The 61977-nt window shown below is 41.4% G+C and overlaps 1 protein-coding gene across 1 annotated transcript; it reads right to left on the bottom strand.

Annotated features, from left to right (window-relative positions):
* Positions 1 to 8722: 8722 nt before the first annotated feature.
* BACE2 (beta-secretase 2) lies at positions 8723 to 60241 on the bottom strand. The gene is given in 10 exon segments (XM_015881943.2): positions 8723 to 10754; positions 16580 to 16748; positions 17927 to 18076; positions 21148 to 21249; positions 25270 to 25404; positions 26625 to 26753; positions 28349 to 28565; positions 35744 to 35832; positions 59524 to 59967; positions 59969 to 60241. Coding segments are annotated over 10 exon segments (1947 nt in total). The 5' UTR covers positions 60227 to 60241; the 3' UTR covers positions 8723 to 10500.
* Positions 60242 to 61977: the final 1736 nt, after the last annotated feature.

Below are 61977 nucleotides of genomic sequence, written 5' to 3'. Positions count from 1 at the left end.
GCACAAATGGCCAATGGTGTATTTTTAATCCTCCTAGGATGAGGTACAAAGTGCAATGCGGAAGAGCAGTTCTTTAAGCTGCCATAACTCAGCTGTATTTCACTGTGTGTCTGCGCCCTTAATTCAGGTGGAATCTCATTATCCTGAGGTGGTTACAAGAAGAGCAAAGTAGAGAAACAGGGATTTAAAAAAATATTTTAATATAAGAACACTTATTTCTAGTATACCTTGAAGGTCTGCAGGAAACGGAAGCTTTTAGATACCGTGTGGTTATACTGCAATGTAAACACTCCCAGAAATGCAAAACCAGTTCCAATAAAAGAAGGCAAAAAGTGAGTGATGATCAATTCCAGTTTATAAGCTAGAAAACCTGTAAAACTAGTAAGTCTAGTTCCAGAATGTTGCTGATCTATTTAGAGGTTTGCTTTATACCTCATGTTGTTTAAGGTGGGGCATTTTTTTTCTTCTGTTTTTCCCATACTTTGTTAATCCAGAGACACACAAGGAATATAGACTCATAACTGCTTTTCAGTCCAAGTAGACAGGAAGGCCTCAATACTTTGTGGGCCCAAATGTAGTTATCTTTAATAGTCACCACATTGGAGGAAAGGAAGGGGAAAGGCAAAATGAGGGGAAAAAGAAAATCCCTCCCTTGAAGGTGGATGTTTTGATATGGCTTTGCACAGGATCTCTGTGGTCTGTTCTCTGGAAATGCTGGTGTCAATGCAGTCGTTAGGCCTATGGGCCCCTTTTGTGCAGTCCCATGCAAGCCAGCAAACATGTAAACCCCCTCAGTCCAGCAGATACTTAACATGGGCAGCTGGTTCCTGCTTTCAGCAATCTCAAAGCACTTGTAGCTTGAGGACATCCCATGGCATGTCCTGGAGTATGTCCTCAGCCCACTCTGCGCAGTTTCTGAACAGGGAACCAGGCTGACCTGCTGTGCCAGGCTTAGGTCACCTGAAGGCAAGGCTGGAGGTCTGCAGGAGTGAAAATCCCACAGTAAATCCACTTCTGAAGCCAAGTCCTCGCACACACGGAGAGAGCTGAATTTCTTTCAGACCTGTCTTGAGGAAAGGGGTAAGAAAGGAAAAGGGTATCACCTTATCTGTGGGGTGGGATGGCAACAGGTGTGGGCGGTCACAGAAGGGTTGATGCTGCAGGATAGAATGGGAAATTGGGGGTACAAAATAGAAGGGAATACACGAACAACTCGAAGGCTGTAAAAATATATCAGCACTTAAAAATCACAAGAAAACACTAGTTTAGAGTGTGTTCAAATTACGCAACAAAAATAAATTAAAAAAAATAATAATCACACCATAAAACTACACTGAGCAGCAGTGAGTATTATGTGTACATTTAAAAAATGCCTCTGCCAAAGGAGAAGATATACCTGTGCAGTGCACTACAGAACTCTTCTGGGTACCTAAAAATAAAGCATTTAAAGAAACACAATACCTTGTTTATTTATAAAAAGTAGCTCCATCTACCTGCCAACTGTAAAACTAATTGTGGTACTGTTAGTGAATAGTGAATGGGATGAGGTTCAACAAGGCCAATGCTGGGTCCTGTACTTTGGCCACAATAACCCCATGCAGCGCTATAGCTTGGGGCTGAATGGCTGGATCACTGTGAAGAGGAAAGGGACCTGGGGGTGTTGGTTGGTGCTCGACTGAACATGAACTGACAGTGTGCCCAGGTGGCCCAGAGGACCAGTGGCATCCTTACCTGCATTAGAAATAATGTGGCCAGCAGGAGCAGAGAGGTAATCATCCCTCTGTACTCAGCACTGGTGAGGACACACCTCAAGTATTGTGTTCAGTTTTGAGCCCCTCACTACAAGAAAAATGTTGGGGTCCTGGAACAATTCCAGGGAGGGGTCTGGAGCACAAGTCTTATGAGGAGCAGCTGAGGGAGCTGGGGTTGCTCAGTCAGGAATGAGGTCTTCAGGGGAGACCTCATTGCACTCTACAACTTCCTGAAGGGATGTTGTGATGAGGAGGGGCTTGGCCTCTTCTGCCGGGCAACAAACAGAACCCAAAGAAATGGCCACAAATTGTACCAGATTAGACACAAGAAAGAACTTTTTCTCTCAGAGAGTGGTCAGGCACTGGAATAGCTGCCTGGGGAGGTGGTGGAGTCACCGTCCCTGGCAGTGTTCAAGAGGCATCTGGATGAGGAGCTATGAGATATGGTTTAGTGGCTTGTGGTAGCAGTGGTAATGGGAAGACGGTTGGACTGGATGATCTTGTAGGTCCTTTCCAACCTTGTGATTCCAAGACTCTATGATTCTGTGATTTATGCATAAACTGTCAACACAGATTCCTATAATCTTTACAGGAGCCTGCATTTCTTAGTAAACGGCATTAAGTATCCTAGAAAAACAAATGATGCATCATTAAGTATCCTAGAGAAAAAGAAAATGCACCAAAGTGTAGGCAGTAGTTATTCCTAAACTTCTATAGGGGGGAAAAAAAGGCATTTATTTATTTTTAAAAAGAGTTTGTTTTGGTGGAGAAAGAGAGGAATTGTTAATGCTTACATATTAAACATTCATAGAAATTACATGCTGCCCTGGAGAATTAGATTGAGTTCTTGAATGGTAAACCTTCAGATATTTGTCTGTAATGGACTGTGCTGATTAAAAAAATCCCTGTTCATGCAATAAATTCTTACTCTCACATTGCACACAAACATAGGAGGTGTTTTGTTTAGATGGGTCACCTTCAGTGGGGAAAAAAAAGAACAAGAGAAGCGCAAATGATTGATGGTTATTAATGTGTTAGACAGCTTTACAGTTTTGGATTCAGTAGGCCTGAAGCACGGAGGGTGTTCTGAAGATGATGGTGATTTGAGATGCACAGGAGAAGTTTAAGCACAAGAAAAAGATGCAAAGTTGTATAGCATGAGCAGAGCTGTGTGATAATAGGTTGGCTTTAGTGAATATTGGGACAGTAATGAGCAAAACCAGACAGCTTTCCAGTCTGTGAAATAAAACACCATTTTAAGCAGTTTGCACTGATCTGTCTTGCTTGAGCGATCCCTTAAATTTATCAACACACATACACTACTATACCTTTAAAGATAATAATTTTGGGCTTAAAAATAGTGGATTTTTAAAATAAGACTTTAGGGGAGGTAAGACGGGTAGCACTCAATGATCAGGACGTTAAGGATAAGATACGGTAAGAAGAAAGAAAAAAACAAAAGCACATCCAGTAGAATTCAACCTGAGCGATGGAATTTGCTGTGGAAAGGCTCAAAACGTGTATTTGAAAAACAAAACGTGGGCGCCACCTCCTGGGGTACGGGATACAGAGCACAAGTAATGCTCTTGGATTTTCATCAGCACGTCTCCATATTGGGCAAAAGCCAGACACAGGAAACAATTAACTAGAAAAGAAGTTTCTGATCACCTGCGATGGATTGAAATAAATATCTTGAGATTGATCAATCTCAAGTTGTTTGAATGCAAGCAGGAACATCACGTTGGAGCTAAACGTGCCTACCTCCTCCCCTCCCTGCTGGTTTCAGGTGAGTTCTGAAGCAGTTCTGCCTTCTTTTTAGAGATAAAGCCAGAGGTTAGGATTGAACGTCTCAAAGTACTCAAAGAATTTGGATGGATACCATTTACTGGCTTTGAAGATCATCTTAACAGGATTTAAAAAGACACAGTGAATGAGTTGAAAGAATTAATCATTTATTTTAAGCAGCGGAAAATTTGACTTGTACATAGAGTTTATCTGAAAATGGCAAGACTTGAAAGTGCCAAATACCGACTTATGGAAAGTAATGAGGTTTGGCAGTAACTGGGATAGATATCCTAATATAACCCAAAGACTGACTGTAAAAATATAGTAATAAAGAAGAGACTGTACTCCTTTTTTCAACGTATTGATCCTGCTTTCCTTGCAGTCCACGTTATGTCTCATCATTTGATGAGGTGAAGATTTGCCTCTACTACATGGAATCATTTCTTTGGTGGTGAAGACCTTTCCATGCTTCCTGAGGAACCATCAAATAACAGCTGATGTAGTGATAGCCATCAAAGATTTCAACATCTTCATTTATTTATTTTTTTAATTAAGAAATGGGAGTTGATTCAGATAAATCATATTTAAACTCAACCTTGTATAGTTTTATACACACACACAGAGCATTGGCTAGCAAAGAAGTTTTTCTAGGACATATTGCAGTAATCCTTGCCTTGGTGCCATCAAGAAATTGTCATTTCAGTATGATTTGCTTGAACCTGTTTTATTTTCCCCAGAATGTTGCAAAAACAGCCATTTAAACACTGTTACATGATTAGCCATTAACAACACAGGATAAACGTACCCCTCAGAAATTTGAAATAGCTGTGAGGGAAGATACTCTCCAAAGAAGAATACAATGGTTACAAACAATGCAGTTTATTCAAGTATTTTACCTAACTACACATGGATGTAAAATCAAATTGAGTCGCTCAACTTGGAAAAGTAGAAGTTTCTGATTCAGAAAGAAGAGCCAGAAGTCACTAAGGGATTGACTGTAGTTTGTGGCAATAGAAAACCAGCCAGGCCTTCCATGAGGGGTTCCTTGTTGTGCTCTCTCCACCCCTGTATCATAACTACAGAGAACAAGGAAAAATATGCATATGTGTCACAGTTTCCAGGGCATACTACCTGGAGGTCTACTGTGGGTTACACAGTATTCCTTGAGCTACAGATCTCAGTTCCTTATGTTGGGAAGTAAGTCCAGGAGGGGAGGACAGTGCTACACCAAGAGCTTTCCAAGCAATCTGTGGCCAAAAAGTACAAACCAGAGAGGAAGACCAGTCCTTAATTCTGTCTTAGTGAGAAGTGAAAGAGGCCAGGAGCTGTACTCAGAAGTGCAAAGGGGTCCTTTGTACTCTGTGTCAGAGTTCAGGGATCCCTTTCCACAGGTGGAGTTTTGGCTCTTAATTCTTTCCTTCCAGGCCCACCACCTGAATGCAACTATTTTCAACCCCGAGTTAACTTCTAAAGCCTCACAAACTGCTTTAAAACAGGTCTGTGGATGGTGACCAAAAAAAAAAAAAAGGTATCTTTTGTCTGTAGGTTGAATTTTGGATATGGGGCTCTTCGGTCTTTTTGAACTTCTTTTGGGGAGGTGGGTGTGGTGGTCAGAGACTTTCAGAACATCAGAAAATCCACAGATGGTGAATTAACAGGACAGAAGTTAAACTCAAATATACTGATTTGAAGTGATTATCATCAGTTTAAAATAGAACACTTAGTGTTACTGAATGCTCTTACTTACATGCTGAGAATTACCTTCTGTGTTATACAAATATGTGTTTTACAATTAATCTAAAATTTCCAACATTTCAAAAACTATCTGGCCACTAAGATCCAGCTAAACCTAAAGCAGCGAACAGAATAAAAAAGCAAACTGACTGTACAGCCACTGATGTCAGTGTGTTTTAAAATAACCCATTTTGTTACTTACAAATGGGAGAGAAATACCACTAAGTGCTTTGTTACAGGAGAGGGGGTTATTCATCCTACTTAAAGATGACCGCACCCTTTGTTCACTTATGGGTGAATAATTCCCAGTAGCAGCAATAGGCACCACAGAGTGCACTTCACAAACCTTTCAAACAAGTGTTCTCATACCAAAAAGCCAGATGATAAGCTGGCATGGTTGCATTTACAGCAGCTTTTCAGAACCTCCTTTCCTATTCTGCTCTACTGAGGAACCTCAGCCTTGATCTGAAAGTCTGGCAGAATACTCTGTGATTTAGCATCTCCTCATTTTGCACAACCAGCCAGCCTCAGTTCACCTTAGCCTCTCTGTCAGTTAGTGCAAGTCTTAACAGTAGCTTTTACAGTATGGATTCACCCCATTCAGGAATTTGACTGAAGGCAACAATTTTATTTCAGCTAATGTTCCTGAGAAGAAATTACCAGGACTCCAGATTATTCACAAGCCTGGCCTAAAGTCTAATCAGACTCCAGAAGCCAGCAGATCTGACCGCCTCTGCAAATATACCATTGCCATCTGTTTTCCCTTTGCTGAACAGCAGCAGGAATTTCACCACCCAGAAACAAACAATTTGTCAATCAGAGTCAAGTCTGACAGCAAGTGATGTCTTGGTAGATTGCACAGACCTTTCCTAAAAGGATCAATCAGTTATGCTCTTAAAATTTGTAATGAAGTGGAGTAATGCGTAGCCTACTAATTTCTCAGTTCCGCACGAATGTGTGCAAGAACTTCTTTACGGTGAAGGTGACGGAGCACTGGAACAGGCTGCCCAGGGAGGTGGTGGAGTCTCCTTCTCTGGAGATATTCAAGACCCACCTGGATGCCTACCTGTGTGACATGGTGTAGGGAGCCTGCTTTGGCAGGGGGTTGGACTCGATGATCTCTAGAGGTCCCTTCCAACCCCTACAATTCTGTGATTCTGTGATTCTCTTTCCTTTATTTCCTTTGCTTTCACCTCAGCCATATCAGCTTCCTTTGTGATGAGGCACTACTACTGCTCATGTATATGAAGCTCATTTCGGAGGTCAGAATATGGCAGCCAACCAATAGAGCTGTTGAGAAACCTCTACAGAACTGAAAGAATGTTTCAACATTTCAGGCATTCTGGATTACTGGACAACTAAAAAACTACTCTGTCTTTTAAAAAAGTGCTATGTTAAGAGGCTAAAAAAAAAAAAAAAAAAAGAAAGAAAAAGACTGGAAAAGGTTAGTATACAAATAACTAATTTTTCAGTGAAGCATAAATTCATACGCTGCAAGTAACTGAGCAGAATCTTTTGATATCAAGCGATAAAGAGTTAAGAAATTCATCTGTTAACAAGATACCAAAGCCAGTACTGTAATAGCTACACATGAACTTGCAGAACACCAAAGCGGAGAACTGAAATGGCCCCCTGCCTTGATACACTGCATTTAAGTTGGTCCAACTTACAAATCCTGAAAACAGAACAATCCCCCGTACCGAACTCCTTTTACTGAATCTGAAAAAACAAACAAAAAAAGCTTATAAAAATTCTCCATGTGTTTTCTTCAGCTCTTAAATTGAGCCAGAAAGCCTATGATAAGATTTCTAAAACCTGCAAAGGCAATGGGATATAACTAATGTATTCCCATGCCTGAACTCAGATTTAACTATTGTACTCAAATCACGCATCTTCAAATCCCTAATGACTGAACTGATAGCATCAATTATCTAAAAGGCTGCATCCAATAAAACATGGCTTTCTGACATTTTCATGGTACACGATATTACATTCACATTAGGAGATTGCTGGTTCTGCAACAAATATTGATATGTATACAAGGAGTGATTTAGAGCGCTGTGATTTAGAGCACCCTGTCTTCCATAATAAATAGAGAATATATCTCAGCACCATCTTTACCCAAAGCTCTGCTTTTTGGCTTTGGTGGTTGTTTTCTTTCTTATTTATTTATTTATGTATTTATTTATCTCTTCAGGTGTGATTTAATCTGATTTCTGAAGTTAGTTAACAGGAGTATAAAATACCTCACAGCACTCTCCTTTAAAAAAACACACACTGATCACTGGTAAGACATACTTGGGAACGCTGTAGTCTGTCTTTGTGTTTCATCTTTCATGGAAAAATGCTCAAGAGCATTATTTTTCTTAATGTGCTGTAGGCTAAAAATCAACCCTCAAGGGTTTCTATTGCTCTTCTTGTTGCCAGAGCAACAAAGCAATACTCACCTGAATATCTGCCAATGTAAGTATCAATTTACAAGCTAAGATGAATTTTCTGCCGCTAGCAGATGTCATTAACAGCGTTTTACTATAAACTAAACTAAATTTTAGTGGCAAGGGATGCCATGAAAACTCAAGAATATATTACTATTTCACTTGTCCTACTTGATTATTGCTCATGTAATTCAAGTATTTCTGTTAAAATGTCTTGACCAATGACTTTCAAAACAAAAGGGTAAAACTGAAAGGCTTCTACATAATATTTTCTACGCTGACTTTGTTAAACAACTCAGAACAACTCTAGCTTGTCATCAGAAGCATACCAGGAACTTTTCCCAATAAATTCCTCCCTATAACTCCTTATGATGAAGAGATAAGAAGGGAGAGGGAAACAGAAGTTAACGTATTCTGAGAACATACAACTGTTGGTGCTTTCTGAATTGAAAAGGGGCTCACTGTTTACTACTAGATTAATCCAAACATGCACAACACGTTTCTGTTTGAAGCAGATGACAAAAACATTACTTGTATTACTATATTATACAAGAAGGAATACAAGTTTGAAAAGGTTCGTTAACGCGTCAAACCAAACCCAGGAGAACTGAATCACAGAACTAGAAATGAAGCAAAGTCTTTTGCTGTAAGGAAAACCCAAAGAAACAACTTGTTTTAATAAAGTGTACTAAAAGACCCAATTAAAAAGACATAAAGAAAAAAGACAGGAAGAAAGAGACATATGCAAGGCATATTAGACAGAAAACACCTAAACTGTGTTTCTTACATTCCTTGCAATTGCTTTTCTCCCCTTAAAAGCTAAGAGACAGAGCAGGAATGAGGCAAACTCAAAACTTCCCCCACTTCCAACTCTTAATTCTAAGATAAGTCACTTTCAGATGTTAGATCAAAACACAAATCATTTTACCTGACGCAGTCAAGCAGTTTGGAAATGCAGGAATTTAAAAGGAAAGAAAACCACAGGCACTTCTAGTTACGAAGTGATATACACACCAGTTTAAAAAACAACGGTGCTTTATTTGCACACACAGTACGCGCACCTCTGTAAAAGCACCATCCTGGAAAAAATAATAATAGAAAAGAAATATTCACCTATTCCCTGTAGAGTCAGAAGCAAAGGCAGTGTGAATCAGAAAGCTGCAGGAAGGGATTACAGGCAGAAAAATTTCTGGGTGACGGATTGGGAGATTCTGAGCTAAGCTTCCTTTTTTTACCACTTTCTTGTTACCCACAGATTTGTATACTGCTCTGCTATTGAATTGCAAAGGATTTTTTTTTCTGATATTTTTTAAAGAGATGACTTGTTATCACTGGACTGTTCAACCTCGCGTTGTTTATCTTTTGAACTCACTATGCAAATGCTCTAGAAAAGCAGCTGAGGTACAGTGCTCTCTGACTAAATACATGGAACATCATTCTTTCTGCAAAGAAAATACTGTTTTCTGACCTCAGCGTTAAGATCTATGCTTGCACAGTGGAGGTCTGGTCAAATACATTCTTTCCTGATCTCTCCCACTATTGTTTTCAGTCCTACTGCATGTTTGTATTCAGATAGTCAGTCCAGAAATTTTTCAATTGCCTGTCACACTAAACTAAACTAAAACCCCCAGCTGCTGCTCATGTTTAAAAACAAGCCTGCATTAAGATTTTCACTTCACGGTCTGTCCGTGAGGTAACACTTCTCTTGAACATCTACACTGCTGAGCTCAGCAAACAATGGGTTGTATTTTTAGTTTTGTTGATTCCTTCTCGTTACACACTCGCTAAAAATAGGAAAAGACGTAATAGAACGTTTTAGGTTTATAATATCTATACATAAGCAATCCAGCCTTTCCTAAATATCAGTCACCCTGAATTAAAAACAAACAAACAAACAGCCACACAAAACCCCACAATGGGGGGGAAACTGAACAGCTTTTTTATGCATCGAAGTGGAAAGATTTTAAGTATTAATTTCTCTAATATCAACTACTAAGAAGCATAGGAGTTACATTTGGTTGCATGGGACATCTTGTGTTTTAAGACCAGTTCTAAGTCACATGCTTACCAGTGGTAGCATCCTTGTGAATTAAGAGAGGTAGTCTTGTTTTACGCTAAGGCTGAACAAGTTTGTTTCTCAGTTTTTACCTCCTCAAACCATTTTGCAATGACACCTGGGAATGGTGACCCCTCAAGTGGCAGCAGACGTCTTGAGGAACAAGAACCCAAACCACCTTTTTTCTTGACCTCACTTGCTTTGACTGCTGCGTGTGTCTGACCTTTCTCTTTTCCCCGCACCATAAGCACAGCTTCAAAATGAACTGATGTAAACACAATGCAGTATTCATTTAATGTGATTAGTAAGAAAGGTTATTATTTTTTTTTTCTCTTTTTCTACAGTCAGGGTTTGATCAGTTAGAAAATTTGGATAACTTCTTTTTTTATATGAAAGACGGATGGACAACTTTGTTCAGAGAGTGGAAGAACAACATGATGTAGGGGATTTTTCTTCTTAAAAAAAAAAAAAAAAGAAAAGGTACTATTGGGAGTGTAAAGGCTCATTGTACTGTAGTAGCAAATCCAGTACCGTAGCACTTATGAGGTGGTTAACAGTGCTTTGGTTCAGAGTCAGTGTTAGAAAATAAAGCTTAAAAAGTTACGATGCAGTGTATTTGGAGGGCTTTCCACAGCAATTTGTAATGGATGTAGAAAGGACTGAGGCATTGGCTTCTTCCCCTTGGCAAAGTACTTTGTCCTTCATTCTGTTGAAGTCCCAGGTTTCACCATCAAGTTTCTCATTTCCATCGATGTCGCACCAAGGAGGACTCATCGTTGACCACGTCATTGTCAGTGTAGCGATGCTGGCACCGTGGTGGAATAAGCAGCAGGATGATCAATATAAGGAGAATAATCCCACAGAGGCTCATGAGAGCATAGGAAGCTATCCACAACACCGGTTCATGGAAAGTTATGCTAGAAACACAGTTGCTTGCAACATCTGTGGTTGTGAAAGGGCCTTCAATCTCAGACACTGGAGAACCATCAACCTCTGAGAAATTACAAAAAGAGAAGCATTAAGTCTATGAGACACCATTTAAAAGTGAGTAACAAGATCTAGCCTAAAAACCTATGCAACCCTCCCCCCTTCATCATCATGTATCTCAGCTTACACATTTTAAAATGTTTTTCTTATTGCAATTAGCATGCTGGTATCCCACATTTATAAAATGGGAATCTGAGGCAAACGGAGACCATAACACTCCCACATCTACATAGGCTGTCAATGAGAGAGCAGAAATTTAACTCATCTCCCATAGCCAACTTAAAGCCCCAGCTGCTGGATCACATTTTCCTTCTGAACTAACCTTTCAGAAATGTCAATTTAATGAGGCTTAAAAAATCCTACAGTACCAGTACACTGTTCAGGGCCTGGGGAGTTTTTGTTGTTTCCGGCATTTGCAACAAGTGGAAGAGGCTCTGAGAGGATTCTTACATCTTCTGTATTAGCTGCCTCCCAAGGTTTTAGGGAGTTGTACACAGGTTCATTAGCTTCACGGATACTTTAGAGGACCATATTTTAGGCAGAAAGCAGCACCGATAGCCTCAGGAGTGGTACTGCTGAGATGAAAATCAAGAAGGAAGGGGAGGTAAAGCAGAAGAGCTTGGGGACAGCTGCCCAGAATAGGGGAAGAGTGGAGGGGATGGTCAGTGCCAATAGTGAGGAGTCTGGACAAGACACGTTGGGCAGTGAGGAAGAATCTAACAGCAGATCAAAAATGGACATGACAGAGCTAAAGGAAGAATTGCGAAGGAGTGCCTCAGCAGCCATCCATCTTGGCACATCACAAGCTCCCTGATTTGTTTCATTACCGCCACAAGACGGTACTCGTTAAACCAGTATTTGCTGGAAAAGGTTATGCTGTCCATGGTTGTCACAGTAACCATGGCAAGCCAGCAAAGCTGCCCTGAACTGCGGATGGGGCTATGTGTGTTGTAAAGGCAGAGCAAGGGAGTTGCCTGGGGCAACAAAATATTCAGGGCATTTTGTACCTACAGGCCTGTAGCTGGGGAAGGACACACCTTCCAGCTTGCTTAGGGCAACTAGGAGCCTGCAGTCAGTGCTCTCTATGCATTTTAACAAACTTCCCATACAGCTGTCATTCACTTTTCTAGTGAAATACTCCAAGGCACATTTATATATTTCCTGAAAAGACCTCAGTTTTAAGGTTCTTGCCTCTTTGTTCATTTTACATACAGACACACGACAGATCTTAAGTGGCCCTGCCTACTGTAAACATTATCTCTCTTTTACACACAGCTTTGACAAGTCTCATGCAAGCACATTTGAAGAGATTGGAATAAAACATCCTCAGGAAGGAAGATGGAAGATGCAGCATTCTCAGCCTCCCATGATCTCATATTACTTATAAGTTCAATTCTCACTAGAATTACTTCAACTTATGTAAGGGTGCTAATATATGAGGCTGTTCTGCTCACTCACAATCTTGTCCCTAGTGACAGGTTAGCTTCCAGGAGAGTCAGGACACCTCACTCATCTGATGGAAAAAACACCTGCCATAAGAAATGCCAGACCCAAGAATTTTCTCAGGGATCACTCGCTGAACCAACCCTTTCTCCCGCTGCAGATGTGGGAAGACTGGGAAGACTTCTTTGGTGGCAAAAGACTATTAGGCAGAGCTGCGTGAAACCTGAGGCTGCATTCACAAGCTTTCTGACATCAGTAACAACCAAACACGTGCTCTCTCAACTCGTCAGAACAACAATGTGGCCACTGCACCCCATATCATCAGCATTTCTTCGCCAAGACACTGCTGTCCCACAGACACAGCATGGAAACTTCACAGGAGTGGACAGAATTGCAAAAGACTACCTTGAAGGCCTGTGAAATCAGCTTTGTTAAGAGTCCATGTATTGTACTTGCCCTGCCATGCAATTCTTTCTCATACGTATCTCACTGTTCTTCTCCGCCCCACCATTTTGTATATCTCTATGAAGCCCGGCAGCAAAACCAAACTAAATCACATATAATATCAATGCGAAACGCAAGGCATCGATATTACTATTTAGGAATTCAGCATTTTGAAGAAGTGAAAAAATGAAAAGAAAAAAAAAAGCAACACAATTTTCCACCTTGGAGATAGGTCTGAAAATAAACAGTCCCTAATTATTTATTATTTGGTTCAAATACAATAACTATTCCTTATATAAAGAAAAAGCAATACAAAATTATTGCTGTGGTGGCTGACATTTGAAATTACATTTTGAGAATGTTTGATAGCAGCAGACTCTTTTTTCCTCCTGAAAAGAAAACTTTACCCTCTTCTACTCTGACGGTAATTGCAAGGAAATAAAAAGGGAGAAATTTGCCTAAACTGTTCAAATATACCCTTAACATAAAATAAGTCACATGAGCTACTATATGTTAGTTGAATTGTGATATTTTGGCTTTTTTGTTGTTGTTGTTAGAATACCTGGTGATAGCTACCTATAGTCATTTCTTGACCTTGAACAAATGGGATTTCCGACAGTATTGATGATTACAGGACAAAAATGCTATCTTACAACATCTGTATAGACCTCAAAGTTGTGAAGGTCTAACAATCTCTTTTACTGTCTTGGATTTTCTGGAAAGGAAGCAACCTGAAGTGAGACCAAATATATCACAGAACTGTGAAGTGCTGCCTGGTAGGGACCTTTGGAGGTCACCTAGTGCAGCTTCCTACTCAGAGTAGGACTGACATCATCAATAGATCAAGTAAGGTACAGCTTTGTCCTTCCAAGCCTTGGAAAACTCTGAGGATGGAGAACTTACGATCATTCTGGAGAACCTGCTGTACTCTTCTGCTGAAGGTTTCCTAATGTTCATAGTGAATATCTCAGAGTATTACTGGTGGATGTTGCCTTTCATTACATGTTTTCACTTGCATTCATCCTTGGTTTGCATTCACCTTGATGCCCACCGTAATCTCTAGTTCTTTTTGCCAGAGGACAGCTCTTCAGCCAGTCCCCCCTCAGACTGTACCCACGTGTGATGGTTTTCTGCTGAAGATACAGAACTCCTTAGTTCTGTTCACTGAACCTCATGAAATTTCTGATGCTCAGCCCTCCACGTTAGCACTTTCCTTTTCACTTGAAGATCTGTTAGCCACTGTGTTTACCATGTTAGCCATTCTCTCAAGTTTAGTGAATGAAACAGTGAGGAGAGTGCATTCTGTCTCATCACAGCTTAGTGATTGTGTAGATGTCATTTATGATTATGGTGCTTGGTGCATTTCTGCCCTTAAAACATCCAAGGCTTGCTGCTATGATTTTCTCACTTATTACAAAATAACAAGAGGTGTAATTCTACTCAATGTTGAAGTACCATTAGATTGCATCACTAATACTATCTAAGTGATTCAAACATTCGGTCTCAAGATGGAACTTGATCCAAACCTTTTCCTGGTCATTCTGCAGATACTGCTTATCTCTGAAGTTAACAACAGATATCTTGAAACAATTTGAAACTAGTAACAGGCAGAATAAGCCTTAAAGGAAAAAGGATATCTCTTTTCCTGCCACAATGTATTAGCTTGCTGCTTTCTGACTAAGATCTCCTCACTCTTCAGTTCTTGGTAAATCCTGGAGAATGAAAACAGGGCAAGGAGGACTGTGGGATAAATCATTTCTCATCGCCAGCCATTCTAGCCAACAAAAACATGGAACTTAGTTAAGGTCTTTAGCCTTAGTTTTTGTTCCCACTGTTTTTTTTTTTTTAATTCAGCATATATCTGTTCAATATCTTACAAAAGCACGGGTTTAAATTTAGTGTTAACGTACTACTGTAAACAAGAAAGCACAGATCATTATAAAGAAGCACAGCAACACTGAACGGTCTCCTCTATGTTTCTACTTCTGAGGGTTTATGCCGTCAGTAATTCAATTTAATTTATGCCACGAACAGACTAAAAAGCTCCAAATAAATTACATTAATATAGTTGCTATGGAGGACGTGGCTGGCCTCCACAGGAAGCCAGTTAGGCAGCTTAATCTCTCACACTGCACTGACTGCTAAGCACTCATAGTTGTGGTTTTCTGATGAAAGTAGTGTTAAATATGGAAGCCACAAGCTGTGAAGAAGTGAATTCAGAATAGCTGGCACATCCAGCAAAATGTCATCTGCCCCCCATGATTAAAGTCTAACAAATCAGTATATCTTGTCTCAGTCAGTGGTTTGCACCTTCTGATTCCTCAAGAAGCATCAGGTTCCCATGATGCTAGGTTAGACATACGCATGAAACATGGACAAAGAAACAAGAATTAAATGCATTCTAACACCAGCTGGGGATCATCGTGTGTCCAAGCTCATGTAGATTCGGATTTCATTTCTAGTCAGAAAGCTCAGCTCTTCTACTCTAGAGAGGTTTGCTGAATTAAGTACAACGGACAAACTCCATGCTTCTGTGTAGCAATATTAATGTGAAAGTGTTACTATGGTTCCCAGATTCTTTTCTCTACACAGACACGCTGTGAAAGCAATTCTTATGATCACCAGCTGGCTCGCCCTGCCAACCTGATGCTGGTCACAATGTTGAGTCAAAGTGCCCCTTCCATTAATGGTTGCAGCATGGCAGGGACTGAGGCACTTCTAGCCTTCGTAAATTGCAGTTGGGAAGAAAACGGAGGAATGACAGTCAGAAAAACCTGCCCAGCAATATTTGTGCAGTTACGCTCTCCTTCCAAATGCATTCAAAACTTATCTTTCATCACTGTAGGGTATCTCATAGAGTTCTTCACTAAGTAGCCTGCATCAAACATCCAGATTTTTTTTCTTTGCTAGCTCAAAGGCAACAATTTTGAGCCCACTAACAATATAGAGATTAAAATAAATAAATAATTGTATAAAGCTTTTAGAATGCCCTGAATCTATGACTCAGCTAGTCTCTTTTTTCCCTCAATTTCCTGATTGCACTAAGCACTCAAATACTTACTGCCCTTACATCTCTAACATAAATAATGGGGATTAAAGTGGCAGTGCCAGTCAATACTCCTTTTCTCATGCATATCCCAGATGCTACGCTTTTCAAGGCACATATCACTTGTATTTGGGACAGACACTTGCATATGTGTACACAGCCTTTTCTTCTTGTCCCACTTCTATGTTCAAGTGGTGCCAAAGCAATGTCTCATCAGCAAAGGGAAGAAACACCAAAATTACTTTTAGCTACTTTTGGGAAGGTAAGATTAAAAAAACAAATAAATAACACAAAACAACAAGAAAGTTAAGCAGCACTGTGAAATCTGCCGAAAATGATCAACTCTTTTCTTCACATTTACTCAGCAGCTTAATGGTTTTCTACTTACACTGAGCAAACAATGTGTTTAGAACCAGCACAAACATCGCAAGTCTTAATTTGAGTGCCATTTTCATCTTTGCTCTGAGTATTTCTGAAAGGCTGTAAAGGCACAATTTGTATTTAGAGAAATACATGAGTAAGGTACTTGACTGCCCAGTCAAGTTAAGAATCAATTTATCTGCAAATTGAAACAGGACTGCACAAATGAAGCCGCATTAAAAACAGGGACCGATCTATGTTGGGGAAGCTGCACACACTGATCGGTGTCTCAGTAAGAAGATCCTCTCTCAGCAGGAAGAATGCAGCTAAGATATGCAAAATCGATGCTGATTTACTTCATACCAAAAGACCTTCTTTTTTACTCTCCCTGAAATCTGAATACTTTGGGATTGCTAAGATGTTTTTTACTGCTAACCACACTTTCATACCTTTCCTCACTATGTAAAGCACAAAGGTCTTTTCTGAGAGTAGCAAGTGTTTCCTCACTCACTAGTCCTGCACAAAATACTGTTCTCACCTGCACATGGACTCACTGCGAAGCCCACTCTCCTCTGAGCTCTGTCAAAGATTACATAGAAGCCTTCCATGACCGTAGCACCGATAACCAAGGCATTGGTGGAGGAAGAGATCCCAAATCGGTAGCACTGCAAGTTCTCTCCGATTCCAAGGATGGGTTGAATGTAAAGCTATTAAAGTAAGAACAACAAAAAGAAAGAAAGCCAGAGTGTAAGAAGCAACACCACAGAGTACTTACAAGACTTTTTTCAGGTTTTCAAAATCAAACACTCAAATTCCACTGGAGATCAAAAGTGAACAGCAGCAAACAGACTTCTGTACATTTAAACCTGATCAAAGCTTACATGCACGTAAAAGCTCTTCGGAGCCTAAGTTTAAAATTTAAACACAGTCATTCACTATGTGCAGAGAACCTGCAAGTTCACAAAGGCCACTTTTTACTATATGTTCAACAAGGGGAGGATATGTAAGAAAGAATTTGGAACATGAATTCAAATTGTAGAAGGAAAATATTATTTAAAACAAAAATATCAGGATAAAATCCATCCAGAGATCATTCAGTGTTAGCTTAAGGTTCTAGGTTCAGAAATTCAAGCCACATTTTACCTCTTTTCTCCTGGGGGAAGATGAAAGATTGACATACTACATGATCAATAAAGAAAAAGCTTATCGTGAGGCTTCACTATATTTCCAGTTAAAATGTACTTAAAAATTCATTCTCTTCTACGCTCCTGACCATTCCCTGAAGTAAAAGATTATATTAGTAATGTTAGAAGATACTGGCCTATATTGCAATCTGTACTGGGGTAAAAAAAGCCAGAGAGCAGAAATAAAAGTGGCACAGCATTATATTCTAAAAGCTAGGATGGAATATGAATAAAAGATAAACCAACCAAGTTATATGAACTGGTGAAGAGATCACACAGGCTCCTCGCCAAGACTATCATTTTCAGGAGAAGTGCTCCAATTCAGAATGCCATGAAAAACAAATCAATTTCCTTCTCCCAAAATTAGAAGATCAAAATGAATAGGAACACTCCATATCGATATCTAGTATGGCTAATGCTCAAGAAAACAAAACAAAACTTGTTTATTTTTCCTAAATCATTTCCAACGACATGGGCCGCATTCTGAGGGAAACTTTCATATTTGGCTCTGGCAGTTGGAGTTTCTTCTAATACACAAGTTTCTTTGTTACTTTTCCTGCTTAAAAACTGAAAAGAAAATTCCCTTGCATGTAATAAGGCAATTCTATACTACCATTAGAAATAGCTCCCATTTTTAAAGAGCACATGCCTTATAATACTAAAAATAAAAGCAACGTTGAATAAACAAAGAAAACCAAGACCTGTGGTAGGATAGAGATCCGAAATGACCTGCTAGAGTTTTCATCCCTCATGTAAATAGAGAGTTTGGGAAATAAGGACCAGGGTCTTTCAGTTTTATCCCAGCATGCAAGTTGTGAACCAGACCAGAAGCCAGAAGAGAATTCTTGTATCTATGGAAAAAGAAGAGTGATACACACAGATTACATACATTGTGGTAGATTTTGATAGGTCTGACCAAATGCTAACTATTAAAATAAATACATAGTTTCTAAGAACACAAAGCACATATAAGCCACATGAATATCTAATAGAATTGCTTCACTTTCTCACACACATAGTTTTTTACTCAGCTTTGGGGTTTTGAAGCCAAAGGGTATGCCAAAATCTCCTAGCATCCAAGAGACTCCAGGTCTGGTCAATGAAAAGAAACACATCTCCCTCTCATGCCACTCTGCCACTCACTACCAGAAGGACTTGATGTGCTTTTGAAATAAAAGTTGATTAGCAGTGTTTCTTAATATAGCCATGACACCAACTAAGTGAAAATTAAACCCTTACAGAGCTTCTTCACCTAAGATAACAATCTTGCCTGAAGTTCTTGCTCCCTGAAGCACACAAATTTGATGTGCTGCCAGATCAGAGTAAATCATTATTTGCATGCAGTGCTTTGTGTTGGCTCTGACTCCCCAATGAAGCAGCACACAAGCCCATATCTTATTACACTGTTGTACAGCCAAATTCTCTCATACAGGTTCAAAAGATGGAATCCAGCCTCTCTACCCCACTCATTTATAATTATCTGTGAAATTGATTATTTTGCAAATATCAGCTCATGCATTATTTAGATGGCATTTTACAGGTGACAAGTATTCACACCCACCCACCTACTTGCCAATGAAATAATTAAGGCTGTGTTAGAGACAATATATTTCCAAGTGCTCATTTCTGTTCTTGGACTGGCAAACATTCATACAAACACAGCACCAGACTTACAGATACAGATGGGTTTTACACTTTACTCTCAAATGCATGCTGAAGTAAATCTCTTGGTATGGAACAGAAATGCTTGACCACTCACAGCAGTCCCAAATCAGACCTGCTGAAAACATAGCACTCTCCATTTTCTATTGCAAAACAGAGCTTGTTATCTGAGAAGCACTCCAAGGCAGCACCCAGACTGGACAGGCAAAATCCATCAAGTGCTCTACTATAAGTGCCTACTTTGATTTTCTAGTGAGGCTGCTTATTATATTGTATTTCCTTTGCCTTACTTCTGTATGTTGAACAAATGCATTGGGAAGCATTTGGCTTTATGATATCTAAAAGGTTATTAAAAGAAAGATTCTAGGTTTATTTGAGCTTTCCCTTCTCCATCTTCATGAGGTACAGTAGCTGTGCCTTTCCCCCAACTCATCTCTGCTCATCTGCTATACCCACCACTCTTCAGACCTCCCAACATCAAACCACATCTATAACTGCCCCCTAAAAGACTTCAGACCAAATAGGGGCATTTTAAAAGAAAAATCCATGCCATTAAAGAGCATAAAGCTACAGACTTGATTTTTTTATATTATTGTTATTTTTTAATGGAGTTGAATAAAGGAATGGTACACATGCCAATATACCTGAGGGGGCAATAACATCTTGCTGGGAAGCCAGTAACAAGCAGCCAGAAGCAGGAACTTGTTAACCTGCTGCACCAGTGGTCAGAGGTATCTGACTACAGCAGATGGTTTTATGTTTCTGTAATACAAAGCTTGCAAGAAGCACAGAGCACAAAGTGAAGTTGTCACGCCATTGGTACAAATGTACCCATTTTGATAAAATAATTCTGACAACTCTAGAAACCAATCCTTGCACCTTGTTAACTACTTTCTCATTTAGTAGACTATCTCCTAAAAGCACGATAAAGGGATAAAGAGATACAACAATAAGGCCCTTGAAACTAAAAAATAGCCCTGGAAGAGAAGAGTTTGTTTATGCATTTTTAATAGGAAGAACAAAAATCATTAGGCAAAGTGAGAGAGTGGTTCCCCTCTAATATCTTATTGATCTGGCTTCTTACTTGGCATGTGGAAAGCCCTTGTTTGAACGCCCTTACTCACATCAGGGAAGAGCACAGAGTGCTGTGACCCACTCCCTAGGAGGATGCCATGCCTACATTACACGAGCTCTAGGGTACGCTTCTTTCAATTCCCTCCCCCCTCATCAGCTACAGTTGTTGCAGTCAATATTTAAGCACTTTACAAAGAGCAGAACTTTTAAACCAGGGAAACTGAGCTCTGTAAGATAATCTGCATATTTATTTCACATACCAGACAACTACAGGCGGTGAATAAACTCTTCATGCCAAATCTCCGCTTTCAGTCAGGAAAAGGGTATCAGTCTTGAACTGACAGCATACAGTTAAGTACGTTGCCTGTCGGACATCCAGCCAATAGCTCACTTACTGTGTTTCCTGTGATTTGCACTTCCTACCACTGTCTCTTCCTGAAGCCATGACAAAAATACTAAATTTGTTCACATCAAAATATCTGGAATTTATTCCTTTGCTTTAACCTCCTCAGTGTTGTTCACTGTATTCAGCCAAAACTCATGAATAGCTTTTGTTCACTACAAAATGCTGTTTCAGTTACTCTACACTCAGATAAATGCACCGTGCTCCTGCCCTACTTCTAAAGCCTACTCTATTTCTAAAGAATGACACTTGAAAACTTCATTAAATAATGACATTCAAAAGCATCTTTTTTTGATTTGAATTATCCTGATGAATTGCATCCATTCTACGCAACAATCAAGCTTATATTTGGAAAGTAACTGCTTGTAGTAGCAGGCTCTTCTACCTTACCCTCTGTTTGGAATGAAAGGACTGATTTTTGGACTCTTAATACCTTGAATAGAAAAGTATTGAATTAAGTTCATGTATCTGAATTGCTTAGAGCAAAATACTCAGTCTCCACAGTATTTCTGGTGCATTTTTATATACGCACCTTCTGTCTGGATTTAGACCTCATTTTTCCCACCTTACTTCCTGTTCTCTTGTCTTCCTTTCCCTTTTCTGCTTCCATCGAATTCATCCATAAGTTCTTAACAGAAGTACATCAAGAAAGATTCTGCTCCCCTCAAGTCAACGGCTCTATGACTTACAAGGCAGGCAGAGAAGATGACACTCTTTTCAAAAATCAAGTGATTATTTAACAAGAATTTGACATTTAAAGCAAAATAAATGGCATTAGCTTACCAGGGATGTGCGAGCTATCGCTTGTACAACAGCGCTGAAGACTTTCTGGGGCAGACGGAGGAGGGTGGTCCCACTGTCTACTATTGCTTTATCAGCATTATACTAGAAAGGAGGAAAAAGGAGAGAAATTACTCACTTTAGTTAATGTAATGCAGATTAAACTGTTTCACAGCAATGACAGGGTTGTTCTTTTTTGACAGCTGACTTCATCAACCTGTATGTCATACTTTTCAGCAGTCACAGAATCATAGAACTAAAGTGCCTTCATGGTTAGCACTGACACAGGGTAAGCACACCAAAACAGCGTGCATGTGTGTCTAAGCCATGCACTGAGGTTTCTGCAGTAATGCAAAGTACTCACTCTAGTTTAAATGTCACACAGCAGCTTGTTTTTAGTGACTGCTGTTCCTCACTTGAAAATGATCAGAGGACAAGAGTCCTCTTTACATGGCATGATTGGTACCGACTCGAGTATGGAAGCCAATTGCACACCTTTCTTTCTAATCTTAGGAAAACCACGAGAACACATACAAAAGCAACTGCAAAGAAATCTGAAAATTTCAATCTTGCCTCTTCAAAATCTGTGGACCCTTTAAAAACTATGATTGATTGCAAAAAGGAAGGCATGAAACAGCAGCAGTCATTGGCATTAATTACTTCCCAGCTTATGGAAAGTACCAGCTAATTCAGCAGGATCAATATAACCAAATTAAGGCATTTAGAAACCCATTTTGGCATATCTGTGACACTAACATGCAATGGCCAGCAACCCTGAGAGCTACCCTTGGAAATAAGTTGGTGGGAGGCACAACCAAGAGAGCCAACCACTAGCATAAAACCACACAGAATTCCTTTCTTATGGATTTCTATGCGGTGTACAGTGTACACTCAGCACGCAGTAACTTCTTGCCTTATCAGTCTTGCTGGTTAATATTTAACAGAGCACCAGTGGCTGCTCCCTGCCTTCTCAGCCCTGTTCTGCCAGCAGCTGCAGCACAATACTGGACAGACTCTGAGCACTCAAGTGAGAGGGACAGCTTTTTCCTATCAAGGAAAGGAGTAGTCCCTAGTGGCTGTTACAAAAGAAGTTCCACTTCCTAGAAAACAATTAGGAGATGAGAGGGCACACAGTTCATCAACACATATGACAAATTATGTGTTCTCGGCAAACCCATAATTAGTTAACCTTCTATAATTCTAGCCTTCATTTACTACTCTTCTCTTAAAGTTTTGCTGGGAGATATCTTTAAATCCAGAAAAACATTATGCTTTTTGTAGTACTGACTGACATACTATGCTGATACATCCAAGGTGAAAGCAAATCATGGCTCAGAAGAGTGACAATAACAGGAAACTTTCATAACACTACTAGATTTTAAAGTGAGTTGTTTTTTTGGAAGCAGCACATGTTAAACAGTCGGTACAAGGCCTCCATTTCAAAACATGTTGACTGTTCTTTAAGGCTGGAAGGAAAAGCAAACACAAACATTTTTGTCAGAGGCTCAGCAGTTCTGCATTCCTAACAATATAATAGGGAGGCATTTAAACAGACCTCATTCTGCTTATTAAGTTGAAGATGGTATGATTCATTTAAAATACTTTCTACAGAAATATGACTTCTGTATTTTGTATGGCAATATGTTTATGCTCATGTAATCTTTTATTGTTAATTTCATTTAATTTGTATGAACTATAAAAACTTCAGAATTATCCCATTCTACTGATTTCCAGTTAAGAGGACAAGTGACAGGCAATACAGGGTGGCTAATGAAAACGGGGCATGAATATCATAGAACTAAAATCAAAACATGAGTAGCAACAACCAACAGCAAGAACCAAATCAAACACACACATACTCATATCCTCTAGAAAAACATAAAACAGCTTTGGAACAAAAAAACCAACACAGTCTTATTAGACTGATTCAGAGACAGCAGAAAATTACTCCTAATAAGAACAGAAAGCACGGGGAATAATAATTAGCAAGGCTGAAGTGAACAAAATTTGGTTTTTGTTTCTTTGACCATGAGACTCTTTGAGAATCAGCATCTGTTTAGGACAGACAAGACACACCCTCGTGGGGCAAACACATTTTTGCCAGGCTGACCTTGTAAAGAGGGCTTTAAATTAGGAAGGAGCAGGACAGAGAGAAAGCAACCAGAAGTCCAGTAAAGGAGTGATACATAGGGCTGCTGAACAAATGGCACTGAGTGATATGATAGGGATGGATCACAAAATCAACAATATGCGTCTTGAGAGGGGTCGCCTCCAGCACTTGCAGGCAAAATAAGGAAATGCCAACAAGGCAACTGTACGGAGAAATTATCAAAAACATTTTCTAGGGACCCAAAATGTTCGAGTTCCCCTCTTAAGTGCCTTAAGTATACCAACATATAAAATATGGGGAGTAAAAAAGATGAGTTGGAGACATGCTTATCCTTGCAGGGCTATGGTCTTATTGGCATCAGGGGATATGGTGGGATGGCTCCCAGGACTGCAGTATTGTAAAGGAAGGATGTAGGCTCTTGAGGAAGGACAGGTGGGGGAGATGAGGAAGGAGTGCTGCCCTTGAAGTCAGTGGCCAGTAAGAGTGCATTAAACTTGACCTAGGGGATGGATGAGGAGCTGACAGAGAGCTGATGGGTCAGGATTAAAGGGAGGGAAAGCAAGGTGACATTGTAGTGAGGGTCTGCTACAGGCCATCTGAACAGGAAGAATAAGTGGACGAGGCTCTCTATGGCTGAACAGGAGCAGCCTCTCATTCACAAGCCCTTGTTCTGAGAGTGGACTTCTTTCACCCCAGTATCTGCTGGAGTGACAGCACAGCAGGGCATAAACAATCTAGGAGGTTCCTGGACTGCACTGGTGATAACTTCCTTCCCCAAGTGATAGAGGAGCTATTTGAGAGAGGTTCTCTGATAGACCTTGTTCTCACCAACAAGGAAGGACTGGCAGGGAATGTGAAGTTCGAGGGCAGTCTTGGCTGCCACGACCATGAAATGATGGAGTTCACTGTCCTTAGGGCTGTGGGTAGGGCACCCAGCAAACTCACAAAACTGGACCTCAGTAGAGAAGATTCTAGCCTCATCAGGGATCTGCTCAGTAGAATACCATAGGATAATGCAATGAAGGTAAGATGGGCAATAGACACAAACTGGAATACAAAAAGTTCAGTCTGAGCACATGGTGGAGCAAATGAACATGTTGCCTAGAGAGCTGCGGACTCTCCTCCCTTGAAGATTTCCCCTCACAGAGCTGGACAATGCTCTCAGAAGTATGGCTTAATTTTTAGATGGTTCTGTGAGTTAGACAGGAGTTGGACTCAATGGTCCTTGTGAGTCCCTCCCAACTCAGAGGGATCCATGATTCTATGGTCTTCAAAAGCCATCTTAACACCTGCTCTAGGTGGCCCTGCTTGAGCAGGAGGTTGGAGCAGATGACCTCCAGGAACCCTTTTCAACCTTAACCATTATGTGATTTCATGAAGTGAACCCCAAAAACAAAAAGGAAGCATGAGACTGGATGCTTTGGAAAGTTTCCACAGGAAATACCTGCCAACTGCCATCATGAATTATTTGCTTAGATATCTCCACGTTCTCACTGCAGAATATTCACTTTTCTCTATTTGGTCAGAACTTTTTTAAAACTGTTTTTTAGAACTGTTTTAAAACTTATTTGGTTTGATTTCACAGAATATTATAGAAAGTCTGTAGCTATTTAAAGAAAATTGTCTTTTTAAATTAATCCACTGTCTTCAGTTTTTAGGTATCTTCAGTACATCTGAAACTAGTTAAGGGGCTGAGCCCTTCCAAACCACAACAGCTTTATTTTCAGTGAACTGCTGACAAAATAATTATAGCTTAGTCCTTTATTTACTGCAAGTACTATCAACAACTCTGAACTCCTCTTTGAAGCAATTTTATCATGTACATGTCAAATATATATTTCAGCATGTACATACATCTCACATGGTTTGCTCATTTCCTTTCAAAGTTACTATAAAGCCTTAATTCTAAGAGGAGACTAAAATACACTTCTGCTTGCAAGGACAAAAATGATCAGTTAGATCCTTTTCTTAAACAAACACGTTTTCTATAGACTGAAACAAATTACTGCAAATACCTCTCTGCAATCCAGTTCAAGATTCTGTCCTCCAACCTCCAGCTTGAGAATTTCAACCTGATAATACCACTCCTCTTTGATAGGTGTGTACCATATGTTACCCTTGTAGAGACTTGGTTCAATGCCACCTAGAACCTGAGTGAAAAGAGAAAGAAATTCACGTGCTTTAGAATGACAGGTGTTTACTTTTGGGGTAAGTACAGGAAAAAGGGGAACACTTCACTGTGATACAGAGGGCATCAAGATTTTAATTTAGCATAGTTCCCAGTCATTTTGCTAACAAATTCTTTACCAATAATAAAGCAATTTGAAACATTTAGAAATTAAGCAGATGCTGCTTCAGTGCACAAAAATAAATCCTATAATGGGACAAATTATCAGCACCTTCTACAAATTCACTCTAATTTTCTTATGAAAGCTCTACATTTCAGATCAAAGCCATACCTTCAGTGGTTTAATCTAGGCAATATACAAACCTAGGGTTGAATAGTAAACCTGCACATCATAAATTCACTTTATCAGATCAAAATACCCTTAATACTGCCTAACAACAATTCATTCACATAAGAAAGGGAATATGATCATCATGTAATTGCTACCATTATTAGCTTCTGTCAAGACTTACTTTGAAGCTTCTGACAGCGTACTAGACCATCAGACTTTGAACTCTACTAACATAAATAAGCTCTCGGGCTTCATCTATCTCAAAGATGTTAACATTTACAGCAGTATGTGAATTTACAGCAGATTATTTAAAATTAACTCCTGCGCTGATATGCTTATTTCCGCATAACTCAGGAAGAGTTATTCCAAATCATTATCTCAAATAAACAGTATCCAGTACTTTGAACCACTAAAATGGATGCAAAAAACTTCCCTGATTAACAACAAGGGGAACATCCAGTTCTGATTTTATCCTTTGCTGTGTTGTCTACCAAAAAGACAAAGAGTCTTGATTCCTCTCCCCCTTTTCACAGCATATAAAGAAGTACTTTCACATTCATGAGTTTCAACAAGCTTAAAAGCTGAACAGAGGACCACTTAGCTTGAGAAAGGTAGCACAATCTGCCCTGTGGAAATACAGTTGGTAAAGAGCAACCACCGAATTTATTTTGTTCTTTATTAAAAATTAAAACTTCAAATGCAAAAGTTTATTCAAACTCAAGAGATTAAAAAAAAATAGAGAATGAAAATAAGGAGGTGCTCGAGTTTTGCCTAAGTGCTTAACTTCACCTTAAAAAATTATAAAACATTTTGTACATTTAACCACTAAATTTGGTAGCAGGATAATCACAGAAAAAAGGGAGAGAGTTTAACAAAGATTCATCTTCCCTCTCAGACTGACAGATACCCACAAGACTACCTCCGTTGGTACCACTTCCAGAAACAGGCAGTCCAGCACCACACATCTGCAAGGAGAAAATGTTGGGGATCTTTGCCTGCCTCACAAGAGAATCAAAGAACGTCTCCACCGAACTTGAAGGCTTGAGGGTGTAAAAAAACAAAAAGAATTGCAGAAGTATCAATTAGAATGTTTCCTTAAAGTAATGAGCAAGTCATGTAAAAAAGACTACTTTTCACAAGTAAACTGAGTTTCTGACGACCAAGTGATGAAAATACTAGATAATATAAGTCATCAAAAAAACAAACAAACTCAAACCAGCACCTGTCATTAGTCTTTTTCTTTTGTTTTCTAAAAGAAGTTTTAATCTTGACCGCTGTCAAAGAAATCTCTAAAGCATGAGAGTATTTTCCAACTGCAGTTTTGGAACTCAAATACTTATTTCAGTTTCAGGTAGAAGCTCTCATCAATGCTTTCTATTTGGAAAAGAATTTCAGTTATTAGAATGTTCAAACATGACTTTCCCTTCCCACCTCCTACAGTTAAAGGACAGATTTTAAAGTGTGGAACTGCAGTTTTTAAACATAATTTAATTCTAATGAACTTTGAATTTAATGGCTTTATTTCCTCTTCTTTCTTCTAAGGAACTTTATATTCAAGTTCAACTGATTGTTGGCTAGCTAGTTCTTTGCTTCTCTGTATGCCATACTTGCCTTTGCAGTTACTGAAGTACTATAATTTCAGTGTAATTCAAATTTCTGTGCAGTTACATCTGATGACAGGCAGGTCCACTGATTAGCTTGCGAGGTGCCAACTGCTCTTACTACACAAAGCAGCCTCAGAAGCCAACGACACTGAAGTCTTCAGAAAAGGGGAAAAATAAATATCCTGAACACGCTATTTGCCCAAAAGCAGAGTCTGAGAAGCAGCTCCTCTTTGTCTGTCTGTTGACAATGTATGACAGCAGCTGAGGTAAAGTCAATAGAATGATCACACAGCTCTTGAATAAAGCATTTTAATTCCAGAGTTGGCAGACAGTACTGAATCATCCGTTCAAAATGGATACATCTCAGTTTATGAATTTCTCAGACTGTTCTGTGTAGGTTGAAAGCTATGACTATGCAGTGCAACAATCACAATTCCAGTTTTAGATTACAAGCTTATACATTTCAGCTTTTAATTTAAACTTCTATCTGAATTTCTTACCTCATAAGAACAAGATGCATTTGATTATTATGTTCATGAAAACACGGTAGCTAACATTTGTACTGAAACTACCCATATATACCTTCTATATCAACTTTTACTTGATGAACGGGGAATGTCTTAGAATGGACTGCCAAGAGCTTTTACAAAAGATTCAACAGCCTGCTGACAAATCTTGAAGACGATTATCAGAATGATAATAATTGCTTTCTGTACACACACCAGAAGCCATATAACTTTTATTCTCATCCTCTGGTATTAAAAGCACTGTGAAAATTTATTTATTCCAAATGCATTAAAATCAGAGCCTTCATCACCAGAAAAGCCTAAATCGACATGTGGAACTTGGATACCATCACAACCCAATTTATTCTTTCCGGATTTTAACAAATCTGAAGGATAGTTAGGAAAGAGTCATTGGAAGGGAAGAATCTCATGCTGACAGATCATCATCTGCCTTCTTTATTCTAATCTTTAGATTGCTATTTATTATCATTGCGAAAGATAAAAGCCGGGGAAAAGATGACTTACCTTAGCTAAGGTGTCGTAAGCAAGACCGAGAATTCCATGCCATTTAACCCCTGGTAAGAAGAAATTCTCCGACTCAAGAATGGTAGCGATGTTGATGGTGTAGCTGCCATCAATCCCCTTTGGGATAGTAATGACATCTGTACCCAGCACTCCAGTCCAGCTTCCTTGACTATACTTAACTGTGACTTCAATCCCTTGTGATTTGTATGTACTTGACCTTTAAAAGGAAAAGATACAGTTATGTGTGAGCTGCTTATTTACAATCCAAGACACCATAACACTGCCCAACCTTAGTTTTCCACAGAGAGGAAAAAGAAAGTAAAATCTGTAAAGTCAATCACATATATGCACAGAAGAAGGGAAATGGACTTTAAAGGAAGTAACAGTCGATTATAATAATAATAATTACAAAGATACCCTTGAGTCCCTCTTTTATCCCAAAGCCTTAAATGACTCTATTTTTTTTTAAAACTTAATCAAAGGTTTTGTGCCATCTAGCGCAGTGTGTCTCTGAATCAGACTGGTCCAACAAAATAGTAGCAATAACTTTTAACTGGAGATGGAACATACTAAGTGGTAGTAAGAAATAAAAAGCTCGTGAATTCAACTCTAAAATTGAAATACCAAGATAACCGGATAGCGGTAGACTAATATCCCATTAATCGTATTAAAATTCCATTTTGGATAAATGAGAATATTGCTGTGAGTTAAGCAGTAAGACAAACATTAGGTCTGCAGTCTGGCCAATCCATAAAGAAGTTACTGGCTCTGGATATAACTAAGAAATGATTCACTAACTTAGAGAATGAAAGGGAGGATTTCCTTCTAGACCAGGATAACAAAAACAAAGGAGCAAAGAAAATAAATCCTGGTTAGAATACATAACAAAAACATTACAAAAACCATGAAATTTTTCATTTTAAAAACCTGTAGCATAAACATAACAATCACCCTCCATCTGCATCACAAATAAGAAGCAAAAGAACACCTAGATCCCTTACAATCTATTTTTGGTCCCATTCCTCAGCAGGCAGTTTCTCTTTCTAAAGAGACAAATGACCATGCTTGCTTCATCAGAGCAGACTTTCAGCTTGACAGCCTTTTTAAAAGTAAATCCAAAAAAAATTAGATCCATGTAACACAACAGAAAGTGGAGGTCATTTATCAAATGCGGACAGCTTTATCCACCCAGCCTTCATCTAACAGCTGCTCTGACAGAAGCTGCCATGAAGCCGTGAAGTCCTTGACTGCAGTGCAGGAGATGAGAGCTCGCTGACAAGGGCTGACTCGGAGAACTGCTTCTCCTGGCTCATGAGCTGCCACGGAAGTCTCCACAGCCACCCTTACCTGAGCCAGCCAGAAGTAAGATGGACGAATTTTGCCTGCCAAGGGGAACACCATTTAGATGGATACACAGATAACTCCCACCTTTTTGAGCACACACATCTTGATGGGCAGTTTCACCAAATGCCTGTGCAAGCGATCCTTTTCCAAGCTAATGGAGAAATAAGAGGCCAAGCTATACTCATAGAATCACAGAATGATAGAATGGCCTGGGTTGAAAAGGACCTCAAAAATCATCTAGTTTCAACCCCTCTGCAGTGGGCAGGGACACCAACCACCAGACCAGGCTGCCCAGAGCCACATCCAGCCTGGCTTTGAATGCCTCCAGGGATGGGGCATCCACGACCTGTCTGGGCAGCCTGTTCCAGTGCGTCACCACCCTCTGAGTGAAAAACTTCCTCCTAATAACTAACCTAAACCACCCCTGTCTTATTTTAAAACCACTCCCCCATCCTGAGTAGCTCTTGATATTCCCAACACCTGGCCCTTCAGGGAGCTTCAGGACCCAGTGGCTTGTAACATCCAAGACAGCAGAAATAAATGAGACAATAGGCTGCACTGGTTATATTTCAAAATGCACAAATTCCAGAGTTACTGGCACTTACTACCTGTATCTGGTCATTTCTACTGCTGCTTTAATGTTCTTTGTAATTCTGCTTTTCTGTGACATTTAGACAAAGAGACATCTCTGCTCAGTCAGGGTCTTCAGAGCACTACTGTGATACTGGCAGTACATTTTACAAATCAAAACAGAGTCTGAATAATTAGCAACATAAGAGAAAACTGCAGGAGAACATAGAAAAGGAAGGGAAAATACAGGGCTGATCATGTTGAAAAGCGTCTGGCTGTGCAACAGAAGAATCATCACCTGAAACTAGAGAGATAGGTGAGTACTGGAACAGTAACACAAAGCCAGTCAGCATGTACTGACCCTCCATAACCAGCAACAATAGCAGCACATATCTTTTCTTCCACGAGCACTAACAGCCTCATGGATTGAGCTCTGGGACAGGATACAAAAAGACTGGACTCATCACCCAGTACTGTTGCTGAATTTTTCTGCACAAAGGCAGGACAAGTCACTTGCTCACACTCTGTGCTTCCCCTCCTGTAGAAATATGTATGAGGATGTTCATCTCACTGGTAAAGCACACAAATGTCACACTAAAGAGGAAGCCTTATTAATTACTTCAAGGAGAAAAAATCCTAATGTGGGAGGGATCTGGCATCATCCTTGTGGCAGTAATTGTATTCTGTTCTGCAAAAACATTTCCTGCTACATCTTATTGACTGTAATCAGCCCATGCTTTTCCAACTCGCTGATCCGAAAGAAGAAAATGTCTTTAGAGGTCAAAACTAGAGAGCTGTTCTAATTCACGGGCAGAAAGTTTTAAAACAAATACACAGCACGTACAATTCCAAACAAGTCATTCTGGCTATGAAACAAATATAAGAAATCCAGCTTTTTCAGTGGGATGGAATCTCAGTTTGGAACTCAAGCAACAAGTTCGTTACCATACGTAGTTAATCCTCAGTACCAGCCTATAGCACTGAACAAAACATAGTCAAAACATTATTTCCCTGGTCATTCTACATTTAAAGGAAGCTCAACAGAGCAACAAAAAAACGACTATGCATAAAGCACTGTTTAATTTTGACCTCACCAAACATGCAGCTCCTTCATTTCATGCTCTCCCATTGCCACCCTGCATAACACAAGCCTTTAGGTTTTCCTGCTTGCCCTTTTCTTTATTTATTTTTGAAGAAGCAAATAATCTTTACAAACAGCAGTGGCAAAGAAGAGATGGAAAATGACGACCAAAAGATCTGAAGGGATGTTTTCATTCTCTCCAGTGATAGATGGCACAAGACAAGTGATTCAGAGTCAATGACTTTAAGACAAAGTGAAAAAGAATAATGAGCAACCAACCTAGTTGTCTACAGGATATTCCACAACATAAATTACTGATTTTTAACCAAGGAGCCCCATCAAATTTGAAGGGGTTCCAGAACAAGTTTCTAATTCACCCCAAACCATAAAATATGCAGTGTGCACAGCCAGACTTTACAATGTAAAGCAGAAGCTTACTTTTGCCAGCTGGTTTATAATTTATTGCATTATCTCAATTTTTCTCCCTATAATTTTCCTACCCCACCTAACTCTTGAGCAGTTTTCTCTTTAGATTGTGAGGCAGGGTACTTACACTGAAATAAAACGGGATACTAACGCTGAATTCTAACAGCCTGGGTATGTCATTCTTCTATGTGCTGTTACAGTACTAAGGCTGATTTAAGTCTGAAAACCACTTTACAGATTTGTTTAAAGTAGCTCTTTTATCATAAGTAGCATATTCAACAAAAAAACACTTATTATTTTGAATAGTGTAAGAAAAAAATGCTGTAACTGGTTGGGTTTTCTTTTCAGTTTATGAGGCCATTTCCCACAGTATTATATATCTTGGTGACTTATGAGGTATGAGAATCAATGGCAGACTCAGAACTTTTCAGAGCAGAATTCTGTAAGAGCCACTCAAAAACCCAAGTTACTAATGAATTCATGAGAATGGCTCTGCTGTTTTGTACGGAAAAACTGAGATAATTAAACAATGCAACTACATGACAAGAAAACATAATATGATTAAACAAATTGGTTACAAAATTGCTCAAGGAAGGTTGGCCTGAGCAACACACATGCCAAGTTCCTTAAGACTCTTGAAACAAAGACCACACCTTTCCTATGCTGCCTCCTCACTGTCTATCCAAAATCAATCAATCATGCATTTAATTTAATACTTTGATCGTTTGGGAAAAAAAAAAAATTAAACTATGATTTTGTCAATCAGGAAATTCATACCCATCATGATGTTCCCCCAACACAGTTCTAATAAATGGATACCTCTAACTCAGTCCCAGTAGTTTTATTAATACAACAAATTACTAACCCTTTTTTTCTCTTGCCTTCAATTTGCAGTTTGTGACTTTGATACGAAAGTACTTTATGATGAGAAAGGGAAAAACTACAGGAATAAGTACTAGATGAGAGACAATGTCATTATTTAATTTTGAAGTGTCCCACATAGAATGGAAGAAAAGTGCACATAAGCTATTTGTTTCACTTACACATGAGTAAAGGTCACTCTGGAGTCATTTTACAGACTTGGCTGACATAAAAGCAAGGCCCCTGCCTACCATTTATGCAAAATCATTGTCAACCAGGGAAGGTGACCTGATTGCCAGGAACAGGCTGTCATAAAGCCATTCTCAAAAAGAGATGAGCAATAAGCCTATAGGCCTGGTGGTTTCACTTCAGCTGAGGAAGAGTCAGAGAATCACTTGCTGAAATCCATTCCCAAGCACGCAAAGGACAAGAAGGTACAAAGGGACTCTGCAACATTGCAAGGAATTTCACAGGCACACCATGTCTGAATAACCTCACTGCCCTCTACACCAAGATGACCATCTACATAGATGGGGAGAGAGAAGGGCTGTAGCACTTCCTCGCTTTAGTCAGACTGTTGACACCACCTCCCACAGCATTCCCATTTGGAATCTGAGGATGTAGAGCAGGATGAACAGACCACTAGGTGGCTGAAGATGGGCTATGCCCCCAGGCCTAAAAGGATCAGTGATTAGTGGCTCAGTGTCAGGTTCATGACATGTTGAATGCAAAACATCAGTAGGGGAAAATTGCTTAACATCTTTGTGAAGAACCAATATGATGGACAGACTGTACTCCTAAGCAGATTTTCACAGGATACCTTAAAGAGCACAGCTGATGTGCTGAATGGCAGAGCTTGAATCCAGGGGAACTTAGAAAAACGGGAAGAGAAACCTCATGGCATTCAACAGGGAGAAGCACAAAGTTTTGCAGCTTAGGTGAAACAACTCCATGCACTGGGATAGGCTGAGAAGCCACAGAAAGGGACCTCGGATGATGGTAGACACCAGACTGAATAAGAGCCAGCAGTATACTTGCACTGTGCATATAGAGAACTACTACGGACTGCGTTTGGAGGGCCACAGTCAATATATCTAAGCAAGTTTAATATCCTTTTCTGGCCAGCGCTGATGAGACCACAACTGGAATATTGTAGCCAGCTGTATGAAGCCAGTTAAACACGGATGTGGAGAAACAACAGATGGATTGGAAGAGGGCTGCCAAATAGGTCAGGGATCTCAAGAAAGGACCTATGAGAAGTTAAGTGGACCTGGACTTGTTTTGCAAATGAAGACAAAAGGAGAATTCATAGCAGCTTACAACAACTTGAAAGATGGCTACAGAAATGACACAGACAACTTTCTTTGTCAGGGTTAAGATCCTTTTGTTAAGTTCAGTTTGGATATTAGGAAGCATTTCCTCTATAGGAGAAGATGGCACATGAGTGAAACACACTGCCCAGAGATCATGAATTTTCCACCCTCAGAGGCTTACAGGACTTGGCAAGAACCAGCCACGGCTGATCCATTCTAGTGACAGCCCTTGCCTCAGTGGGAAGATGTAACAAGTGACCTATCAAGTTTTCCTTCAATCAGTATTTAAATACCTTACTGATTACAATGGGGCCAAGATGTGCCCCAGCTGACATTTATGCCTTAACTACCTGAAAGGAAAGTAGCTTGATGTAGCTGGGTTCAAGCGTGCTAATGGCTGCACTTTATTCTGAGCATATTCCAGTTCTGCAGCAATCCAACCCAAACTAGGAACTGCTATTGCAATTACTCTCTGCTATTACTGAGTTTGAATCATTTGACAAAGTACCCTTAACTCTGCAGGGCCTAATTTTCAAGGTTTCATTATTAATTTCATATCAAAGTTCTCAAAACACAATGTTCACAGATAAGAGGCTGTAACCTTCAAGTGATTTCATAGCGTTCTCAACACACAGCCTCTGTTGTTGCTGTTTGCAATGGTGTGTGGTTCTTATGAGAGAGGCCTTGCCTGTCTAGACAAAGTGACACCACTAAAGAGAAAATGGGGGGAGGAATACTTCTCTGCTTTTGGTTTCTGACAATTTAGTTCTCTTGTAATTACAGCCACTACCTATGGAAGGGAATAGCTAGCAAGTAAAATTCTGCAGTAGCGCAGAAATAGCATTTAAACACAAATTCTGTACTTTTCAGACCTAGGTGAAGCATCTCTACCAACAGCTGAATATGTGACTAAGGTTATTCTACTAGGTTATTCTACTAGGTAAGATTATTCTACTAGGCAGCATGGAAATACTGGCTTTGCCTCCATCACTAGTGTATCTTATTGGAAAAAAACAACAAACCAGTACCCTATGGTAGAACACATGAAGAGGTAATGAAAATGTTGATGTTTTCCTGCCTTTCAGTCCTCTAAGTAATTTTATCTACATGGTTCAGCTAAAGATAGGCACTCTGATTTGTAGAAATTCACCTGGAATAAATGGAACTAGGGAAGGGCAAAAAGGAAAGATGAAAGGAAGGAGAATTATTCACACAAAGCTGTGCTTGGCTGTGACTAATGTCAGCTCTTGTTAAACAGCGAATCTTGTGTGTAACAGGCACTAAAATCCCCAAGTCATATCTTATTAAAAACCAAACTCAGCACAGGACCTGTCCCAAACAGTGACTGAGGACTTCGAGGACAACAAATTACTTTATGACTGAATAGTTTTGGTTGTAGATAAAATGTCAAGTAGTAGGTAAAGCTAGTGTTAATTAATTACTGTTTTTAAACAAAAAGAAAGTAATTTTAAACTTGTAGTTCCAAGACTGTTTGGACAAGAAACTGGCTGAAGTTGGTGTGAGTTTGCAAATAACGTTTACACTATAATTTTCCTTTTCCCCCAGCTCTAATCAGCACAGGGCCCAGATCTGTTTTCCTGTCATCAGTGGGAACATTTGTGGTGTCAAACCATGGACTCTGCATTGGGGACAGCCGATCTTCTGGTTCAGGACAAAAAACCCAGTCTGAATGGGACGTCAGTGAAGCCCCATGAACAACCTGATCATCCTCTTATGCATGGATGAGTCAGAATCTCAAAGACATCCTATCCCACCACAGTGTGCAGAACAGGTACTTACAGCTCTGTATTGAAGTAGGAGGTGACATCAGGATCAGGCACACCTGCTACAGCAAAATTACTGCTTCCAGTGTCAACCAGAATATTTAACTGCCGAAACAGAAGAAAGGAGAGGTGGTTTTCATATTCAACTAAACAAACAAAAAAATCATTAATGTTTTTTTTTTTTTTTTTTTTTTTTTCTAAACTACCTTTAGTTTAAAAATGAAGATGAAAGTTGCTTTGAAAAATAAATACAGAGTGTTAACCTTTGGGGAAGACACATTGCTGTGGCCCCTCCAGAACAGCTGATTATAATGCAATGCTTTAAAATAGTCATGGTCATGGAAGGGAGAACACCCACCAAGCCTGTATTTGCACAGCAAATGAATTTCTGACCACCTCAAACTTCTTTTTGGCCCAGTCCATGTGTGCCAGCAACCTGCCTTGTTCAGGGCGCATACTGCTTTGTGTCCCATCTAAAGCGCAGCTTGCTGTAGGAGCTGTTTCTAGGTAGAGGGCTGAGTGCCAGTCAGAGCAGAAATGAGCATAAACATGAAGCTTGGAAAGCATAAGAAGAAAGCATAACTCCCTCCAAGCGGTGGCACCCCACCACAGTCTTTATTGCCTGGTAGCAGAAGGCCAGATTTATAAGCACAGTGAAAAGCCTTGATTGGAAGGCGGCCTTAGTGTGGGCCACTTGTTCTGTTAATTGGGAGGATAATTTATGCCAAAAGTTGCCTAATGAAAACACAGAAAAAAATGAAATCCTCTCTTTTCCCCTTTGGCTCAGGTGCCCAGTCTGGTTCACCACAGGTGTGGGAAAATGCTTGTACTAGCATAAAGCAGAAGGTCACAGCTGTGAACGAGCTGAGATGCAGGATCACCTTGAAACTACAGCTTGGAGTGCCATTAAATGATAATTTAAGCCAGAAAGAGACTGTACCACTACCAGAACTGGTGGTCATGCTTTTGCCGGATCTTGGCTGTACGTTTCCCATGGCTTCTTGGCACAAGCATTAGTATCCGTGTGGCCGTGCTACAGATCAGATCAGTTTCCTCATCTACAGCTAGAAAGAAATTAGTCATCTGTCATCTCGGACAGCTACTTGACAGGAGATGGTAGGAGCAGATACTAGAAAATGGTGATTGTCTCCTTTGGTAACAGTGTGATCTCAGATTGGCCCCCAAATAATTGTGAAATTATGCTCTAGGCAACAGCAGACACCTGCCCCTATAACAATGATAAGGAATTAAGAATTTACCAGTAGGAGGGAGACATCAGGGCTGGTTTGCCCTTGGTTTGAATACAACCTGAACCCACCATTTCTTTAGCCCTCATCAGTACTTAAGACTCAAGACTGAGCACCAAAAGTAGATGTGGGAAGGGTAAGGGAGAAAGATACAGTAAATGAACTTAGTGTTGACAAAAGAGGTGGAGAAACAGGATCAAGTTCAGAAAGGAGCATAAAGGAGGATAAAGAACTTGGAGAAGATACACCAAATACTTCCTTAACAGATTTTACAATGAGCATAGAAAAAAAAAAGTGTGAGCTGATATTTAAAAACATCTTTAGTTTGCACAAGGAAAAGAAGGAAATAGCGGATTGCCCTTGTCTGACCTAGCTAATACAATATGGGACTGCAGAGATCTGAAGAGAACAAACACAGAATCAACAAGTAATGTGTGGGACTCTCTTTTGAACTACATGCACTTGTCATTGGCATTCCCAGTCCTAATCATGCAAAAATGTTAAGAATAAATATAAACAAAATTGCAACCTTAGTCAAGATATTTACCTACCTCACTGCATCTCAGATTTTAGACTAAGTGGAGACAATACATTAACATTTATGTTGCAATCACACACAAGCTAGACAGACTGTTAAAAACAAAAGGACATATTTAAGTTCACCTGGCTGTAGGAACTGAGGCTTTGAAAGAAAATGAGAACCTCTGAGGCATGACTGGCAGTAAAATCCACAGTTTACTTCATACATTGTTTTGCTGAGATTAAAATCTAACATTCTGTCAACCACGTATGAAAGTAAGAGTTATTCCTTTTTTTGTTTGTTTTTATTCCCCCTTTCCTCTCTGGGATAGAAATCATATTAAAAATAAATAACAAAGAGCAGCTACAATGGATGCATCTATCAGGACCAACAAAAGTTGCCTCAAAGGGGTGCTGCGGGGCTTAAATTAATTAGCATTACCAAGGCAGTCTGTGATGTTTGAGTAATGGGCACTGTATATCAGCTGCATAAATACACGTAGGTGTTGCCCTACCCTTGGTAATATGCATGACACTGTACATGGAGGAGGACTGGAAAAAAAAGCAACCTCAAACAAAAACTCAATCACAAACTATGACACATATGAAAGATATTTCTTCTCCCTCTCCTTCCCCTCTCCACCCCCCCCCCAGTTTGTATAAAATGTTAACATCACAGAATTCACAAATCACTGAGAAAATGGGCAAGTTTACTGCCCACAGGACAGAGCAAATCAACATTTCCAAAAGCAAACTGATACCCTCACAAGAAAAAAGGAAAGAAAAGAAAAAATGGAAAACACAAAGACAGCTAACCATGCAGGTCCCAGCCCACTCGGCTGTGGCCGAGCTCACACAACAAATCACTATTGAGTCTGACATTCCTGATCTGCATGTTTGTGCATAATGAGACGCGGGCGGCCAGGGCAGACATAGATTTATTGTGGTCCTCACAACGGCAGCAGTGATTAGTGGATCATTTTGGGGTGGGTATAACTGACTGAGTGTTCCTTCTCTTCCCACTGCCCTTTGGCTCTGAACTTTCTTTAGTGCCTCCCCATCTCATTAAGAGCTACTTTCATGTTGTCCCTGCCAGAGCCTGTGTTATTCTGTGCCAGTTCTCTGCCAGCGTAACAAGGCTGCTGGGCAGCTTCCAGACCAGCTCTGGTGAGTCACAGGGCAGCAGACAGAGTTCTCGAGGCCCAAGGCCTGCCCTGCTCCATCTCTAGAGGTCAGCTGGGCCCAGATTACAGCAGATGGAAGTGACAGCCGTCACATTTCACCATCTTGCTTGCCAATGAAGCCTGAACTCCACAGATCCTCAACTTGTCCCTCCACCTATCTGCAGCAGGGAAAAAAGGCACTGATGATGAGGGAGAGCTGCTGAGGGCCTCGTGGCAAAGCACCAGAGACCAAGAATGAAAGCTCTCTCCTTGGCTGGCAAAGCAAGTCCACAGGATTTACAGTAGCCACCTTGAAAGAATTATGTCCTGTCTCTTACAGCTGATTATTTAGCCATTGCCATGTTTTTTTTTCATAAACTGTTAGATGACAGCCAAGATCAAAGAGGTATGGCTGAATCATCAAATAATCCTAAGATTATTTATTAGAAGAGACCCACAAGGATCACTGAGTCCAGTTCTGGACTTCACACAATACCCAATGTCTGAGAGCACTGTCTAAACACTCCGTGAACTCTGGCACTGGGGGCCGTGCCCACAGCCCTGTGCATCCCGTTCCATGCCCACCTCCCTGTGGTGCAGCCCCCTTCCCTGACCCCCGGCTGCCCCTCCCCTGGCACAGCTCCATGCCGTTCCCTCAGGTCAAATGAGGCTACAAAGGAGAAAAGACCCAGATGCTGCTGAGTTATCACATGCCTGGCCTTAAAAACCATGTAATACTCTTTTCCTTATGCTTTCTGAAGCACAAAAGGAAAGCCTACCATTGTGGGGCTTTTTTTATTGTTTTCTTTTTCTTTTTCTTTTTTTTCTTTTTTTTTTTTTCCCATTTCCAAGTTCAGCTTCAGACCTATAAAGCAAACTTAAAAGCCTTTTTTTTTTGCCCCAAAGGTCACCTTAACTACAGCTGTCAGACATGAAATCTGTACTTCATATCATACCTGGATATTATTATTTTCTGAATGGTATGCTTCATACAGAAGCAAAACTACTATGATTACTAATAAGAGATTCACTGAGGTGCCTGGGTATAGACTGAGCAAGACAGGAACATCCACCTTTGCCATGAAAAACTTACAGCAGAAATCTGGCACCCTATCTACATGCCATAACGTTCTGCTTAAAAGAACACAAACAACTCAAAACCTGTTTACTGAAAGTCATGACCATTGAAATGCGTCAACAGGGTGGCGGAAGTTTCCTCAGGCCACGTATCTCATGAACTGTTTTCTACTCTGAATGGGTGGAGACACTAAAAAAAAAAAACAACAGTTGTAAAGATTCATTTCAAGTGGAAGTCAAATACACTGTCAATACTTCAAGGATCTCTCAAACTTTCCGGGGCTTGGAAAGTCAAAGAACACTGACTATATACTCACTCAACTGCTTCAATAATTTAACTCATCACTATGTCTTTAATTTTTTATTTTTTTTTCAGTTTTACGTTGTCTAATATTGTATTTTGGTATCAGAAAATTTTTCTCCTCATCTTGTCATCTTTTTTCATTCAGCAAAGCTTCCTCTGCCTGTGGTTCGGGCTCATGCCCTGCCTGCTACTGCAAGTGCTGTCAATATAACATCATCAACACTAGACACTATCTATGCCTGATGACCAGTAATGTGCAGTTTGCAAAATGCATCATGCATTCAGAAAGTGACTTCATTATCCCTGAGCAGGGATGAACCTTGCCTCTGTTCTGAACTAGACTATATTCAGACTTACTCCCACAGGCCGCAAGGTGCACAACTCATTTCTTTGAAACAGTTCTCTGTGGGGTTTAGCATCCACAGTCTTTGCCAGGTGTGGAATCCTACAGCTTGCATGCAACCTTGTTGCACTGCTGTTTCTGATGAGGTTCCCTGGGTAACCCACACTGAGACAGCCATCATCTTCATCCCAATAGAAGACTGGCCCGTGGAAAAATTCAGTATAAATTTTCAAGTTAATGGACCTGATTCTTTCAGGTCAAAGCGTTGCAGATTCTTCATAGAATCACAAAATGGTTTGGGTTGGAAGGGTCACCTAGTTCCAACCCCCCTGCTACATGCAGGGACACCTCCCTCTACACCACGTTGCTCTAAGCCCCATCCAGCCTGACCTTAAAGTGCTTCTGGGGAGGGGGCATCCACAGCCTCACTGAGCAACCTGTTCAGTGTGTCACCACCATCAGAGTATAAAAACTTTGTTCTTAACTATCTAGTCTAAATCTACCTCTTCCAGTATTAAAGCCATTTCCCGCTTGTCCTGTGACTAACATGCCACAAATAAAAAAGACCCTCCCCACCTTTCCTGTAGGCCTCCTTCAGCATACTAAAGGCTGCTATCGAGGTACCCCCAGAGCCTTCTTTCCCCAGGCTTGAAAGGTCCCAGCTCTCTTAGCCCTGTTCTCATAGGAGAGGTGCTACCAGCTTTTGATCATCCTTGTGACCCTTCCCCTGACTGCCTACCAACAGCTCCATTTCTTCTTGTTTGCTGAACTTTCAGAACCTGTATGCAAAACTCCAAGTGAGGTCTCACCAAGAGCAAGATCAGAACACGATCATCTCCCGTCAACCTGCTGCTGGTCTCACACTTCTCTCAACCAAGGATACGGCTGGCCTCCTGGGCTGAAAGCATACATTGCCAGCTCATATTGAATCTTTCATCAACCGACATCCTCAAAATCCTTCTCTCAAGGCCATTCTCTGTCCAACCCTGTATCTGTGCTTGGGGTTACCCCTGACGCTAGGTGGCCAGACCCTGTACTGGCCTGTGATTGAACTTCATCGGGTTGATGTGGACCGATCCCTCAAGCCTGACCCAGGTCCCTCTAGGGTGGCATCCCATTCTCTAGACGTGTAACCACACCACTCAGCTTGGAGTCATCTGCAAACTTGCCTGAAGAGTGCAACTTCAACCACCACTGTCCATGTCACATACAAAGATGCTAAATATGACCAGTACCAGCACTGATGCCCAAGAGACACCACTCGTCGCTGCGCACCACCTAGACACTGATCAGTGACTGCAGCTCTCTGAGATCCAGCCAATTCCTTATCCAGTGAGTGATCTACCCATCAGATCTGTTTTTCTCCAGTTTGGTGGGGAGGATGTCAATGTGGAAACAGTGAAGTCAGGTAGATAATGTCAGTTGTTCTTTCTTTCCATGATGCCATTAAACTCCATTAGAAATGCCACCAAGATTTGTCAGGGCAGACATTGCCCCTTGGTGAAGCCAATGTTGGTTACCAAACCAATTACCTCATCTTTATTTTCCATGTGCTTCAGAAGGATCTGCTCCGTGATCTTGCCAGACACAGAGGTGAAACTGATAGTAGTTCTCCTGGATTTTTATTTTAATTTTTTCCTTTTTGAAAATGAGGGTTATATTTCCCCTTTTCCAGTCAGTGGGAACTTTACCACACAGCCATGACATTTCAAATATGATGGATAGCAGCTTGGCAGTTTCGCTAGTTCCCTCACAAACCCAATTGAATGGATCTTCATTGGGTCCCATGACATGTACACTCTCAGGTTCTTTAGATGATCTTAAACCTGATCTACACTTACAGCAGGCAGATCTTTTCCTTCTCCGGGTTCCTAATTTTGCTTCCTGCAGCTTGGATGGTGTAGCCAGAGCCTTGTTGGAGAAGACTGAGGCAAAGAAGTCAGTGAGTACTTAAGCTTTCTCAGTATCTCTCATCTATGGTCTTCAGTTTTCTTCTGGAGGGGACCCAGTCTTCCCCTGACTTTTCCTTTTCATCACTGAGTAAACCTGGTAGAATTTCTTCTCATTATCCCTTTAGCCCCAGCGATTTTACAATATTTCCCCTGTTCTGGGTTTTAGCTTTTCTGACCTAATTCCCAGCTGCTCAGACAACTTCTTTGTAGCTCTCCCAGGTAACCTGTTCCCTGCTTCGTCTCCTATCCAACTTTCTTTCTGCACTTAAGTAAGTCTAGGAGCAGCTTGTCAATCCACAGAGCCTCCTGACATTTCCTCTGCCTGCCTTCATTTTTCTTAGGGATGCACTGCTCTGAGGCTTGCGAGGAGATATCCTTGAATACTTATTCAGCTGTTCTTGGTCCCTCTTTCCTCCAAGGCTTTATCCCATGTCACCCTTCCAAGAAGTTCCCCAAAGAGTTTGAAGTCTGCTCTTCTCAAGTCCAGAGCAGCAAGCTGACTGTGCATCACTTTGACACCATAAGGATCTTGAAATTTGCCCCATTTTTCGGTAGGGTTTCCAACTTTTTTTGCAAGTCAAGGCTGCATGAGCTTCACACTTACCCTCACCAGTCCCTCTCCTCATTGGTGAGGACAAGGTCCAGCATAGCACCCCTTTTTCTTCATGGGCTTCATGTACCACTCTTGCAATATCCAGGAACCTTTTTGATTGCTGGTGCACCCTGCTGTGTTGTCCTTCCAACAGATACTGGGGTGGAAGAAGTCTCCCATGAGGACCATGTTTTGTGAACATGAAGCTGCTCACATCTGTTAATGGAAGGCCTTATCCACTTAGTCTTCCTTCTCAGGAGGCCTGTAGCAGAACCCCAGTATGATATTCCTCTGCCAGAGGGGAGAAAGACACTACAGAGGGCCCTGGACAGACTGGATCAATGGTCCAAGGTAAACTGTATGAGTTCCAATAGGGTCAAGTGTTGGGTCCTGCATTTGGTCACAACAACCCCAGGCAACCCTACAGGCTTGGGGAGGAGTGGCTGGAAAGCTGCCTGATGAAAAGGGACCCTGGTGTACTGACAGACAGTCGACTCAATATGAGCCAGCAGTGTGCCCAGGTGGCCAAGAAGGTCAATGGCATCCTGGCCTGTATCAGGAATGGTGAGCAGGACTAGGGAAGTCATCCTTCCCCTGTACTCAGCATTGGTCTTTTTCAATCTGAGCTACTCTATGATTCAATGATTCTATGAAGCCAGTAGGTCCAATGAAGCTGGACCCATAAGACGCTGCAATGAAAATTACCTTCCCTGGGATATCTACTTGACCCAAGGCCTGTCTTTCTATCCTCCTTGCTCTCTTCCCCAGTAAAGAGTGAGCATTACACACTACTAACATTCATACACCATTCATAATCTTGTCCTGCTGTGTTTTCATGATTTCTCCTACACATATGCTTAAAATAGGGCTTACAGTCCTACTCTGCTTGATGGAGTATGCCGCACAGTAAGCTATCACAGAGTAAAAACATTTTCTGTCCACATTTAGAGACTTCTAAATTGAAAGCATCTCATCATTGGCTCCTTGACCTGCCATCACATACCATGGTACACTGGCTTAGTAGAAATCCATCCCTTCCAAAAACTCCTGAAACTGTTAACATGTCCTAACTCCCTCTCTTTCTTCTTTTGTCCCACAACATACTAGGCCCTACAGAAAATAGTCTAGACAGTGCTTAAAAAAATGTGCAAGGAAGTGCTATGCTACTTTGCTAGGGATTAGCAGCTAGAAATCATTTGGGTAACAGTTCTTCTTTTTTAAGCTGGTTAATAGATAGGAAAATTAGTTGCCAATTTAAATACTGCCTCATTTAACAGAGCGATTCCTAATTACATTATCAGCCCATCTGGCAAGAATTGCTTAGAGCCATCGCACAAAACAGAAAACACTCTAGCAACTATACGCTATGTTTGCCCACAGTTATTATGTGTAATTATTGGCATAGACTGTCAGTCAGCTTATTTCAGCAATTTGTTTTTACAAATTAATAATGTTACAATATGCAGTGGCTTTTTATGCACAGTTACTATACGCTGTTTTCAGCGTTATCCAGAATTAGCACTTACAGCCTACTTTTTAATAAATTCAGAAGACTAAGCTTTAATGCAGATTCTTCATCTCTTCCTTTTGAGACAAAGAAATAAAACCTAATTAAAACATGAGTCAGAGGAGTCTTTGAAAGTGTGTCTAGATACAGGGCCTGCAAAGTTTCACATTAACTGAAAGCCTCTGTGATGAACCATTTCTGCTTATAGAATGAAGTATATTTCACTGGACAGACAGGACCGAAGCAAAAACAGGGTGTATTTGTCAGTCTGTACAAAAGACTGGCACATTGCTGCTGAACAGTGGAGCAGGAACAGGATTCTGCAATTTTCCATGGCTTATTAAGCAGTCCCTGGACTTGAGCAGCTCTATAGCACTTCACCATATCACAAGACTGAGGCAGGAAGTCTGGAGATCACCTCATCCAACCCCTAGTCAAAAAGGGCCAACTACAGCAGATTGCCCATGTCCAAGTCCAGAGAGGTTTTGAATATCTCTAAGGAGACTCTAGAGCCTATCAGGGCAACCTGTGCCAGTGCTCCACCATCCACAGAGTGAGGAAGTGCTTCCTGGCAGTCAGATGGAACCTCCTGTGTCCTAGTTTGTGCCCATTCCCTGCTGTCCTAGCTCTCTTTGCACCCACCTTTCAGGTATTTATACACATTGATGAGACCTCCCTGAACCTCCTCACCTCCAGGCTGAGAAGATCCAGCTCTCAGCTTCTCCTCACAGGAGAGGTGCTCCAGTCCCTTCATCATCTTGGTGGCCCTCTGTTGGGCTCTCTCCAATATGTCCATGTCTCTCTTGTACTCCTGAGCCCAGTACTGGACCCAGCACTCCAGGTGTGGCCTCACCAGTGCTGAGCAGAGAAATACAGACATTTACTACATTTTCTCAGCTGTTGCACACCACTGATGACACTGAGGAAATTCCCTACCCAACTCCATGGCTTGGACCTTATCACACTTCACCTTTGTGGAGAACGAGGAAGTGGGAAGCCCACACATATTGGATCCAGGAGGAGAATTTCCAAGTGCTTCTTTGAGGAAAGCCACCTCACAGGAGTCAACAGACAAATTCTTTGGTACTTTTCCTCTAGAAAGGTTTAACTGAGCAGCTGAGATAAGAGAGGTGGTGTAATAAATCAAAATGGAAAAGCGATAAATTATTTTCTAATCAAGTTTGTTAAGCAGGCGGTGCCCATATTTTACTGCAACGTCATGCTTAGGGACACAGGAGGGGATGAACTATTGCAGCATGAAAAGGTGGCCAAACCAGACAGTCAAGCATATTACTAAAGATAATTCCTGCTCTGGTGAGAGCAGAATTCTGTCAGAGAAAGTGTGGTATATTTGTAAGTTATGGAGAAAGCTGGAGAACAAATGGTAAATTGAGGCTCTCCAGAGCTTCCGTAGATCAAGTCCACCAGAACTTGTTCAGCATTTGCTGTCATTTTCCCCCATCATATGCCCAAATGGTGTCAGGACCTGAGATGTGAACCCATACTTATATAACTTTCATTTTAACTCTATCACCACCTGCCTTCTGAGACTCTCTTCTGTCACTGGCCCCCATCACACCTGCATTAGACTAACAGAAAACAGAGCCTCCTGCCCCAAATCTTTAATGATCTGAACTGCTGGACTGGGAAAAAATACTTTTATTTTTCTGCTTGGAAATGTAATAATTTATTTCTTTGCCAGAAGATGAAAAGTACTATCAGGATTAGCCAATCTTTCCCTGTTTAAGAGAGCTGTGTGCTTCTGTAGTTGAGATTTGTATTAAAAATACAAATGCTACAGATGACTGATTGCTCTAAAGTATAAACTTGCTAAACTAAATTGTGACTTGAAATATGAACATCTGACTCTGGGACTGATGAATAGTCATTCTGAAGAGAAATATTACAGGAAGTGCTTTATATATATTATCATTTTGACAATAAGGGAAGGCTATTATGGTTTAAAGAAAAAAAAATAGTCAATCAATCCTGGTAACAGAGGAAAATATCTATTCTTCATTTCTGTGCCCTCCTTTCCACCATTTCCTTCAGTTTCCTAAACATTAACATTCTTCCTGCACACACTGTCTCATGTGGTATCTTATTTTTCAAGCTGGAATTCATTTGTTGTGTCTAGATTCATCATACAACACATCCATCCTATTCATGTTATATGAACATGCTTTGCTGTTGAATGTGAGCGATTACTTGTTTATCTTAATGCAGCGTGAATCGTAGCAATTTTGTCTCGCTGCCTTTTCAGAAAAGATTGACCTTTTTTCCCCTCTTTTCTTCCAGATAGAAGTTCCTCTCCTGTATCACTGACTTGGACATCGAATAGCTGACAAAAATGTGTGCAAAACAACTCCCTCATTCATCAGAACAGCTGTACCTCAACTGAAGTCATGCCTTGTTCTAGATATTGTGTTTTAAGGAAAATCTGGACAACTCAGAAGTTCATTAACAACAATCATCTACAGGTCTAGGAATACCTGTAAATGAACACTGGAAGGCTTGAATTGTGCAAGACTGTGGAAAACTGTGATTGCCTCCTAACAGAATGTATGCTTATTCTTTCTTCTCCAGCCTTTCCCACTGCAGGCAGCAATGCATAAACTTTTACCTCCAATATGAAGCAGACAATTAGTTGTTACTAAGAACAGTCCACTGTGCTTACATAGTTCAGTGAGGAAAATGTATATATTTTCTGTATTTATATTAAAGATGTTTGTGAATTCAAAGATTAAGACATGCTTAAATAAGTGTAAGATTAAAAACAAACAAACAAACAAACAACACAACAAAACACAAACACATCCTGAAATGAAAGAATGAAAGCAGAAAACATGAGGCATTTATATGTTAAGGATGCACAAAGCCCACAATAGACCAAAAGCAAGTTTCCACCTGTTAGTAGGTGTACAGGAATTAAATTCATCAATTTTCTACTAATTACAGTACAGCGCTGAGAGAACAGAGAGAGTGTAGGCTGAATACCACTGAGACTAACACTCCTGTCTTACTGCAAGGCTCACCAGGAATCCCAGTGCCCACTCAGCCTTGGTTTAGAGAGATGAGCATCTGAGCTTTGTGTCACATCTGCATGAGTGAGCATCTCATCCAAAGCTCACTCCTTCCTCAGTGAACACAGAGACAAGGTGTTGGAGAGACAGCTATAAATTAAATAATCTGACAGCTAACAAGAAACAGAAGAAATGCCTGAAGACTGTTTCAACCATTAGCCCAAGTATTGGAGGTTGGCTCGTGGACACCATGACAGACTCCACAGTCACCTTCTGAACCTGGACCTTAATCCTGCTTTGAAACCACCAAATGTAATCACAGTAGAGCAGACTTGCTGGGCAGGATTCTGAGCTCTGTAGAGCAATGGCCATCTATATGATATAGCTATGAGTTCATGGGGCTGTTTGTGCCAAACAAAGACCTGGGGAAAGGAAAGAGCTTATGGCTCTTTAGTAAACAGGAGGGCAGTAGAGATGTGGGAAGGACCACACAGCTGTTTCAAAATATAAGAACACCCGCCAGCCATAAATGGTTTCACTGTCCCCAGTCAGCTCCTTCTTAGCATTTACACACTAATACCCATGTGCTTAACCACACTTAATTCCTGAAGTAAAGAAAAACACTGTCAAATTGTTTCAGTTGACCTGAAGCTAAACTTTCCTTGTAAAACAAATACCTCCCTGAGAAAAAAAAGACACCAACAAAAAAGCACCCACCTCAAGTGTCTTAGGTTAGACATCTGCTATGTCTTTGCTATTGACCAGTATTTCTTAGAGCACAATACTTCTAAAAAACACAGTTCTATGTCAAACATTTCAGAGGGTTTTTGTTTTGTTTTGTTTTAGAAAAAAAAAAAGAAAAAGGAGAAAAGGGCTCGTCATGCTAATATATTACTTTTCAGAATATGAAGAAGGGGTTTTTGCTTTGCATTTATTTTTTTTTTTAAGGAAATGAAATCAGTAAGCCTACGTTAATGTATTATATGCAGTGAATTATTATAGCTGGAAGCTGCATGCAGTTTAGAATTTCAATTTTCCTAGGCTTTCTGCTCTACAAAATTAGCTCCCAATTTATTTTGTCAGTCCATCCTTTTCTTTACTTCTATTGCTCATTAGAATCAGAGAAACTGCTGTCTGAAAAAAGAAACTGCAATTGTATTTCTTTTCTTCTGCCTGCCTTCAGAAGCCCTATACTCTAAAGAAACCCACCTCCCACTGCAGTATCTGCAAGACTGAAAGTTTTACACATTTACGCAGATCCAAGCTACACCAAATAAAATGAAAGCCTGCCCCAGCTAATCTGACCTTCCTCATGCTGCACATACAAGCTTCTATACCATGAGTCACTGTCCATGTTTACTGTGCAGGTGGAAATAATATAACAAATCAAAGGTCACATTTCAAACTTCAACACAACTTATGAAATCCATTCCTAACACTCTTGAGTGTAGACTAGGAGGTATCTCTAGCCTCACAAATATTGCTTTATTTTAAGACTTCCTTTTGTCAAAGACATGATCTTTCAGGAGCAGGCAGAGCCAGCAGCAGCCTAACAGAAGAGCCTCTGTCTCACTCCTGTACTTCTACATCTGCAGGATAGTAGTGAGAAAAATCCATCTTTTAAGAATGCTGCATGCTCAACCTGATCTCAAAAGCCCTTTTCCCCCTCCTTCCCCTGTCAGCTCACTCTGTAGCTACACGACTCTCTTCAGGTTGTTTTTTTTTTTCTCTCTGTCAAGATGTTAGTTTTGGAGACGGGTGTTTGTTAGTAAAGGTTTTTCAAAGCCTGAAGAGCTGCACGAGGAAAGGTGAAGGAAGGACAAGCCAGACACATCAGACTGAGCTGTTCTCCCTGAGCAGGCTGTCCTCACCCAGGTGCCGTACCCACACAGTATAGCTGCTCACTGTAATGTTCTTCCAGCTGTACCTAAGGACTCCTACAAAAAGTTCTCATTCATATTTTTTTCTGTGCTTTTCACAGAGCAGGACATTGAATGCCTATACGGTATATTCCACCCATTCCCCTAAAACAATGTGACAAAATCAAAGCAGATAAGTATCATTTTTCTTAAGATAATGTTCATCTGTACACCACGACAGTGAAATATATCTTATCAAAACACTAAAACAAATGGACGGGACTACATGAGAATGTCCACCTCACTTCTCTTAATGGCTGTGAAAGTAGCCCCTACCTTCTGGAGGCCAGAAAACCATGGGCTAGCCTAGGGTCACTCACTGGCATACCTGAATTAGCCAGGACTGTGGGACATAGGGAGGTCCATACAGTAGCACCCTCCTGGAAACACACACTATGCAGCTCCCTGTATTTCAAGTCATGCTCTACGCTGTAAGAATGTCACAACTTGTTCCTCAGGATGAGACTTCCAGCACTGCTTGATTTCGTTCAGCCTAGGAAAACTTCCACAGTATGGCCAGATAGGAAGGTTTCCACTTGGAGAGATAGCCACCATCACCTAATTCTACACAGCCACTGGCTTGTTGCTATACAAACAACAAGGGACAGGACTGGATCAGCTGCTGCAATCAAGAGGAAAAGAGGGAAGACATCACACCGGATTCAGCTATGTCAAACACAAGGACTGCAATTTGACTACTGATACTGCATTCACCACTACAAAAGCTGTGCCACGTATCTGGAAAGAGATGCTGGATCAAACTGCTGCCCACTGCTCTGTGCTGCCTTGATCAGCCATGGGAATGTATGCAGGTGGCCTGGGGAGCGTACACAGGTAGCCCCAGGTCTCTGAGCACAAACAAGGTGACGCAACTCCATTGTTTTTACTACCCTTGTAATTATTACAGGGAATGCAACTGACGATAGTCTTCTGCTCCCCATTCCACCTGACCTATTTAGGGTATTACCATGAGCAGAATTTGATTGTTATCATGGGTATTTACTGGAATTATACAGCGGAGTTCAGAGAAAGACCCAAAAAGCAGCTTTCCAACTCGTAAGACTACTACAAGAAGGACTATTTGATTGAAAAGAAAAACAAAAAGCCATGTCACAATAAAGTTTGATTTATTAAAAATAATTATGATATTTTTATTCAGATTTATTCTAACACTATAACTTAAAAATTCAGAAGGGCAATTTAAAAAGCAGATTTGATTTTCGAGTGAAGTAAGACATGATTTTTTATTTTGGGAAAAAAAAAAAAAAAAAGAAAGCAGCAGTATTACTCCCCTTGCTCCTGGACTCATTTATTTCTTTCTCTCCTTCTCAAACATGCACACTTTACTCTCTTTACCCTGGTTAATTCTGTGGAGGCAGCAGCTCTGGGAAATGAACTAGCTTTGCCTGTGGCTCATACATCGTTACAATTGTTAACTAAGTTCTACTATAAAAATCTTTATTACACAGGAGAAAACAGAGGCATGCAGGAACACAGCTTTATTTTCAGATACCAGGCTGAGTTTTTAGGGCAGAAAGTCAAAATACCTTTTATTCTCTCAGGCTTACAAAGGCTGCTTCACATAGAGAAATTCCTGCTACCCTTTCCTCCAAATATCAATCTGTATGCAGGAGCAAACTGTCCTCTGCTTCAGCCAGGAGCAAATATCCATTGTGTGATGACAGTATCTCAGGACCCACACTTGCCCAGGGTTTCTAAACTTCACGTCCTGCTTGGAATGTCTCTCCTAAAGCCTTGCAGCATGCAGTCACTCTGCTGCCCATGCTGAGAGCACTAAAAGTCTGACTATCTGAAATGGAAAACACTGCAGGGCACACATGCTGTGAACAAAGTTCCTAATTCCAAATAAAAATGTAGATAGCATTATTGGTATTTGGTCATTTGCCAAGACAAGGCTAATTTAAACGGTAAACAGAGTAGCAATGAAAGTTAACTTTAGCTGAAATATGTAACATACTCCAGCATCTATAACTACGGCTGCTGAGAAATTTTCTGATTTTGTTTTCCATGCATTATTTATTTCAGCAGTCCAAATGCAAAAATGTGGCACTCTGGATCGTGTGAAATGTTTGTGTTATTCCCTGAAGGACTTTGCATCTGCGAAGTAATGAGAAGATTATTCTGTGACAGATAAACTGAAGCAGTGTGACTGCATCAGATGTTACCTTGCTACAGCATTTCTCAGACTTTTTTCAAAGTGTGGCCACCTTTGGACTTTTCTGTCATATCTGCAACCTGAGAGTATGGGAGAAGAAAAAATGAAGGAAATAATAAATAAAAATCTCTTTAGTCACAGGAAAGTATCAGCAAGACTGACATGTCCCAGCTCCCTCTCACCTGTGGCAGACACCTAGCAGACAGCACATGAAGGAAAACACAGGGCTTTCCGTACTGTGCTCAAGAAGCCTGGTAACTGCACTAAATAACTTCCAAAAGGGTACAGTGTGCTCTGTCTTGAAAAGAAGCTACAACTACCGATTTTTTTTACGTTGCAAACACTGACGAGTTCTGCATGAACAGGCTGATAATTGTTGAATTGTGCAAGTTATGATTCTAATTAAGTAGAAAAAGTAAATAAATGAGAGGAATAAAAACCTCCCCCTCAAGATTTCACAGTCGAAGTTGCAATTTAGAAAAACAAATGTGCAGTTGAACTGTGCATTTTCTTTCCTAATATCACATAAAATGACTTCTTTTCAAGGAATAGAGGGAGACAGGAACCATTCTTCCATATGACTGCCTTTTAGGTAACCCTTTCGTTTCCTTAAAAGCTCCACATGGCTGATCTTCTAGCACGAATTAGGAAGCAAAGGGAGGTATGGTGTGGCAGCAAAAGGAGAAAGAAGAGCCTAGGTGGGGTGAAAACCCTCACACCTGGCCTTGCTGCAGTGCTGAAGGTAGGCCTGAAGGTAGGCTTCACTGCACAGCAGACCCTGAGGCACTGCCTGCGGGCTGCTCACAAGGCAGATCCACAAACAAATATCAGAAGGAATTACCTGCGAGAGAGCTGCCCAAATGGCCTGATTACTTTTTCCCTGTCAAATGGCAGGAGCTGGCCTTTCATGAAAGAAGGTTTGTGTTCCGGCCCTCAAGTACAAAGGTTACTCTTGGCTCCTGAGTTGGCTTTCTTCTTCCAAAAAGAGAATCCTAATGGGAAAAAGCAGTGCTGGCAAAGCAGTTATAGATCCCTAGAAACCGATTGGTCTCTTTAAATAGGAGCTTCCCAAGCGTTACTGCAGCATTAATAGCTTTCCTCTTTAAATTAAAACTGGACTATGGGTGACTTCGAGATGCTTTCCCTGAACACATGCAGCCTAACTTAACAGCAGTTTTTGCGAGTAAGTAGGTGCAAAAATAAACCAAACATAAAGCTAAATAAAACCAACCAATTTTAGTACACACAAGCTGAGCAAAGATGACAAAAATCTACAAGTAATTTACTTTTCATGATTTAAAATTACTAGTAAGCAGTAACAGGACTGTAAAGTGCAATTACTGTCTTAACAGATTCTCTTCAAGTGCCTCTTAATTATGACACAATAATTGTATTCCATGAATTCTAATTTTCACTTATAGAATCATAGAATCACAGAATTACCCAGGTTGGAAAAGACCTTGAAGATCACCAAGTCCAACAGCAGCCTAACCAGTACACCAACTCTAAAAACCCTACACTAAACTAAATCATATCCCTGAGCACCACATCCAAACGGCTCTTAAACACATCCAGGGATGGCGATTCAACCACCTCCCTGGGGAGCCTATTCCAGTACCTAACTACTACCCTTTCTGTAAAGAAGTTCTTCCTAATATCCAACCTAAACTTGCCCTGGCGCAACTTGAGGCCATTTCCCCTCGTCCTGTCACTTGTCACTAGTGAGAAGAGACCTGCCCCACTCTCACTGTAGGAACCTTTCAGGTACTGGAAGGGGGTGATAAGGTCTCCCCTCAGTCTCCTTTTCCCCAGACTAAAAGTTGTTTTTAAGATTTTTTCCAGCCTCACTTATTTTCCTCAAATTCCCTCTCCACTGAATTCCACAGGCTTTACCTATTCAAGGTAGTCTCTTATACATCAGTCCCACAACAGTCCTCATAAAGTAGCAGTGCGAGGTTCACCTGGCCAAATTTTCCTCTCATGAGTGTCTTTGATGTAGACATACACAGGAGAAAAAAAAAGGAGACAGATATTTGACTAACATGTAATTTTAAAACGAGAGGTTTCATGCGCAAAATACTACCAATAAAATTGATTTTAGTTCTGGGTTATTTAAGTGCTTTGAAGGGTGCTGAGCTAACTGCTACAGATTCAGATTTAAAATTCTTTATTTTTTATAGCAGCCTGGTATCTGTACAATATGCATACCATGTGCTTCACAAGCTCACATTTACACAGCAAAGTGAAGCTAAAAAGTAGTAGGATGTATGACAGTTCCATCAGCAGTAGGGAAAAAAAAACCCTCTTTCTCAGGCAGCTCAGTACTACCTCTTTTACTCTGAAGACCTGATTTCAAGTCCTAATCTGAGCATAAATTTGAGCAACACGTTCCTTCGCTTCTTAACATAAATTCCGATCAATTCTATATTTTACAACAAGTTAGAAAAGAGAGAGAAGTATGTTTGATTCAGACCGGAGAGGCATATATGCAGGCTACATAACTACCTCAATTTCCTTTTTCAGATGTACTTATACTTGACAACGACCACGTAACATTTTGGGTCATTACTACAATAACTGAGACATTTTCTAAGATAATAAAACACAGACACCAAACACAGCACTTAACATGTTCACAAAGTCATGAGTGTCCTTCAAAAAATTAAAGATCACTGCAAAATACAGTTATTTTTAAATTGATCTTGCCAGATACTATCCCTAGATCTCAGGGACCTCTGCTTGAACCTTAAAAAAATAAATAAAAATTCCTCCCTTAATAACCCTAAATTCCACATAGGTTTTCTTTTGTTCACTGGCTTTTTTTCTTTTTTCTTGGTATCACTCCTGCTCCAAATCCCAACTGATTCACTCCTTCATAATAGGTAGCATTGTTATTTGCACAGCCTCTAGTTTATTCTTTCTAAATTTAACTGATGCTGATGCTTTTGCCTTGGTAGGGGATGAAATGCTTGGAGCAATAAAGAGCATGAACCTGCCACCTCCTGCCACGTCACTGATCTTCACAGCCACCCTTCTGCCAGAACTCACCAGGAACAGCAGCTGTGTTTGCTATGACCAGGGACGCTGGATAACGTATTCTAGCAGTGCTCTGAAGTAGAGTGTCCTGAAAGAAGTGGGTGGGGGCTCTAATCTAACCTATTTGTGTTGGCACATAGAATTGTTTAATTGGAAGGGACCTTTAAAGGCCATCTGGTCTAACTCCCCTGCAATGAACAAGGACACCTCCAGCAACATCAGGTTGTTCAGAGCTCCATCCAGCCTGACCTTGAATGCCTCCAGGGATGTGGCATCCACCACCTCTCTGGGCAACTTCTGCCAGCGCTTCATTAGTCTTATTGAAAAAAAAAACAAAAACAAACTTTCTTTATATCCAGTCTAAATCTCATAGTTTGAAACCATTTCCCCTTTTCTGCCACAGCACACCCTGCTAAGGATTCTGTCCTTGAAGACATTCTGAGGAAGTAGCCTCTTCCATTCAGTGACACTGTACTCAGTCCATGATGAACCTCTCAAGAGGCACTAAGTCAAAGCCTTGCTACAAAGTACTACCTGTGCTATATTCTACTAAGGCCATTACATTGTAATTAATTCATTGTTTTGGCCGCTTTTATAGCACTGGCTCCACTGTTTCCACACAGCCCACCTGCAAGGGCTCATTTTGTATGAAGGAGGTGCTGGAATGCAGATTTGTAAAGGAAGGGACAGTTTTGTCAACTCAAATCTAGTATTCTTGTTTACTTTGTTTTTGGCCACACATATATTACACACCCCAGCATATTACATCACGGTATAAGTCCTGTCTCCTATAACTTTAAGATCTTCATCTTTTTTATTTTGCTGGTACTCAACAGCAGTAGAAAAAGTCCACCCAACTCACCACATAACAACAGTAATCTGCATCTCCACAGTACTTCCAGCAGAGGGATCTGAAAGAATTTTGCTCTGCTGCCTTAAAATACTCAGTACATCACAGCACTCATCTTCATTCCATTTTTCACCTTCCATAAAAAGCTCAAAAATATATTTCTGAGATCCACATAACTATTACAGAATACTATTACAGAATAAAAGAAGGGGAAAGAAATGAGAGACTTGAACTGGAGCTTGTCTTCTGGTACTTGAACTAGGTAGGATCATATTTTCTAAGTTACTCCTCATATCTCAAAGGAAGGTGAACTCCCTTTATTTAAGCAAAATGAAGAAAACAAAGCTTAGCTTCTAGGGGAAGGACACAGCTGCAGAAATCAGGCACTTATCACCTAAATAGCAGGACTATTGAGGTGATGAAATTACAGGAGCAGCTGAATCTTTCCTCACAGTATTCATTCCTTATAACTCTCATGAAATGAAAGCTATCAACAATTAAGGAGGAATGGCTGCGTGTTTAGAAATTGTTAATGTGTGCGTCCATCACCTTCAAAACGCCAAGGTGTAAATTATAAATGTCTGTGACACACTTGAGATAGTTAATTCATTTCTTCTCCTTAATAACTGGAATAAATTGAACAAAACACAACCTCCCATTGATTATGTAGTAATTGGAGTTTGTGTTTTGCAGCAAAGACCTCTGGACCCAGTGCTTATGTTAACCTGCAAAGTTCAGAGGGAGTTTATAGGAGTGGTTTTTGCTCACCCTCTGCATAGAACAAACTGCTACTAGGAGGAAGAGTAAACAAAACCTCTCCATGCATAGAATGAGAAGTTTAAATTTCAGAAGGGGTTTGCATAGCCAGAGCACAAATCAGATCCTATCATGATTTCAATACCCACTAATCAAGCCATAGCTACAGGACTCTAAGCTCTCAAGAGGCGTATGCCAAGCCTCCCTTTGCAACAAAGCTGAAGGTGTAATATTTATATGAGCTCAACAAAAGCACTATTTGGAAACACAGCAAGACTGACAGGACTTTCACTACTTATAATACAGACTAACAACAGGCAAGATGAGACAACAGTACTTTCTTTGCTAAGATTTAATATGGTCCAGATGGACTTCCAGAAAGCTGTGAAAAACATGGGGTGCTTTCAGACTTTGACTGTTTCATTGGTCAAAGGCTTCTAAGAGAAGCAAAATTAATATCAACAGAAATATAAAGAAGATAGTGAACAAACGCCTGAATGATCTTTGATTTAGTTCTGCACAGTGCTTGTAATCTCAGGGCGGGCAAAATAATAAAAGACAGAGCAAAGGAATTCCATCAGATTATTTAAAGAAATAAAAAGTAAGAGCAGTGTACACAATTCATATTGGACTCTTGCCTCTTCGTATTTAAATCTAGCACCTATGCAGGCAGGTGTAAAGCATGTAAGACATCAGAAGTAGGAGACTATACACTCTTGATGCAAGACACAAATATATCACACACTCTTCAATGCAAAACAATACCTTTTTGTTCTTTTTTCAGCTTTTACATAATCCTGTAGCAGAGATGTATGTGTATTAATGAGAATTAATGAAGGTAATGGCAACTAATGCTGATCTGGTAGCCAACCTAGAGATCTGCTACAATCAGGATATTGTATAGTAAAACTGGAAATGGTCAGAAATACTTTCGCTGCAAATACTTTGCAAAATCAGACTGACTACACTCAAATTTTCTCTCTCGGAAAAAAAAAAAAAAAGCAAAATTGACTTCACACAACTGCTCTATTTTTATATTGGCAGAACAAGTATTTCAGAACTGCCATTGTGAGGCTCAGTTCTGTACTGTTTATCTGCTGTATGACAAATCAGACTTGGAATGAAAGCCAAATTGTGCGCCTTAAATGACCTGAAAAGATAAGTTCTTTTATAGCAGTTTCCTTCCAAGAACTGAAATCAGAAAAGAAAAAATTCTACAAATGCAATTAAGAAGTAATACAAGTTCAGGAGTGCTAAAATCTCCTGTGAAACTAATGTTTACCCCCATACTGGCACAGCAGGCTTTCAACACTAAATGCAAAGTTACCAGGCACCAGCAGCCTTATAACTGCAACATTAAACCTTGTGCCTTTTTTCACAGCCTGCTATTTGGTCTTGGTCTGCTCCTGCCTTGTTTGCATTCCCCCACTCCTTGCTGAGATGCTGTGCAGAGAAGCAGCCTTACTCCCTGGTCTTTCTGCTCGTTTCTCCACAGCTCTTCCTCACTGGCAGGATTCCTCTTCATCCATGGCAAAGCACTGGAGCAGTGGTGCCATGTGTCTTGGCTCAGAAGTGAAATGAACAAGGAAGGGAATTGGCTTTGGGAAGTCCCATGTCAAGGGGTCATAGAAGGGAGGTGTTTGAGGTATATGTTCTAGCTTGCAATGGGTAACAAAGTCAGGTTGGGAGGAACCTTTAAATTAACCTGAGACATCTCTTTCCTACCCAATCACATTCCCCTGTGACTTCAGCAGCTGCCTGCCCATGGAGTTTGATGTGATCCCAGCACTTGGCAGCACCAAGACACTTGCTTTCAGTGCCAGCACTGTGAGAGATGTAAGTGGAAGCGTCCTGCAGCAGCTCAGTGGCTTGTTGTAGAGCAGAAAAGCAACAAGCACATTCATGGTCTTTGAGTCTTCCAGTTTCAGGCAGGGAATAAGATAACAAATTCCTATCCAAAGCAGCAAATAAATTTTAACCGCACTCTGATCCATCACAACATGCTGGGGTCTAACATTCTGAAAGCGCATATATAACCTTACAGAAACCATGGTGGGCCCGCTCACATGAATAAAACTTATTATGTGCTAGCCACCAGGAGCGATCCTTTAAATAATTAACCTTGGAAGAACTCAGAACTTGGTTCAAAACGATGAAAGCTTTGTGACTGGACTCAGACTGTTGTTTTTTTTTCAGGTAGGAAATCAGCAAGGCACGTTTGCATGGCGTGCAGTGCAAGTAATACTTGGCTGTTAGTGTAAGTGAAGTCTCCAGGCATACACTGAAGGGTTACATTATCTAGAGCCTGTCACATTTTTCCTTTTCCATTTCTTTTGCTTTCAAAATCCCCCTAGACATGCAAGATGACATCTTTTGCATTCACCCTTTCTGCCTCAAATTATTCTTTAATTTAAGACTCACAGAATTGGATTATTAGCCCAATTCGACCTGATATCTTGATGCTGGCAGAAACCAATATTGAATGTCCCTCTGAGGAATGAAGACCATGAGATGCCACTTTCAGATCTCCTCAGACACAGCCTACAGCGTGGAGAAGAGATTATTTCTGCCCTCTGTGACTACCAGGCTACACCTGGATACTTCAGACCTGGTTAGCTCCTTCTTAACCCCATTTATTGACTGTAAAACAAGACACTCGTTCCTAAATATTGAGCTCACTATCAAACACTTCAGTTACAGCAACAGCGATCAGTCCTGTTACATCCAGGTGTGAAAAAAAAACAAACCCACAGATGCCCCCAAAAAACGTGACAGCTGCACCTCCCCTGCAAGCTGGGTGTCCTGGCATTCCCTGCCTCATGGCTACAGAGAACAGTCAAAGCAGAACAGGGATTTTTGTGTACATGGGGAATGCCAGAGCTTGGCCTCAATGAGCAAACTCCGTTTTTTTTTGGGGGGGGGAGGGGGTTGGAACAGGGGAGGGTGGAAGCCCCGCGGGCTGCCAGGAAGCGGCCCCACTCAGCTGACAGTCACCCTCCAGCCCCGCCGCAGCCCGGCCGTCCCGTGATGCGGCCGCGAGAAAACTTCGGGCGCTGTGGGGCGGGGAGGGAAGGCACGTGGAAACTTTGGGCTCCCTCTGATCCCCACGCACCGGGGGTGTGGGGGGGGCTCTTTTGAAGCGGTTGTTGGGCGCAGTTCAGCGGGACATTCTGAGCGGACCCCCCGGGCTCAGCCGCAAAGTTGTGCCGCGCTCGGCATCGGGACAAAGTTGCGTTGGAGCGAGCGCGGTGGAGCCCGGCTGCCGAGATGCTCGCTTTCCCCAGGTTCACCCCCACATCGCTCCCCGCTGCCCCCCCCCGCCTCTCTCCTACCGCCTGCGGCGGGGTCCCGATCAGCATCTCCAGGTAGTATCCTCTGCCGGAGTCCCCCTGCAGATTCTCCACCATGGCCAAAAAGTTGAGGCTGCCCGCGGGGTCGGAGGCCAAGGCCAGACCGCCCGCCTCGTCCTGGGCATCCCGCTGCCCTCCTCCGGCGCTCCCCGGTCTCAGCGGCAGCGGGGCGGGCGGCGAGGCGCGGGGAGAGGCGGGCTGGGACACGCGGAGAGGCAGCGAGAAGAAGGCCCGGCTGAGCCCCGCAGCGCCGGCCAGCAGCAGCAAGAGGCTGGGGGCCGCCGGAGCGGCCATCCCGGCGGCGCGTCCCGGCTGCGGCGGCTCGGGAGGGAGGCAGCGGCCGCCTGGCTGCCGGGCTGGAGGAGGAGGAGGAAGGCGGGAGCGGTTTCCCCACGCCCCGGCTCCATCTCCCCCCTCCCCCCGGCTCCGAGCTCCTCCTCGTTCCCTCCGCACGGCCCCGACGCCCGCACCCGGTCGGACAAGTTGGGCTCCTCCCCACGGCGGTGGAGAAAGTTGTCTCGGCGCTGTCCGTCCGGTGGGGCGGAAACTTTACGAGAGCCCCGAGGGGCGATAAGGATCTGCCTCGCCATCCCTCCGGACCACGCCGTCGCCATCTCTCTGTGGCCGTGTGTCCTTCTGGCCGTGTGTGTGGAAATTCATCTGCTGCATTAACAGAGAGGGGCATGACTGGTGTCCACTTATTAAAAAGGCTGTGAGGCTCTAAATGTCTTCATCATGCACGGAATTAATAACAGCAGTCGAGTGTGGCCTTTCAGAGGATGGGAACACTTAGGTTGAAATTAGCCTCTGTGTCTCTGGAGTAATGGCAGTACGAGGCTGGGTGCTGCAGAAGCCTTTAGATGCGGCATTAGGCCAATCTAAGCCGAATCACCCAGTGCTTTTTCGTCTCTGCATCCCTCAGCTGCCCCACTTCCCCTGCAGGAGATAAATGATGCCTGGCCAACCTCAGCCAGGTGTACCTCGGGTTGCCACACTGCAAAAAGGACATAAAGCTATTAGAGAGTGCACAAAGAAGGGCTAGGAAGTTGGTGAAGAGGCAAGGTGTGTGAGGAGCGGCTGAGGCCCCTCGGTGTGCTCAGCGCAGAGCAGAGGAGCTGATGGAGGCCTGATGGCGGCTGCAGCTCCTCACAGGGAGCGGAGGGGCAGCGCTGAGCTCTGCTCTGTGTGACAGCGACAGGGCCCGAGGGAACGGCATGGAGCTGTGCCAGGGGAGGGGCAGCTGGGGGTCAGGGAAAGGGGCTGCACCACAGGGCGGTAGGCATGGAACGGGATGCACAGGGCTGTGGGCGCGGCCCCCAGTGCTGGAGTTCAGGAAGTGTTTGGACAGTGCCCTCAGACATAGGGTTTGATTTCTCGTGGTCCTATGTGGAGTTAGGTGTTGGATTTGGTGATCTTTGTGGGTCCTTTCCAATGTGGGATTTTCTCTGATTCTCTGACGTGCTGTCCTCAGCAAACCCTTAGCAGCCACCTGCTTTATCCTTGGGTATATACTCACTCCATATTGCATGCACAGAGATCTGCTACAGCAATCAGCCAGAGTTCTAGAGGGGAAGGAATCCTCCAAAGGGTTTCCAGGTGTTTCACTGAGTGAAGTTTCCTTCGAGGCAGGCAGTGTCTGTTCGTGCTCCCACAAAGCCTGAGCAAACTCTTAGCTGGAAGGTCACTCAGGTAATGCTGTTGCTCATAGGTATTGCCAGAGTTGCATGGGTAAACTACTCTGAAAGAAAACTGAAGCCCACCTGCTCTTGCTGAAGGAAAAGAGGTGCTTTCACTCTTTTTTCTTTAATTGATGCTTTCAGTACCTTGGCTTGTCATTCAATTCGTGAAGCCCTTCCCCTCACTCTGTAATCCCTCCCTTAGATAATTTCAGTGCTTCTGGCACATCACAGCACAGAGTGGGTGCATTCCCTGGCATCCATGGGGAGGAGGAATGTTCTACTGTGCTTTCAGCCTTGATTTTCCGGAGGTGGGAATTGAGCAGCAGTGTTGTCCTGATGGAGAACTTGGATAGAAGGCAAGGATTAAGGTTGCATTCACATTATTTTATTTGTCGGAAACTCATTTTAGTAACAGGTGTAACTGTAACAAACCCTGCACCTCCCAGGTGGCAGGAAGCTTTCCCCTTGCCTGATAAGGAGAATGGTGAAATACTGCAGCCCTACTATGAACAGCCTCGGCTGCTTGGGGCAGAGGAGCTGGGAAGTACAGCTCTGAAGGCTGGCAACCAGACACCTGCGGGAGCAGCAGTTTGGCTCATAACAGTGGTTATCTCCTGGGTGTTCCATAATGGCTTTTTTGGGAGGGGAACTGAGCAGGGGCAGGCAATGCTGCACAACCTGTGTCGTCAGCGCTGCAGCTGAAGGGTGGTTGAGGCTCTTTGTGGGTGAGCTGAGAGCTGGAGGAGTGCCCATGCCC

Source organism: Coturnix japonica, chromosome 1 (assembly GCF_001577835.2).
Source record: "Coturnix japonica isolate 7356 chromosome 1, Coturnix japonica 2.1, whole genome shotgun sequence".
In the NCBI taxonomy this organism is placed as follows: Eukaryota; Metazoa; Chordata; class Aves; order Galliformes; family Phasianidae; genus Coturnix; species Coturnix japonica.
Note: the sequence above shows the minus strand (reverse complement) of the source record. Positions and strands in the feature narration are given on the sequence as shown.